Source organism: Strongylocentrotus purpuratus, unplaced genomic scaffold, assembly GCF_000002235.5.
Source record: "Strongylocentrotus purpuratus isolate Spur 01 unplaced genomic scaffold, Spur_5.0 spur5_scaffold_20, whole genome shotgun sequence".
Classification (NCBI taxonomy): domain Eukaryota; kingdom Metazoa; phylum Echinodermata; class Echinoidea; order Camarodonta; family Strongylocentrotidae; genus Strongylocentrotus; species Strongylocentrotus purpuratus.
The window spans coordinates 13,262,645-13,334,733 of record NW_022145606.1 but is presented as its reverse complement, the minus strand read 5'-3'; the positions used below and the strand labels follow the sequence as shown (position 1 = coordinate 13,334,733).

At 37.7% G+C, this 72,089-nt stretch overlaps 3 protein-coding genes across 3 annotated transcripts in view; 2 read left to right on the top strand and 1 right to left on the bottom strand.

The window, feature by feature from the left end:
- Positions 1-12,501: 12,501 nt before the first annotated feature.
- LOC764246 (L-gulonolactone oxidase) lies at positions 12,502-39,637 on the bottom strand. The gene is made up of 11 exons (XM_030992799.1): positions 39,501-39,637; positions 29,443-29,547; positions 27,186-27,311; positions 26,190-26,287; positions 22,417-22,507; positions 21,667-21,852; positions 20,699-20,886; positions 18,979-19,128; positions 17,717-17,878; positions 16,136-16,226; positions 12,502-13,354 (listed from the first exon to the last, which is right to left on the bottom strand). The coding sequence occupies exons 2-11, from the start codon at positions 29,533-29,535 to the stop codon at positions 13,223-13,225; spliced, it is 1,317 nt and encodes a 438-aa protein (XP_030848659.1). The 5' UTR covers positions 29,536-29,547; positions 39,501-39,637; the 3' UTR covers positions 12,502-13,222.
- A 10,218-nt stretch (positions 39,638-49,855) lies between these two features.
- On the top strand, positions 49,856-54,276 carry LOC100892496. Its single transcript, XM_030993672.1, has 4 exons — positions 49,856-49,994; positions 50,496-50,779; positions 51,846-53,527; positions 54,085-54,276. Exons 1-4 carry the CDS (start codon positions 49,912-49,914, stop codon positions 54,274-54,276), a joined length of 2,241 nt encoding a protein of 746 aa, XP_030849532.1. The 5' UTR covers positions 49,856-49,911.
- Positions 54,277-64,529: 10,253 nt separating this feature from the next.
- LOC105440295 overlaps positions 64,530-72,089 on the top strand; it is a 9,347-nt gene continuing 1,787 nt past the window's right edge. Inside the window, exons 1-5 of the mRNA XM_030992798.1 lie at positions 64,530-64,686; positions 65,225-65,389; positions 66,895-67,059; positions 68,717-68,881; positions 70,532-70,699. Of these exons, the coding sequence (XP_030848658.1) occupies positions 64,600-64,686; positions 65,225-65,389; positions 66,895-67,059; positions 68,717-68,881; positions 70,532-70,699 (750 nt within the window). The 5' untranslated portion in view covers positions 64,530-64,599. The remainder of the gene's footprint in view (positions 64,687-65,224; positions 65,390-66,894; positions 67,060-68,716; positions 68,882-70,531; positions 70,700-72,089) is intronic.

Here is a 72,089-nt window from a genome sequence, read left to right as displayed (position 1 = left end):
AGGAGATCGGGGGGGGGCGAAAGGGCCTTGCCTCCCAAGCTGTTGCCTCCCCCCAATAAAACAAAATAAGAGAGAAGGAAGGAAGGAAATGGAAAGAAAAAGGAAAAGAGGAGATAAAGGGATGTAAAATTGAGGAAGAAGTAAAGAAAAGAAGGGAGGTATCATGCAGTTGCAATTTTCCCGCCAACAAGTTGCGGATGGGGGTGGGGCAAAAGGCCTTAATTGCCTCCCCCGCACCCGCTAAAAAAAAAAGAGAGAGAGAAGGAAAGAAAAGGAAAAAAGGAGAGCTAAAAGGGACCAAAAAAGAAGAAGAAGAAGAAGAAAAGGGTGAAAAGAATTTCGATGCGGTGTTCGAGTAGAATTCTGGGAGATGATGATATACTTTCTCGTAGCTTGATGTGACGAAGTGTCTCTATCCAGATATCTGTTGATAGTATTATAAAATATAGAAGCCTGATATGACATTCTGCTCGTAACCGACAAGTCACCGCATTCAAATTAAATTGCAAAACACGATGGTGGATGAAACTTTCTAATATTCGAAGATATATGACCTTCAGACCATATTGTTTCATTATTTTTTATTCAATCAATCAACGTCAAAGAATTGATTTATCATCGCACTTCAATTTATTATTTCACCTTTTAATGTACTTTCATTCTTATGCATCACGTAAGAACACTGAATTGGATTCTTCAATGATTGTTTTGATTAATTTCCTCCCCTTTCCTTCTCCCTGTTTAATACTGATAAAATTTTCAATTTTTCTTAATCAAGGCAAAATATTATTTTCATATTTTCTTTATGCAAGACAGATAGAGAGAGAGAGAGAGAGAGAGAGAGAGAGAGAATATGTTAAGTGAGAATTATCGAGTACAACTATGAATTGCATCCTTTTAAATATTATTCGATTCGCTTAAAATATTCAGAATATGAACATGATAAATCCACATAATACACCCACGCTGTTCAACGCATCCAACGCTCCAACCATAGCCCATATGCCAATGCACCATATTTATCAAATATGAAAAGATTTTTAAATGAAATTTGAAGAAAAATCAAATTTACAACGCACTGACAGGCATCAGTTGAAATCATGATTTCTCTGTGACTGGATTAGCACTAGTTTCAGAGGGACCAGTCACTGAAGAGGAGATAAAGGGAAGGAAAATTGAGGAAGAAGTAAAGAAAAGAAGGGGGATATCAGTTGCAATTTTCCCGCCCCCCCCCCCCCCTTGGAAAAAAAGGGGGGAAAAGGGAAAGATTTTATTTTTTTGAAAAAAAAAGTGTTCCTTTCCCACTTGTATCACAGAGAAACAACAGTTTCAGTTAAGTCTAACGTTAACGTTAATTTGTTATTAAAATGTAGAGTACAGCCCTTGGCCCTAGGCCTAATTTAGGTCGTAACTGTTACTGTTTGAAAATCTAAAGTAAAATTAGACGGTTTTAATAGTTAGACCAAGTAATTGAGAAAAAAAAAAGTTTACCCGTCACTGAGACCAGGTCAATCAATTTTCTAAATCCATTATTAGGGTCTAACGTTAGTAGATATAAGGTAGATGCAGGCGCGGATCCAGCGGGGGTGAGCGGGCCTTGCCCCCCCCCCCCCCCCCTTCGCAAAAGAGAGAGAGAGAGAGAAAGAGAGAGAAGGAGAAGAGGGAAAGGGAAAGAGGAGAGAAAGGATAAGAAAGAAGAGGAAGAAGAAAAGAAAAGGGGGAAGAAGGAGATCGGGGGGGGGCGAAAGGGCCTTGCCTCCCAAGCTGTTGCCTCCCCCCAATAAAACAAAATAAGAGAGAAGGAAGGAAGGAAATGGAAAGAAAAAGGAAAAGAGGAGATAAAGGGATGTAAAATTGAGGAAGAAGTAAAGAAAAGAAGGGAGGTATCATGCAGTTGCAATTTTCCCGCCAACAAGTTGCGGATGGGGGTGGGGCAAAAGGCCTTTGCCTCCCCCGCACCCGCTAAAAAAAAAAGAGAGAGAGAAGGAAAGAAAAGGAAAAAAGGAGAGCTAAAAGGGACCAAAAAAGAAGAAGAAGAAGAAGAAAAGGGTGAAAAGAATTTCGATGCGGTGTTCGAGTAGAATTCTGGGAGATGATGATATACTTTCTCGTAGCTTGATGTGACGAAGTGTCTCTATCCAGATATCTGTTGATAGTATTATAAAATATAGAAGCCTGATATGACATTCTGCTCGTAACCGACAAGTCACCGCATTCAAATTAAATTGCAAAACACGATGGTGGATGAAACTTTCTAATATTCGAAGATATATGACCTTCAGACCATATTGTTTCATTATTTTTTATTCAATCAATCAACGTCAAAGAATTGATTTATCATCGCACTTCAATTTATTATTTCACCTTTTAATGTACTTTCATTCTTATGCATCACGTAAGAACACTGAATTGGATTCTTCAATGATTGTTTTGATTAATTTCCTCCCCTTTCCTTCTCCCTGTTTAATACTGATAAAATTTTCAATTTTTCTTAATCAAGGCAAAATATTATTTTCATATTTTCTTTATGCAAGACAGATAGAGAGAGAGAGAGAGAGAGAGAGAGAGAGAGAGAATATGTTAAGTGAGAATTATCGAGTACAACTATGAATTGCATCCTTTTAAATATTATTCGATTCGCTTAAAATATTCAGAATATGAACATGATAAATCCACATAATACACCCACGCTGTTCAACGCATCCAACGCTCCAACCATAGCCCATATGCCAATGCACCATATTTATCAAATATGAAAAGATTTTTAAATGAAATTTGAAGAAAAATCAAATTTACAACGCACTGACAGGCATCAGTTGAAATCATGATTTCTCTGTGACTGGATTAGCACTAGTTTCTGAGGGACCAGTCACTGAAGAGGAGATAAAGGGAAGGAAAATTGAGGAAGAAGTAAAGAAAAGAAGGGGGATATCAGTTGCAATTTTCCCGCCCCCCCCCCCCCTTGGAAAAAAAGGGGGGAAAAGGGGAAAGATTTTATTTTTTTGAAAAAAAAAGTGTTCCTTTCCCACTTGTATCACAGAGAAACAACAGTTTCAGTTAAGTCTAACGTTAACGTTAATTTGTTATTAAAATGTAGAGTACAGCCCTTGGCCCTAGGCCTAATTTAGGTCGTAACTGTTACTGTTTGAAAATCTAAAGTAAAATTAGACGGTTTTAATGGTTAGACCAAGTAATTGAGAAAAAAAAGTTTACCCGTCACTGAGACCAGGTCAATCAATCTTCTAGATCCATTATTAGGGTCTAACGTTAGTAGATATAAGGTAGATGCAGGCGCGGATCCAGCGGGGGTGAGCGGGCCTTGCCCCCCCCCCCCCCCTTCGCAAAAGAGAGAGAGAGAGAGAGAGAGAGAGAAAGAGAGAGAAGGAAAAGAGGGAAAGGGAAAGAGGAGAGAAAGGATAAGAAAGAAGAGGAAGAAGAAAAGAAAAGGGGGAAGAAGGAGATCGGGGGGGGGGGGCGAAAGGGCCTTGCCTCCCAAGCTGTTGCCTCCCCCCAATAAAACAAAATAAGAGAGAAGGAAGGAAGGAAATGGAAAGAAAAAGGAAAAGAGGAGATAAAGGGATGTAAAATTGAGGAAGAAGTAAAGAAAAGAAGGGAGGTATCATGCAGTTGCAATTTTCCCGCCAACAAGTTGCGGATGGGGGTGGGGCAAAAGGCCTTAATTGCCTCCCCCGCACCCGCTAAAAAAAAAAGAGAGAGAGAAGGAAAGAAAAGGAAAAAAGGAGAGCTAAAAGGGACCAAAAAAGAAGAAGAAGAAGAAGAAAAGGGTGAAAAGAATTTCGATGCGGTGTTCGAGTAGAATTCTGGGAGATGATGATATACTTTCTCGTAGCTTGATGTGACGAAGTGTCTCTATCCAGATATCTGTTGATAGTATTATAAAATATAGAAGCCTGATATGACATTCTGCTCGTAACCGACAAGTCACCGCATTCAAATTAAATTGCAAAACACGATGGTGGATGAAACTTTCTAATATTCGAAGATATATGACCTTCAGACCATATTGTTTCATTATTTTTTATTCAATCAATCAACGTCAAAGAATTGATTTATCATCGCACTTCAATTTATTATTTCACCTTTTAATGTACTTTCATTCTTATGCATCACGTAAGAACACTGAATTGGATTCTTCAATGATTGTTTTGATTAATTTCCTCCCCTTTCCTTCTCCCTGTTTAATACTGATAAAATTTTCAATTTTTCTTAATCAAGGCAAAATATTATTTTCATATTTTCTTTATGCAAGACAGATAGAGAGAGAGAGAGAGAGAGAGAGAGAGAGAGAGAGAATATGTTAAGTGAGAATTATCGAGTACAACTATGAATTGCATCCTTTTAAATATTATTCGATTCGCTTAAAATATTCAGAATATGAACATGATAAATCCACATAATACACCCACGCTGTTCAACGCATCCAACGCTCCAACCATAGCCCATATGCCAATGCACCATATTTATCAAATATGAAAAGATTTTTAAATGAAATTTGAAGAAAAATCAAATTTACAACGCACTGACAGGCATCAGTTGAAATCATGATTTCTCTGTGACTGGATTAGCACTAGTTTCAGAGGGACCAGTCACTGAAGAGGAGATAAAGGGAAGGAAAATTGAGGAAGAAGTAAAGAAAAGAAGGGGGATATCAGTTGCAATTTTCCCGCCCCCCCCCCCCTTGGAAAAAAAGGGGGGAAAAGGGGAAAGATTTTATTTTTTTGAAAAAAAAAGTGTTCCTTTCCCACTTGTATCACAGAGAAACAACAGTTTCAGTTAAGTCTAACGTTAACGTTAATTTGTTATTAAAATGTAGAGTACAGCCCTTGGCCCTAGGCCTAATTTAGGTCGTAACTGTTACTGTTTGAAAATCTAAAGTAAAATTAGACGGTTTTAATGGTTAGACCAAGTAATTGAGAAAAAAAAAAGTTTACCCGTCACTGAGACCAGGTCAATCAATTTTCTAAATCCATTATTAGGGTCTAACGTTATTAGATATAAGGAAGATGCAGGCGCGGATCCAGCGGGGGTGAGCGGGCCTTGCCCCCCCCCCCCCCCCCCCCTTCCGCAAAAGAGAGAGAGAGAGAGAGAGAGAAAGAGAGAGAAGGAAAAGAGGGAAAGGGAAAAAAGGAGAGGAAGAAGAAAAGAAAAGGGGGAAGAAGGAGATCGGGGGGGGGGCGAAAGGGCCTTGCCTCCCAGGCTGTTGCCTCCCCCCAATAAAACAAAATAAGAGAGAAGGAAGGAAGGAAATGGAAAGAAAAAAGGAAAAGAGGAGATAAAGGGATGTAAAATTGAGGAAGAAGTAAAGAAAAGAAGGGGGATATCATGCAGTTGCAATTTTCCCGCCAACAAGTTGCGGATGGGGGTGGGGCAAAAGGCCTTTGCCTCCCCCGCCCCCGCTAAAAAAAAAAAGAGAGAGAAGGAAGGAAAAGGAAAAAAGGAGAGCTAAAAGGGACCAAAAAAGAAGAAGAAGAAAAAAAAAGGGTGAAAAGAATTTCGATGCGGTGTTCGAGTAGAATTCTGGGAGATGATGAAATACTTTCTCGTAGCTTGATGTGACGAAGTGTCTCTATCCAGATATCTGTTGATAGTATTATAGAATATAGAAGCCTGATATGACATTCTGCTCGTAACCGACAAGTCACCGCATTCAAATTAAATTGCAAAAAGTGTTCAACAACATGATGGTTGATGAAACTTTCTAATATTCGAAGATATATGACCCTCGGACCATATTGTTTCATTATTTTTTATTCAATCAATCAACGTCAAAGAATTGATTCATCATCGCTCTTCAATTTATTATTTCACCTTTAAATGTACTTTCATTCTATGCATTACGAATGAACACTGAATTGGATTCTTCAATGTTTGTTTTGATTAATTTCCTTCCCTTTCCTTCTCCCTGTTAAATACTGATAAAATTTTCAATTTTTCTTAATCAAGGCAAAATATTATTTTCATATTTTCTTTATGCAAGACAGGGAGAGAGAGAGAGAGAGAGAGAGAATATGTTAAGTGAGAATTATCGAGTACAACTATGAATTGCATCCTTTTTAATATTATTCAATTCGCTGAAAATCTTTATTTTATAATTCCACGGGGGCGATTTTTAATTTTGCAATCGCCCCCATGGACAACCTGATGGGGGCGATTATGGAGCTCACGGGGGCGAATCGCCCATCGCCCCCGCGTATTTTGAGCGCTGGGTAACACGTATAGTCTGAAGTCGCCCCCCCCCCCTCTCTCCGGCCAAAATCGGCATTAAAGGAGTAGAAAAATGATATGTCTTTTCCAACCAGGTTTTCTGTACAGAAAGATTGAGAGTACTATTGAGAGTGTATGTAAAACCCCTTTACCTGATTGTGCGCCCCGTGTGGTGCGTTTTTTTTCTTCTTCGAAGTAAGCCAGCGAGGACATTGCATAGTACATGTTGTTGGATTTTGGTTTTAAGTTTTGATTTAATGAATTTAATGAAGTGATATAAAATGATTGGCAGTTTCCCATTTAAAACATGTAACCTGTGTGACCTTGAATATTATTAAATTTTAAAGAGTAACTAATATTCTGTCAAATGCTTCTTATCCACAACTCTGCTACCATGGATGCCTGAGCAGCAGCCTTGTCAAAAGTTGTTGTCTAAAACCTCTTGTACCCACGAAACCTGTACAGTATGGCTTGAGAGACAATGCATACCAAACAACAAACATACTCAGTGTTTATGTTTTATTAAATAAAACATTTATTGTAATTATATTACTCAGAAAGTTGAAAAATATATACATTCATGCAATATCAACAGTTTCAAAACATACATTATGATGGTACAACAATAGGTACTGGTACAGGTTTGTTCTCCATATATTCCTAGAAAAAAATAGTTGTAGGCCTACTTATGAGTAGAAATATGTTGGCCTTTCAAAAAGACACAGAAACAATTAAAAAACTGTGAAGAATTATCAAAAGGGGAAGATGTGTGTCAGAAGAGGCACATAATATGGCATGTATAAATAACCTTACTAATAATCATTTGAGTGCCCAAAGGATGCTAAAAGTATTAAATACAACCCTTACAGTTATGATCAAGACAAAAAGTTGACATCACAAATTAGGGTCATGCGCGAACCATTGTCACGTTACCTTACTGGGATGATATGGCAAAAGAAAGTGCATCATTACAATCATAACAACATTACTTTGATTAAAGGGATCCGGTAACTTTGTCTCCGATTTTGAAACAAAATCCGGGATTTAGCTCATGCTGCAATCACAATTATAAAACTTTAGGTCAGTCAAGAACCTAATGACTTTTACAAGCCGATCGCCTGTCTGATTGTCAAGATATTTATGATTGGAATTACAAGTTTTGAAAACCGTTTGCCAAACGGTTTTCATAACACTACAGTCTATTGGGCAAAACGAGTATGGTAAAACCGGTCACTCAAAGATTTTTACTTTTTTGAGGCACTTCTCGATCATTTTGAAGCGCAATGTTTTTAGGACTTCAATATTACACCATATTACAGATACTGATAACACGTAGGGCCGTGCATCTCAGAGTTAATATTGTTGAACGATACCTTTAAACCAAGTTTCTTAGGATGAAATCATTGAATATTCTAAATTCAGAAGGTAAACATCATGCTCAAGAAAATTTAACCACTATTAGACAATACCCCAAATTCTGTAAATTAAATATCAGAAAAGGGAAAACATTGAATCGAAACCTCTATAGATAATAAAACATGAACATTTACACGATTGTCATAATGATTACATACTATGATAAATATTGTCTTAATTTAGAAATACCCCACAATGATAAAAATACTTAATAGCATTAAATATGATAAAAATGATACAATTACAACAACAAAAATAATCGGAAAGTAAAATTGATTGAGAGCCAAGGGAGCATTACATCTATGCACAGGTATTAATAATAATAATAATAATGATGGGTTCTTGTATAGCGCTCATATATGTCAGACATGACACTCCTGGCACTCCACAATATAATATATTATAATCATTCAATCGTGATTACTGATTTTCTGTTCTGGAGTTTGGCAGCTCTGCATTTGGTCTAATTTCCATTTGGTCTTATTTGCTCATTTAGTCTAATTTGCGGTCGGTCTTATCCTGGTTTCTCTAATGCCCGTCTTGTCTACTATCGATATGGTCTAATAATCATTCTATCGTAAATAATAATCATGATTAAATGATTATTAGACCTTGTGGATAGTATAGGGGCTGGGTGTAGACCATATGGGAAAAGCCCAATTGTAAAGTAGACGAACTGAGGGGTGTTTCACAAAGATTTTAAGTTGAGCTTATCTCTAAGTTGGACTTAAAAATTATGGAAAGCCATTAGCATCTTTGAAAATATTTTGTAAAAGTTATTTTGAAAGGCATAAAATGTTGATTCAAATCATTCATATTTTCTATCATCAAGGAGATTTCATGTTCTTGATGTGGAATTTATAAAAAAGTCTAAAATACTTAAATTTTTGCTTTTGAATATATTTCATTTTAAGGCTCCAATGGCTGTCCATAATTTTTAAGTCCAACTTAGAGTTAAGTTCAACTTAGAATCTTTGTGAAACACCCCCCTGTTGGTAGACCAAACAGCAATACTCTATAAAAGAGCCACCAGTATAAAATGATAGCTTACCATGAAGAATATAACCTCAAATTGTGACAAACTGATTTGCAAAAAAGATTCAACAGTCCTTTTCAGGACTACAGACCCTCAAGAAAGATTACAGAGAATTCTTTTCAGGACTCCTCAATCCACCCTCTCTCTCACATGGTGCACCCGCAAGCCTGCTGTATAAAAAAGATTCTATATTGGAATAATAACAATGATATTGCATCGAACCACTACCGACTCCTCTAAATTTGTCCAAGGTTTTTGGCACACCTCGCCATATAACCAGTATATCCTTACATTAATATCAAGGTTGTTTAATAAATAAAATTGATAGATCTCCATTTTTGTAAGTCTTCTTCTGTTTGTGTTTGCTTGTCATGAATGGCATTAGTGGGAGAGCAGTGGTATTTTAAAGGGATCCAGTAAATTTGTCTTTAGATCCTTTAAAAAAATCCTTGATTTAGCTCATGCTGCAATGATAATTATAAACATTTAGGTCAGTCAGGAACCCCATGACTTTTACAAGCCGATCGCCTGTCAGATTATCAAGATATTTATGATTGGAATTATAATTTTGAAAACAGTTTGCCAAACGGTTTTCATAACACTAAAATCGATTGGGGAAAACAAGTATGGTAAAACCGGTCACTCAAAGGCTTTTACTTTTTTGAGGCACTTCTTGATCATTTTGAAGCGCAATGTTTTTAGGACTTCAATATTACACCATATTACAGATACTGATAACACGTAGGGCCGTGCATCTCAGAGTTAATATTGTTAAACGATACCTTTAAACCAAGTTTCTTAGGATGAAATCATTGAATATTCTAAATTCAGAAGGTAAACATCATGCTCAAGAAAATTTAACCACTATTAGACAATACCCCAAATTCTGTAAATTAAATATCAGAAAAGGGAAAACATCGAATCAAAACCTCTATAGATGATAAAACATGAACATTTACACGATTTTCATAATGATTACATACTATGATAAATATTGTCTTAATTTAGAAATACCCCACAATGACAAAAATACTTAATAGCATTAAATATAATAAAAATGATACAATTACAACAACAAAAATAATCAGAATACATCGGAAATTAAATTTGATTGAGAGTCAAGGGAGCATTACATCTATGCACAGGTAATAATAATAATAATCATGGTGGGTTCTTGTATAGCGCTCATATATGTCAGACTTGACACTCCTGCACTCCACAACATAATATATTATAATCATTCAATCGTGATTACTGATTTTCTGTTCTGGAGTTTGGCAGCTCTGCATTTAGTCTAATTTCCAATAGGTCTACTTCCCATTTGGTAAATTGCTCATTTAGTCTAATTTGCGGTCGGTCTTATCCTTAGTTTGTCTAATGCCTGTCTTGTCTACTATCGATATGGTCTAATAATCATCATCAAATGATTATTAGACCTTGTGGATAGTATAGGGCGGGGTGTAGACCATATGGGAATAGCCCAATTGTAAAGTAGACGAACTGTTTGTAGACCAAACAGCAATATACTCTATAAAAGAGCCACCAGTATAAAATGATAGCTTACCATGAAGAATATAACCTAAAATTGTGACAAACTGATTTGCAAAAAAGATTCAACAGTCCTTTTCAGGACTACAGACCCTCAAGAAAGATTACAGAGAATCCTTTTCAGGACTCCTCAATCCTCCCTCTCTCTCTCTCTCTCTCTCATGGTGCACCCGCAAGCCTACTGTATAAAAAAGATTCTATATTGGAATAATAACAATGATATTGCATCGAACCACTACCGACTCCTCTAAATTTGTCCAAGGTTTTTGGCACACCTTGCCATATACCCCGTATCCTTATATTAATATCAAGGTTGTTCAATAAATAAATTTGATAGATCTCCATTTTTGTTAGTCTTCTTCTGTTTGTGTTTGCTTGTCATGAATGGCATCAGTGGGAGGCAAGACGGCTTAGTGGGAGAGCAGTGGTCTCTTAAAGGGATCCAGTAACTTTGTCTTAGATCCTTTAAAAAAAATCCTTGATTTAGCTCATGCTGCAGTGATAATAATAAACATTTAGGTCAGTCAGTAACCCCATGACTTTTACAAGGCAATCCCCTGTCTGATTATCAAGATATTTATGATTGAAAAATCGAAATCAAATTTTGCATTTGGCAAACAGTTTTCATAACACTAAAATCGATTGGGGAAAACGAGTATGGTAAAACCGGTCACTCAAAGGCTTTTACTTTTTTGAGGCACTTCTTGATCATTTTGAAGCGCAATTTTTGTTAGGGCTTCAATATAACACCATATCACAGACACTGATAACACCTAGGGCCGTGCATCTCAGATTTAACATTGTTAACAGATCCCTTTAAGCAGGAAGTCCCCTGTTCGAAACAAAGTAGATGCGCTAGTACCCTTTGGTAAGGCATTAATTCTTATTACCAAGTCCTTTGGAGAGGACTTAAAGCCGTCGGTCTCCTGGTCGCTTAATTACAAGTATACACTTGCTTTCTTAGCAGTCAGGTAAAACAGACAAACAAATAATACAATCTCAAGGGATAGAGAAGACGTGTATTCAGGATTGTAATGTACCAGCATCATGTGACCTACATGTAGCCAAATTTCTATATCTTCTGCCTTGTCTCACCGACCTGAAGACAAACCCTGAGGGTCATTACTTACATTTTTACCTTCATGATGATTTCTACCATAAACTTGCTCATCCGGCCTCATCCTCAAAGATGATTTTCAAGGTGTTTTAACATAATACAGGGAATACAAGATACTGGTTTAATAAATCGTTTCCTTGAATAATGAATAATAAAAACAAAATAAGGATAACGTAACCTTGAGAGCATGAGATTTGGTAAAGAAAAGTTATTTGTTTTTGTTATTACCATAATATAAGTTTGTTTTATATTCTTAATCGACAATACTGTGCAAAGTCAAACAAATGACTAACTTCCTTTTCCCACGTAAAATAATGGCATATTATGCTATTTCAACAAAAATAAATATAGAGGATGTATTGTCAATATTTTTACATATATTGTAAATATTGGAAATGAGATTTCAAAAAAAAAAAAAAAAAAAACAAGGTGCAGGTAATCTCCATTTTAACAATTTAACGTACAAATATAAATCCCTCAAAAAAGTTTGGACATTGGAATTTGATCGATTTTATCTTTCTTGCCATGGAATAATTATTGCTTTGTTTAGTATCATCAGGCAGTATGGCAAATGTTAACTTCTGACCTTGCCCCTTAATTTGATGTGATGCACGTTCCATGACTGAAAAGTCACAACGATTGGGGTATCATTGTGAGGAAGAATAAAGACACTTTCTAATGATACTTAAAGGTACTATGTCCCTTTTGCAGCCAACCTCAAATTCTGTAGAACTTTGCAGGAAATATGAATATGTTATGTATGTCCTATCTGTAAAATTTAAACGTTAGCAGTGTCCTAATATTCAAATTATGCAAGGAAACCCATTTACTTGCTAGACTTCACTGTCAGACACTATTGAGTGACTGACTTGCTTTTTTTCTTCTTTGGTAATAACATACATAATTATAATGAGCTATAAGGTACAGGAGCATTTGTCTACATCAATAACCCACTTCTTGTGATGGCCAAAATTAAACTGAATGAATCTTTGTGCAGCATAAAACGTATGACCATTCGGTACAATGGTCTGAAAATCAAGACTATTACTTATTGGCTCTATAGCTCCTAAGTCGATTTGACAACCAATAGTTGTTATTTTCCCACTTGAAGACATTTTCAAGCCCCAACTTTTTTTAGGGAAGTTCTAAATTGGTATTATCTTTCAAATGCCGTTGGAATTTAACCTTTTCATTTTTTTGGCCTTCAAATGGGACATATTACCTTTAACATAGGGATGATTATGCCATAACGAGAGAGATATAATCAACTAAACTTGAATTTCCAAACTTTTTAAGAGATTTATTTGGGTTATACCGTTATTCCAACGACCAAGTCAAGGGCATATGTATATCATTCAAACGGGTCAAGCTCGCTATTCATAAGGACCATTATTCATAAGGACCGTATCTATAACGCGTGACAAAATAAATAGCGATCCTTTAAAGCCGGTATATGAATATCGGCCCTTATAAATATCGAGCAAACCATAGACAATTTACCTCGCTATCCATAAAGGACAGTCATTCATAAGGACCACCAATCATAAGGACCGCTATCCATGATAAATAAATAGCGTTTTTTTATAAATACTGGTCTTTATGAATAGCGAGCAGACCCCATTCGCGAAAATAAAACCCTCTGGAAAATAACAGCTTAAACAGTACCCTGCTTAATATAACTCACAATCATATGAGTCTGAGAAGACCCGCTCCAGATACGTGTTGAGGAACATGCCGCAAGGACCAAACCTCTTTTGCAGACCATCTTTGGAAGCGTTCTGATAAATCCTTGTTCTTCATAGTCCTTCCAAGTTCCAGGTTCATATGTTCATTAGTTGTTTGTTTATGGACAACCCTGCTTTATATAACTCGCGATCATGTTAATCTGATAAGATCCGCTCCAGATACGTGTTCAGGAACATTGCGAAAGGGTCCAACCTCTTCCGTAGACCACAGAACTCGGACCATCTTGGATAGAGCTCTGATAAATCCTTGTTTCTCATAGGATGTTCCTGCAATAAAAAAAATAAAAAAGAACATACATGATGATCATTTCAATATTGTTTATATACATGTATACCCGAGACGTTGTGTGTCCGGAAAGGTTGTGTATGCGCAAAGTTGATTTAATAAAGGAATTTGAAGACGTTTACATGTAATATTTCATAAATTTTACAGGGCTTATGTTGGACTGTACTAGTCATTTACATCTGGGACCAACCTTTAACGTCACCATCTGAAAGTCGTGATTCAGTTTCTAACTTGACTTGTTTTTATATTATGCCAGCGTTAGCCCCAGAATGTATTTTTTCTAACTTGAGAAAAGTACAACCCCTCATCAGTCGTAACATCTTTCAAAGGGTCTGAACTGAACTGCATGTACAATGCTAGGACGCAAAGGTTCCACATGCAGTTTACAATGGATACGCGCTGTGATACACCTGCAATACTCTTAAACGAGTACATTTTCCTACAAATACCCATTTTGACAGCCATTTTGGTTAAAGTTTCTTCTTGAGAGTCGACACGCGGGATACAATATATATCAAACAAATACTGACTGATTATTTGTTCAGGTCACGGTTAAAACTATAGTTCCTCAAAAATCTCAATACTGCACTTTGCCCCTCTACTTCGTCTCAGGGCACAGTACAGTCTTAACTAGATGGAACTTCGTCTGCGCGCAGTCGAAATGATGCCTCCGTCATAGAGCAATTTACAAACCAAAACAGAAGAAATTTTTCAAATTCAAGTTCAATTGTAATCCATTAACAGGTTCTCAGAATATCGTGATTACAAGCAATTTCTCATATACATATATGACCCTTTGATCTTTGACCTCATGACCCTAACATCTACTCAGTTCATTGGCTCCGCAAGATGTCCCGAGTTAAATAGTAATCCATCTGTCAGTTCTAATGAGAATGCGTTCACAAGCTATTTTTGCATACATAATGAGCCCATGACCTTTGACCTTTGACCTCATGACCCAAGAATCTACTCAGTTCATTGGCTCTGCAAGATACATACATGACCTAAGTTTGGCAGGAATCCATCAATCGGTTCTTGAGATAACGCGATCACAAGCTGTTTTTGCATACATAATGAGCCCTGTGACCTTTGACCTTTGACCTCGTGACCCCAAAATCTAATCAGTTCATCGGCTCTGCAAGATACATACATGACCAAAGTTTGGCAGGAATCCATCAATCGGTTCTTCAGATAACGCGATCACGAGCTGTTTTTGCATACATAATGAGCCCTGTGACCTTTGACCTTTGACCTCGTGACCCCAAAATCTAATCAGTTCATCGGCTCTGCAAGATACATACATGACCAAAGTTTGGCAGGAATCCATCAATCGGTTCTTCAGATAACGCGATCACGAGAACGGGACGTACGGACGTACGGACGTACGGACGGACGGACGGACAACCCGAAAACATAATGCCTCCGGCTACTTCGTAACGGAGGCATAAAAACACCTTGGGCAACAGTTTTAACTGGTCCCCTCAATGTAATTAATACTTATATATCGAGGGGTAAGTGACACAAAGACGTAACTCCATTTTGAGAGAAATTGGTTTATGTGTCACTGAGCACTTGGGCCTTAAGGAGTATTAAGTCTATGTTCCACTAGCCATCAATTTCAATGGGGTGTTAGGTGGAGTTAAGTCTGTGTGTTTCCTGGAAAGCCCACATTTTTATGCCTCCGTTACGAAGTAGCCGGAGGCATTATGTTTTCGGGTTGTCCGTCCGTCCGTCCGTACGTCCGTACGTCCGTACGTCCGTACGTCCGTCCGTCCGTACGTCCCGTTCTCGTGATCGCGTTATCTGAAGAACCGATTGATGGATCCCTGCCAAACTTTGGTCATGTATGTATCTTGCAGAGCCGATGAACTGATTAGATTTTGGGGTCACGAGGTCAAAGGTCAAGGGTCACAGGGGTCATTATGTATGCAAAAACAGCTTGTGATCGCGTTATCTGAAGAACTGATTGATGGATTGCTGCCAAACTTTGGTCATGTATGTATCTTGCAGAGCCGATGAACTGATTAGATTTTGGGGTCACGAGGTCAAAGGTCAAGGGTCACAGGGCTCATTATTTATGCAAAAACAGCTTGTGATCGCGTTATTTGAAGAACTGATTGATGGATTCCTGCCAAACTTTGGTCATGTATGTATCTTGCAAAGCCGATGAACTGATTAGATTTTGGGGTCAGTAGGTCAAAGGTCAAGGGTCACAGGGCTCATTATGTATGCAAAAATAGCTTGTGATCGCATTATCATTAGAACAGATTGATGGATTCCTACCAAACTTAGATCATGTATGTATCTTGCAGAGCCAATGAACTGAGTAGATTCTTGGGTCATGAGTTCAAAGTTCAAAGGTCATGGGCTCATTATGTATGCAAAAATAGCTTGTGAACGCATTCTCATTAGAACTGACAGATGGATTACTATTTAACTCAATACATCTTGCAGAGCCAATGAACTGAGTAGATTTTAGGGTCATGAGGTCAAAGATCAAAGGGTCATATATGTATATGAGAAATTGCTTGTAATCACGATATTCTGAGAACCTGTTAATGGATTACAATTGAACTTGAATTAAAAAAAAATTCTTCTGTTTTGGTTTGTAAAATTGCTCTTTGACGGAGGCATCATTTTCGACTGCGCGCAGTCGAAGTTCCATCTAGTTCAGAACATTTTGATATCAAATACTCATTTTGGCAAAATATAGAGTTACGTCTTTGTGTCACTGAACCCTTGATATTATTTCTTGTTCTTACCTTAGCCCAATGTGGTCGACCCCCTGCCCTTATTACAATGTCCTCATACACAGCCCAGTATTTCTTGTTCCATGTTGTTCTTCCATAAGGTCTGATAACAAAAGAAGACAAAAAGAAAGGTTACACATGCATGTAGGATGGGAGCTCTATTTTTGCACACATAGAATTTGACTTGAAATTGGCAAGGATTTTCTTTTACATTCCTCAAATGCTAAATCTGAAAGAGTGCCTCAACTGGCTTGCTTCGAATCATCTGATCATCGCGTCCAGTCGAGTGGTTGCGTTACACGACATTTCGCGATACGAAAACGGCAGATCATGTAAAGAGGCCGAGATCAACCATTCATCATGCAAAGCTCAGGCAAGCAGTAAAATCCAAACCCAAGACCCTTTGGTGCCAAGGTCTTGCCCTAAAACTCAAGGCTCGGATCGGCCTTCATATCCACCCCCCGAACCCACAAACATGATTGACCCAACAATGAAAACGGTCATCTTCATTTGAGAAGGATGATCAATTGGCTTAACCCTTCCAAGATTATATTTAGGGCTAAATTAATCACATATTGTTCTTCAAATTGGCTACAATAATATTTCTCTTGTATAGCTACATTGCTCAAACAACAATACCTTTATGTGTAATCTCTGATAACATTAAGCATTAACAAGAAAGTTGTTGAAATGTTGGAAAAATTGCCAATTTTGATAGAAAAACATTGACTTTGAATCTCTCAACGTGTTGCCAAATTAAGGATTGTAAAGTTTATTTTCCTTTTTAAAATACCTAGCGTCAAAACACAGCATAGTCATGAAACTAAAATGGATGTTGTGTGTGCAGAATTGTTTGCCCTTTCTTCTTGAATATGTGGCATATTTGTTAGGGCTATGAATCAGAAGTTATTGAGCCAAACCACATAATGTGGAATGATAGTTGCAAAAGGGTTCAATTCAATTCGTTTTTATTTCATTTCCAACAGAAAGATAGACAAAGGCAGCGCGTAACAGCTGCACTACTAAAGCTATCATATGCTGCATTATTGTAGAGCGCTTAGAGACTTCTGATAAAGTAAGTGTTAGGCGCTATATAAGCACTAAAATTATTATTACAGATATTATTACAGAGTATTAAGTATATATTCATTTTTTTCTTGGTAACTATACAAATACACTTTACACATACCGGTAATAAAATTATTACAAGAAATTCAGAAAATGGGGGGATCCACCTTTTGAATTCATGAATGATATTATGCAGTTGTGAGTCGGTCAAAGGAGGTGCACACCCTCTTATTTGTTGTTTGTTTGATCTGTTTGATCCTATGTTTGACCTCATGTATGTTTGATCTCACTCTTGTTTTTATTATTATATATGCATGATTTATTGAATAAAGAACAGATGTATAAGTTGTGTGTTTATTATAAGTTTTGGTAAATAATTTTTTAGACAGACTATGGTGCGCTTAGAGACACCAGTATTAAGCGCCTAATAAATATTGTGTATTATTATTATTATCCACTAAAAAGCAGTGCTTGTAGTTTGTGGATCCCCCAGAAAAAAATTAATTGTTTCAATACACTGCATACCTAAAATGAATGATGTTGATGTAGCAGGTCTCTCTCCCACTGGCCGGGCTAAGCATGATGTCATCCGCCTTGGTGAATCGGACCTCCGTCGGCAAGTGAGCGTAGAATCGTCCAGTATCGACGTGATGCCTCAGCTCTCTAAGAACCTCCCCCGTCTTGTTTCTGGGGTGCAATCAAGAGAGAAGACAAGGATAAACTAGACTGATTATTTACTCGCAGACAGCAGACAAACAACAAATGAGTATTATGTTTGTCTTTTCTGAATACCAAACCATTTAGAAAGTAAACAGGTTTCCTTGCATAATTTGAATACTGGGACACTGCTAATGTTTAAATTTCACAGATAGGACATACGTAACATAGTCATAATTCCTGCAAAGTTCTACAGAATTTGATGTTGGCTGCAAATGGGACATAGTACCTTTAAACGGGCATTCAAATTCGTTTACATACAATCCAAAGAAGACTATCAGTCTTGCCAATTCATTCCCCAGTCAATCACATGCTTTGAAGAAACAGTCCCTCCCCTCAAAAAAAATAAAATAAACTAACAAATTTAACATTGGGAATACATAAATTGGAAAATAAATAATTCAATCAATAACTCAATTATTCAATTAATCCATAAATGAACCAATAAATTGATTAATCACTCAATAATTTTTTTTTTTTAATCCACAAAAAATGTCAACTCCCAAATAGTACTCTCATATAGTACTTCTACTCCCAAATAGTACTCCCAAATAGTACTTTTTCAGAGCAACCTTGTAATAGTTGAAATAATTCTTGGCACGTGACGAGCTCTCAACCAATCAAAAACCAATACATTTTTTATGCAGGATATTTTTTTAAAAATATCGGTGTTGCCAAGTTACAAATGGAAAACTGAACGATCAAAAATATTATCTTGGAATAGCCCAATCTGTCACGTGTTGCATGAAGAGACAATTAGTGTTTGAAATAATTCTTGTCAAGTGACGAGCTCTCAACCAATCAAAAACCAAATTTTTTTAATGCAGGATATAAAAAAAAATATTGGTGTTGCCAATTTACAAATAGAAAACTGAACGATCAAAAAGATTACCTTGGAATAGCCCATTCTGTCACGTGTTGCTTGAAGAGACAATTAGTGTTTGAAATAATTCTTGTCAAGTGACGAGCTCTCAACCAATCAAAAACCAAATTTTTTTAATGCAGGATATAAAAAAAAATATTGGTGTTGCCAATTTACAAATAGAAAACTGAACGATCAAAAAGATTACCTTGGAATAGCCCATTCTGTCACGTGTTGCTTGAAGAGACAATCAAAGTTGAATACCTTGTGACCGATGTCAACCCTTTCTTTCGGTAGCGATGCGAAGATTAAGAAATATAATCTGTTGATCCATGGGACAAGAGAAGGTACGAACTCACTGAAATGAAGAGAAAAAAAGAAATGAATGAAAAAGAAAGAAATGAATCATCTTTATTGGCATGATCAAGATCAATATAGCCCTGTGTGGACACGATGCAGTGAAAACCATCAACAAAAGAACAAACAGAGGAAGCGCGATAGCTCAGTCGGTAGAGCAGTAATCCGGTGACCCGGGTTCAAAATCAAGGCGATGCGCTAGTGCCCTTTGGTAAGGCATTAATCCTCATTACCAGGTCCCTCGGAGAGGACCTAAAGCCGTCGGCCGTCTGGTTGCTTAATTACAAGCATTTATGCTTTCTTGGCAGTCGGGTAAAATAACAACCACCACCACCACCAACAACAAAAGCACCTGCTGCAGAATATGAGTGAATTGGGACTTTTAGATTTACACGACGAGAACGTGGACAGCCACGTGTGACATCCTTTTAAGGTAATGTGACGTCCTTTTAAGGCACTGCCGGGCACAGCCCAGTGCCTTAACACAATGTCAGACGTGGCAGTCCACGCTCTCGTCGTGTAAATCTAAATGTCCCTAATGAATAACATGAGGCACTTTTGTGAAGGTGTACACACACAAAAAATAACTGTGTGTACCCATGATTCCTTAAAGGGACATGGTAACATTGTTCAGATGAGAGAAAATGGTGCAAAGGCAATGACTTCAATCCTAGATGTACAATTAAAGATAATCTGAAATTTTGAGTGAAAACAGACCATTATTATTGATAATGATAATAACAATTGGGAAAAACCGATCTGATCGATTCCTAAATTCTCCCAGGTATATTATTATAATGAAGTTAAATTTTAGGTGAATGTAAATTGTCACAAAGCAATGAATTGGCTCTTTATACCATTCCAAACATGTAAGTGTTGAAGATTTTAAAAGGCCTGTTTTATGTCATTTTCATGGAAAACGGTTGGGATAATTCAAAAAATTGGTTGGGAGAATTTACTGTCAGAGGGAGTTACACATTGACGCCTTTAAAGAAAAACATAAATATCTTTGTGGTTTGAGAATTATTTCAGGATTTTTTGCATGTTAGAGGATCAGTACAGTAGCAGAAATATAATAAGTAACATTTCATACAAAAATTAGGCAGTTTTTTTCATCAACCTTCAACAATATTACCGGTTCATTTTAACATGCCCGGTGACCTTTGTGTTATGAATGACATAAAAATGTGAATCATTTTGTTTTGAAGTGGAAATATTTAGCTTCTGGATTTTTTCTTTGGATGCTTTCTTCGCGTCTGCTAGGTCAATCATTTGCCACCAATTGATGAAAGGATTGCTTTGTGCACACAATGACTTTGTCTTCATATTGTAATATAAAATGCCACAATGAGATCTTCTACTAAAGGCTTCAGAAAGTTAAGAAAATTAGGATTTTGATTAAACATAAATCAAAAACTCCATCTGATCTGAAAACTTACACCTCAGATTAACTTCTTTTCGAGCATCAGGCTTTAATTGGAATGATGCCTAAGATCTGTGGGACAACATGAATGCCGTAAACTATAGATATATAGGAACTAGAAAGAGAATCATAACTTTTAGTAAATTACCTGACCCAAAATGAGAACTCAAGAGCGTAGTAACCCACGAACTTGTCCCAAAACCATGACGATATCCTTTCTGTGATTCTCTTCTCGGTTCGGTTGACCTTTGACACCATGACCATATCTGTGTGGGGATACCACATAAAACGGAAATGCTCACAGCTCTCCACATTGGAATCCAAATTATCTAGGACCTGTTTAAAGGAAATGTCAGAAAAAACATCACTGATTATCAATACTACTTGTATTTTAGATGCTGCTTGTAAGTATCTGCTTGCATGGTGATGTAGATATACAGTAGGCTTGCGGATGCACCATGTGAGAGAGAGAGAGGGAGGATTGAGGAGTCCTGAAAAGGACTCTCTGTAATCTTTTTTGAGGGTGTGTAGTCCTGAAAAGGACTGTTGGTGTAGTCTTGAAAAAGACTGTTGGTTATCTTTCTTAGCTTATAGTTCTAAGGAGAACTATAGCGCTTGGAGAGGATGGGTGGCGGGAGTGGCTCATAACACTCAATCTTCCCCCTCTCTCACATGGTGCATCCGCAAGCCTACTGTATTCTTGTATTTTATATGTCATAAATGGTAAAACCAATAAGGAAATTTTTCTACTCGGATTCAAGATTATAATCATAAAAATTCCCACTTCCTCTCCTCATCAACATCGTCGTCACCAACATCATCATCATAGCTGTCATCACCATCACCATTACCATTTTCATCATCATCATCAAAATCCTCCACCTCAATTTTCCTTATCCCCATAATCATCAGCATTCTGAATAATCTCTATAACAATCAGCATCATCACCACCACTATCATTATCCATATCATTGAATCACCATCATAGCCATCATGATCACCAATACCATCATCATCCTCCTCACCATGTTGTTTAGGCCTAACCATCATCGTCACCGTCATCATCATATTACTACCAACATATCACCATCAGCATCACCATCATCATAACTTACATCATCCAATGTTGTAGAAGTCTGAATCTCATGAAGCCTGAAGGCTGGTTCACACTGGATAGTTACTGTGAGAATAATACCGAGTGCTCCTAACCCGCATAATGCAGCGTTGAAAACGTCTGGGTTCTTAGAGTCTGAACAAGGCAGGACTTCTGCGCTTCCGGTCAAAAGCTCCAAGCTGACAATCTGAAGAGCAGAAGAAAATGAGGTGTATTACTTCCAAGACAGCTTGAAGGGGACTTTCATTAATACTGAAGTAGGTTTGAATCAATTACATCAACAAATGACATACAAAGAGTTACCTAACTTCTACAACAATTTACTTTGCTTCAAAGAATTTTGTAAAGATACACTCTTACTTGATAAAGGAACCGTGCCTCCTTTTCATATTTGTTTCCCTCTTCAACATTCTAATCAAATGGTGAGCATAACACCAGGCCTTTAGGCAAAGGAAAACTGTCGACATAGCTGTAATTTTCTGTTGTCATCAAAAGCAAAAGTATAATTTCACAATATGATAAAGTCTATAAAATTTTTCTTATCCCCCTAAAAAAAAAAAAACAACACCTTTTTCCTTATACCAGTAATAATAATCTTACACCACACCATTCAATACGAATCTAAACGTACCTATTAACAATTCAATATACAGCTGCAGTACATTTACATAATTCAATAATCCAGGGGATTTATATGATTCTGGATATCGATTGTGCCTGGAAACCTGTAAGTGGTTTTCTTATTGTTTACCGTTGTTGCCATGATACCGTGATTGTACCCCGTCCCGTGGGTACCAGTTGAAATAGCGCCAGCTATTGTTTGCTCAGAGATAGCTCCAAGTCTGTGGGATGCAGGAAAAAATAAATAAAGAAGGAACTCTTACAGTAATACTACAAAATAGGAAAGGTATATATGGGTTTTCCTCTAAATCTATGTTGATTCTTGGTAGATCGTTTAGTATCTCAACAAGTATTTTGAACGTCACATCTGGGACCCGTTTCACAAAGCCTTTTTTCAATGACAGATGACAAATACCAGTGACAAATCTGCTGATAACCAATCAGAAGCAAGGATTTCAGTAGCTTTTAACAAAAACTGTCATTTGTCACTGATGAAAAGTTCTGTGAAACACCCCCCTGGTGTAAGGAGAACATCACCTCATCTATTTTATTATCTATTTATTTTCTTTTTTAATCAATTTGAATTTCAAAATCAAAACAATTTATGGTGCTCTAGCATTTCAAGGATTAATTCCTGCCAGGCACCCATTTACTTCAGTTGGGTCGAGTGTGGCGAATGCAGATTGATGTATTGCCGAAGGGCATTATTGCCACGGTAGGATTCGAACCGCAAATCATGAGATCCACAGTCCGGTGATATCCACTAGACCATGACACCTCAACATGAAAGGGGTACTGTACAAGGAGAACCTTTTGTGACATGAACTTTCACAAAGTGTAAAAAAAAAACATAGTTGTGTTTCATTTATTTCATGGCATGGCAGATGGGGGATGCTGGAGAGAAGAAACATAGAGTGTCATCACGGTGTGAAAGTCAGTAACCCCTTGTAAGAGGTGAAATTGCCGACTTTAAAGGGACTGGGTAACTTTGTCTCAGATTCTCTAAAACAAAATCCCAGATTTAGCTCATGCTGCAATGATAATTATAAACCTTTAGTGAGAAAATTACTATACAATGTTGTGGGGAAATGGATAGGGAAATGCAAAGCATTATATAAGGCCTATTTGTCATAGAACTGAAGACTAATCTTAGTAATTGCCAACACCTGTTATTGGATAAACACCTGAACAGTATTGAATTCCCCATGAGAGGCCTCTCCTATGCAGGCACGTAGCCGGGGGGGGGGGACACAGGGGAGGGGGGCACATGCCCCCCAAAAAAAAATTTCAAAGATCGTTTGAAAAAAATTTATCATGAAAACAAAAGCCTTATACTTTTTACTTCACACATTCTTCATAACTTTATTTCATTATGCCTTTAACTTCATTTCACCTACAAGCCACAAGACTTTTTTTCAAGATGGCACCACTACCTTCAAAGTCTGAGTGAAGGCAGCATTGCTTCCAAAATATCCAGACAATACTCTCGAGTAGTGAAGGAAAATTGGGCATACATAACCCAGATTTTAAAAATAATCATTTTCCTTGCAAGACAGGGAATAGCATGGAGGGGTAGTAACGAGAGTGTGGACTCACTTAATCAAGGGAACTTTTTAGAACTGTGTTCTCTGATCGCTGATGCCAATCCTGCTTTCGGTGAAAGAATCAAAGCGATGCCTCTCAATGCTACTTATCTCAGCGCCGAAATTCAAAATGAGCTCCTGAACATGACAGCGGAAATAATTCGGGAACAAATTGCGGAGGAGGTGAACTCTGCAGGATTGGCCACAATCATTGTGAATGAGAGTAGACGTTTTAAAGAAAGAACAAATCAGCATTTGCTTGCGATACCGAATACAAAGAAGCAGTGGGACATATCTTGCATGAGGAATTCTGAGACTTTCATGAAGCAGATAATCTTGATGCCAAGTCACTTTCCAACCAGATATTGCGAGAAGTTGGTAAGCTTGGCCTGAGAAATTTTGACATTGTGGGCCAGTGCTATGATGGTGCGAGTGTTATGTCTAGACATCTGAATGGAGTACAAGCACGACTGAAAGAACATGTTTCGAACACCCAGTATGTCCACTGTCATGCGCACAGGCTTAATCTGGTCCTTGTGGATATCTGTAAAAACGTGAGTTCTGCCGGCGAGTTTTTTGTCTTGTTGGAAGCGTTGTACATCTTCATGACCCGTTCCCTCGTCCATAAAGTTTTTGTGGACTACCAGCAACGAGCCAAGTGTCGAGTTAAAGAACTCGTCCGACTGAGTGACACGCGGTGGGTTTGTCGTTACCAGTCGCTTTCTACTTTGAAGACGCGGTATAGTTATGTACTTGAAGTCTTGGAGCACTTCTGCGACTCACAAGAATCGAAACGAGATCCGAAACCTCAAGGACTTCTCAATCAAGCGATAAGCGTTTCATTCGTCACTCACTTGGAAGTGTTGATGACATTGCTGTCTCACTCCCAGGCACTCAGTAAGACCTTACAAGCCAGTGACGCCAACTTAGTGAATGCTGTGACAATGATCAACTCTGTGATCAGTTGTCGAGGAAACACGGGCATCTGGGTGGCCTGATTTAGTGCAAGATATCACTCGGATTTGTGAGGACAACAACATCCCTACAGTGCCGCAACCAAAGTGAAGCAACAAACCTTTGAGGATAGTTTCCTCATGGCTTCAACTGGTCATCGGAGTCAATCAGAGGCTGAGTCAAGCGCTGAGTTCCTTGATGACTTTCGTGTCAACATCTTTCTCCCTATACTGGATGCATTCAAATCTGAAATGACCAGGCGTTTCTCTGCATCCAACATTGCAATCATGCAAGGTATTGACGCGCTACTGACACCCTCCTCTGTCAACTTCCTCAAATTCTCTGCCGTCGGACCCTTTGTTGAACTATACACAGATTCTCTGGATGTGGACGTTCAGCTACTGAAGGCTGTAATGGCAATGGCCAGACAAATCATCAGCAATAAACAGAAGGACTCCAGCACCCCCGATTCGTCTAGAAGGCACAATGCAAATAGCTTTTCCAGCATGGAAAAGTTGATACCCTCGGCTAGTTTACCCAATCTGCGGAAAACGACCCAGTTGGCTTTGACATTACCGGTTTCTTTGGCTGTATTGGAGAGAAGTTTCTCTGCAATGAAGTATATCAAGAACTATTTACGGAGTACAATGAGAAATCAACGCCTCTCTGATCTTGGAGTTATTTATGTGTCCGGTGAAAGAAGTAAGGAGTTACAAACTAATCCAGTGGAGGTGGTGAAGAAGTTTTCGCAGCGGGAACAGACAACAAGGATTCAACTCTTCTGAGCGGAAACACAAAGATATACGAACAGGTGAGATCGTATTTTCTTTTCCATCACTGTATACCATCATATTGGCAAAGGTAGCTAAGGAAACTCACTGTCAAAATGGGAGATGACGTGGTACCACCTGACCACTGTGGTACTTATATAAAAGATGTCAGGAAGAAATTCCTACTCATATAATATAGTTGCCGTGCATTTGTACAGATCAGATACATGCTTGAATGAGCTGATTGTGATTTTGAAGTTCCGTTTTTATGATAAAATGACATCCCGATTAGAGTGAATTTATGTCAAAAAATTCACCATTTTGCATCTTCATCCTTTTAAATAGGCACAAAATTTCCAAAGGGAAGGGAGACACCCCTCCTCTTGGACTCCTCCCCAGGACGTTGATCAATTACATGTATGTGCCCCCCTCCCCCCCCCCCCCCTCCCCCAACATCAAACTCTGGCTACGGCCCTGCTCCTATGCGTCTTTCATTAATGATGATGATGAACCTTAATTGCAAGACTCAACCACATGCAAAATTTACAAACATTTCATACGTGTGAAAATTGCTGATTGTACATTTTAATACTTACAGACTAAGAGCGAGTCCGTATCTTGGAAGAATATCTGTATTGAGCTTCTCCAGTTGGACACCGGCTTCTACTCGAATCTGATGTTTATCAACATCGACCTGTGGGAGAAAAGTTTTTCAATTCAATTTCTATTTCACCAAAGCAATTAAAAAATAGCATACATGTACATACCGGTACATATAATTATACGCAGTACATTATACTTAAAGTGACTTGGTAACATTGTTGAAGGTTGATGAAAAAACTTTGGGGTTTTCTTTCTCAAAATGTTTGCTCGGCACGTTTTCCAAGACCTCCGGCCGAGCTATTTTTCAAGATGGCCTCAAAATATAAGCAGACAGGGACTCTAATTACCGTAATTAACGGTGTATAAACCGCACCTTTTTGCCGCCGAAAAAAATTAAAAGTCGGGGGTGCGGTTTATACACATTTTTTTTAAAGATTCGATTTATGCCCCTCCACCTGGCGCTATGCCTGGCAATGTCTCCCAGCTCAGTAATGGATGTGTTGACTCACCACTCGGAAACTAGAACAATCGAATTTGTCTGTCATCTTGGTTTGAAAGTAATCTTTCTGATAGATAAAAATATGTAGTTTATAATAATAATTCCTCAAATTTTTCTTCTATTACACGGCGTACCACAAGGTTCTATCTTAGGTCCTCTACTGTTTTTTAATTTACATTAATGATCTTACACATTCAGCTGCACCTCGCAGTTAAATGAAAGGCCTTCCCGCGTGGGTTTTTTTATCACGGACCTGGCTTGCTGCCGACAAAGTCGGCCAAAAAAAGAGGGGTGCAGTTAATACACAAGGGCGGTTTATACACCGTTAATTCGGTATGATGATTTTTTTTTTTTTTTTTTTATATTTTATTGATTTTTTGATTTTTTCTTTTTTCTTTTTCCGCCTAAATTTTGAATTTATAGAACACAAATTGTTTCTTTTGAGAGAATACAAGAGAATTGACAGGGACCTTTCTTTGCTGCTGCTTACCGATAGAACTTTGTTGATGTGTTTCATGTTGATCATGTATCCAGTCGTACATGCAATGTCGGAGGGGGAGTGTCTGCTGCCACATACCTTCACCCTTTTGCCTTCTGTGCGTGCTCGCTCAACAATCTACAAACAGGAAATGAGAACAAAAGAGCTATGTTTCATGTAAAATGGCGCCTGACCAGAATACTCACCAGGGAGCAGAACATGTGCACTATATTGTGCAGATTAAGGATGAATCCAATAGACGGATGAAGTGTGACGTCATCAAAAATCTATTTTTTGAATTTCTCAATTTTTTTCTTTCTGGTTCATAACGTTATGAGCCAGAGCAATATAACACTGAGTTCCTAAAGGAAATCTACTTATTCAGATGGTCATATCTCAGCCAATACTTAACATATTCAATTGGTTTCAAATGAAGAAGAAGAAAAAAATATTTTGATGATGTCACAGCTTCGGTACTCTATGACCAAGGTAATAATAATTATAATGTAAAGCGCTTTATAGAAACGTGGTAAATATGAGAAAGAGCAATGTTTGATCAGATTTGATTTGATAATTTGATTGATTTATTGATCGATTGTAAAATGGCTAATAGCCAGAATACTCCCCAGGGAGCGGAGCAAGTGCATTATCATGTGTAGATTACCAATTGAATCCAATGACAGAGGTACTCAAAATTATAATGTAAAGCGCTAAGAAACGTAGTAAAAATGAGAAAGAGCTATGTTTGATGTGATTTGATTTGATAGTTTGACTGATTGATTGATTGTAAAATGGTGCCTGGCCAGAATTCTCCCCAGGGAGCGGAGCAAGTGCACTATCATGTGCAGATTAACAACTGAATCCAATGACCAAGGTAATACTAATTATAGAAATGTAGTATTAAGCGCTTACTATTATTATTGATTGACTGCTAAATCATCTTTGAAATATTTTATTCATTTATCATCTTTTCACCATGATAATGATATAAGGGGGGGGGGGGGGGGGGGGGGGGGGGGGGGGGGGGTTTTCACAATGACTAAGATCGACTTTAAGTTGGACTGTTTGCTCTCACCATTTACTGGCATTGGTCTCTCAAGGGATGTATAAATCATGGTCACAAATCTAGACTACAGAATTTACATATTTTGATAATTCATTATTGAAGGAAAACAAATTATCTAAAGATCAAAATGGTGAGAGCAACCAGTGGCATAAATAACCTGCCATAATAGTTACATGTACATGTAAGTCCAAGTTATAGTTTGTATGAAACAACCCCAAGGAATACTCAATGTACATGCACGTGACTCGGCACTCTGAATTTACAGAGGCAGTTGAACAGGTGTGCCTTTGTACCAAATTACAAATTTGCACACTCAGTCATGCGGTGATTCCATTTCCATAATGTAAACAAAGGTAGTGCATGTGTCTTTGTGAAGTGCCTTGGTACAAATTATTTCACCCACCTGTTGCGAATAATTGTATTTCAATTAAGGCTGCGACGGGTAGTCGAATGCTCGAGTACCCACACGATTAACAACTACTCGGGTACGATTTCTCGTACCCGAATATTCGGCAGCAAAAAAAAAAAAAAAAATTTAAAATTTTTTTTTTAAAAAGTAAAAAGGCCAGGCCCACGCTTACCCGTGCCTGGGAGAGCGGCAGCCACTGGCATGGTACCGTCGGTAAAAGTGTTTCCCAACTCAAGCGCTGTCAAACTCACCTTTCAGAAACTGGGACCAAATGTCCAGATTTCTGTTTGGACTTGGAGGAAAATGAATTATTCTGCCATCTTTGGTTTTTAAAACAGCATTATTTACTGTTATTATTCTTATTAAATCGGCGCCTTCAACTGCAACTCAAAGTAAAGTTGCATGCAGTTTTGGCGAGGGATCTGGGAAACTGCCGAGTGGTATGGTAGTGGGAAAAAAAATTAAAAAATTAAAAAAATCAAAAATCAAAAATCAAAAAATTAAAAAAAAAAAAAAATCAATTTTTTTTTTAAAAATTCAAAAAAATTCAAAAATACTCAAAAAAATTATAAAAAACAAGGCGTCCAAATATTCAAGTATTCGCTTGTGAGCCTGGGAGTGTACTCGGGTACTTCATTACACTGTTGTGCACAGCCTTAATTTCAATAGTCAGAATGCGAATTGCATGCACATTATCTTTTGCATAGTCTGCTCCATACGATAGGATGGCTAGAGTGTATAAGCATAAAGCTTGATATGCTTCATTACTCTTTAGTTTTAGTGGATAAACTGACCTGGGTAAGTTCTGATGTGTCCTGTGGTTCAAAGTAGCGCTCAGGCTTGCAGAAGAATGTCTCGGCCCAGTTTCGAAAGATGTAGCCCTCCATGGTAGTTTCAATCTGAATGGTAAATGAAGAAAAAATGCCAGATCTTTTTCATTCCATCTCCTCATTGTTCATACATATATTGCCCAATGTTCAAAGGAAGACCCGTGCCTAGGCTGGTAAAAAGTTGTCATTTAACCAATTAGTCAAACGCAAGTTACTTTAATATCAATTGCAAGTTTGCAGTCTCCTAGTCCTATCTCTTGTGTACATGTACATAGCATATCTGCCAACAATTGAAAATAAGAATTAAGAATTTTTAGCACGATATACCTTCAAAATCAAGAAATCGCACTTGAAGCGGCAGTGTAACTGGCAATACGCGGTAATTCTGTACCAAAAAGCGAGCACAAGTTCGCTGCTCAATCATGCAGCCTTTCAATGTACAAAATATGTGAACTCTCAAATTGCGGCACATGACAAAACAAGCTCACTTTAGCTTTAGCACCCATGAATTATTTTCTTATTTTTTTATAAGATAGGGTCTAGGCTACAGAAATTACCAAAAAGCTGCCTCTTTTGGAGCCAGAAGTCCTACTTCTTTTGAACTTCAAAGGAAACCTAAACCCAAATAATAAGTGTAGGTATTCTGAAAAATGAGATGTATTCCTGCCCTTTGATGTACAATATTCCTTACGAAAATGTACAAGATATATTATAAATGAAGATATTCTTTGCATGATGTGATGCCTTTCAGCATAACATGGGCGCAGCCATTTTCTTGAAAATGTGACGTACCTGTTAAAGTTGTACATGTATCAGGCACCAAGCTTTAGTTGGAAAGAAGGTTTAAATCAATAACGAAACCTTTACTTTTCGATAAACAAAATAATAAATGAGATGATAGAAATTATATTAGGTGAAAAATAAATAACAGGGGCACAATTGTAGCAAAATTAATTTATAAATACTACACTATATCAGTTGAAAAATCCATTTCATTTATGAGAAATCTTCACCCCAGAAGAGCACTTAGTTATGCAATTTGCGTTCTGGCAATTATAGTTCAAAGGATAATAGCACATGTCTGGGAAGATTGATAACGACTTCGCATAGTACGTCAAATTATCAATTATCGAAACAACGTCTCCTCCTCCGAGTCCTCTCTCACTTCCTTTTAAGGTTCTTTCTTTTCCCCTCATCACAAAGTCCCTCAGGGACTGTACTTTAATGTAAGCCCTTTTAGAAGTCAGACGAAAACACACAATTAACTCCTCCTCCTCCTCCATGAGACATCATGCCATGGTCATGGCAATGATTGCTGGCCAGCCTGCAGCCTGGGGCCCGTTCCTAAAAACTGTCATAAGTCTAACTTCTTGACTAAATCAGCGTTAGTGAGTTACATGTAGATGTCCGATACATGTTTCACGAAGCCCTCTTTGCCAAGATCAACGACAACATCCTGACTAAGTAGTTGTGACGCCTCTGACACCGTCGTATCTCTGTCATAACTTTTTAGTCGATGGGCAGCGCCATCACATGTCATTTATTGGGTAGACTATGGCTGGCAAAATAGGACAATAAATCCTCCAACTATGATTTTTCTACACATTCACTTAAACAGTGAGTTATCATTTTTTTGTATTTAAAGGCACACTGTCCTACTTGTAGCTACTTGCTCCCTCTATATATAGAAAACTTTCCCAATCGGTGCCTGTTGGTCCCCCATGATCCTCTTTTTCTTATGTTAAATGAGAGCTGAGTTAATGAGATAGCCACCTGTCACACTGACCTCGCTGGCTCACTGGGTGGTCTAATCCTTTCTAGCTGAAGTAGTAAAGCCTGCCTTTAATAATCTTATAAAATTGTTTATATTTAAGGATTTTCCCACTTAAATAAACTGATTATACACCTTTATTTCCACATTGTAAAATCCTCGAAGGGATGGGTAATCTGCCATGGCAGGCAAGCCATAGTTTGAAGCATATTCTTTAGTTTTCAGACCCATATTGGCTGCTTTCGAGATAAATTCTATCTTTAAATGTGTACATTGTAAAATGAATAGTTTAAAACATGTGTTTTAACCTTTGGAATGTTGAAGTTTTGTCATTTAAATAATTTACTGATGCCGAGACATTGGAAAAAACTTTCAAAACATTGTATTTTTACTAAGAATAATTTAAGGGTGTATTTTTATAAACTATCAAATGAAAATATCAGGGGAGGAACCATCTCCAGAACAAAAATGATTCACCGATCATGTAAAGAAACACAATTCTATTTTACAAGTAGACTCTAGAAGGTCTACTTCTAATGTCTAATCTACACAAATTTGGAATCATATTGCATCTCTTATTTCTTGGTATCATTTTCAATCTTTTTTATTACTAATTCATTTAAATAATTGCATTTTCCCTAGATCTAATAGACTATTACTTTTGTAATAATCTGGTGGTATTGCGACTAAAGCTAAGTCAGTGTAGTCTCGGCTCCTCTTCTCGCCGATAGTAATCTAGTAAGCTCTTCATGAAACGGTTTAGGAAGATCACAGACATCTTTGTAGTTGGCGGATAAAGTTATGACTGTCTTGTCGTTGGTTTCTAGGAACGAGCCCCTGTCTCCCAGCTGCACCCAGGCCAGGCTAGATCCAGTCACAGCTCGGGCACACTCCAGCAAAGCATAGAGAGTCCATGCTAATGCGTATGGACCTCTAGCACTGCATGTATGTGGTATGCACGGGGTGGATTTTTTCCACTTTTAATATCATAAAATGTAAGACAAATACAACATAACATAGGTTATGTTATATTTGTCTTACATTTTACAACAGTTAAGTATGTTAATTAAATGTTAGTATAGAAATAAAAAAATGTAAACTCACTTTTAAAGCACTTTTTTCTCCTTCTGATACAGACACGGCTCAACGATGCCCTCCTCTTGCTTGCAATAACATCAAAATTGCGCACTTTGCGGACACCACACTGAAACGCGATCTAAAGCTCTTACGCAATATCTGACGAGTAGCTGTCTTATCTCGCAGACGTTTTCATTTATTGCTTTATCGCAGGTTCAAAGCACCTAGGCCTCTTATTCCGTACCAGAACAAATTTAAACAGCGCCATCTTTTGGTAGAAAATTTCACATGCTAATGACAACGAAGAGTGGGCGAGTGTTTTAGTGGGAGAGCACATCAATTAATAATTTACCAAATAACCAACCTCTTACTGAACACACCCACACACATAAAAAATCGTTTACATACAAGTTTCGGAAAAGATGAAAAAAGATAAAGCATTAGACCCTTGGTTTCTCCAGTAGATTTATATATTCATAATATGTTTTATACATTACAAATATTTATTTTTTTTCTTCATATTTTTGTAGCGAATAGTGAACGTGCTGTTATAGTTGACAATATGTAAAATAGTCTAGAGTTGTGCATAAGTTTTTGTTGTTGATTTTCAGTTGCTGATGAAATCTTGCGTTCAATTCATTATGTGTTTGCTGCCAACGAACCTTTCTGTAGTAAGATGCATACATGTTTTTTTTTCTTTCTTTCAATGTTTTAGTTGTAAAAAGTTGTAGAAATGATTGTCCGTTACAACCATGTTACCATCATATTGAATTGATGCCAGGAGTAGGCGAACAGACAACAAAATAACACGTCGTTGATAACGTTAAAGTTCTGATTATTTTATGCACCATTATGTCGGATCGTACAGTAAAGCAACGTAATACAAAGTCTTGGGAAATTTTGAAAATTGGGTGGATAGGGAATCTTTACAATTTTGTTATATTTGGATGCCCCTGTGGATGTATTATAAGCACTAAAAAAAATTAGCCCCTAAAACACTTCTGATTTTGAGAAAAATTGAATATAAAAATTTACCGGTGCTCCCGGTAAATTTTGATAAATTTGAAATAGCGCCTATGGCCGTACAATATTAGCTGCGACCATGAAAATCTCAGAATATGTAGTTGTGATATATAATTTCCAAGCGGGAATAGCTAATCGGTCGATTTTAGTCAAGAAACATTGTTTCATAGCTAAATTAATATCTTGACCTTGAGAGGGAGCTATATAACATAAAGAGTTTATTATTTATAATTTCATAACTTTAGACTCGATTTTAACCGCGACAACGATTAATGAATATTGTAAGAACGCATATGCTTTAAATATGTTAATTTGAACCAAATTCATGACCCCATACCAAAACTTTGTAATACCTTTAACAGTCGAGAGTCGTGATGAGAAGTGGGTATATAATTATTATGAGAATTGTAAGAGAGATGAAATATCGATGGGCAATACTAACAACAAAGAGGCATTCGCCTAATTATATCCATGCCGGACCAAAAGGCAGACCGCATTATGTTTATATCACGACCTAGCCAAGTACTAGTAGGGACTTTTAGATTGAGTGGACGAGAACACGACGAACGCCGACTGATCATGCGTGTTGACGTACTCAACTGCCCATGTTGACTACAATTAGAAATATTTTAGATTGCTTTCGACGATATACATGCATGCAGGAAGTAACACTATGAACATAACAGACAAAGAAAGAGGACAAAATATACAGTTCCTCATTCTACCCTCAACAATAGGCCATTTTCGTAATGTAACCAAATTTAATGCGTAGGTCTTTGTGAAGTGCACAATACAAATTATTTCATTCACCTGATAGGAATAATAGTATTTCAATAGTCAGAATGCAACTGCATATATTAAGTGTTGCTAGGTAGGTCAAGCCATAATGTTTGTCAAACCTGGCAACAATGATGTATGCAGTTAGGATTCTGCAGTCTATTGAAATACTATTATTCTTATCAGGTGAATGAAATAGTTTGTATTGAGGCACTTCACAAAGACCTATGCATTCAATTTGGTTACATTACGAAAATGGCATATTGCTGTGGTAGAACATCCCTTCACTGCTATTATGTAAAAATGTGTTTAACAGGTGAATAGCAGGGAAGGGATGTTCCTTTGTCTACCTGGGGAACTGTATATTGTATGCGCACGCGGCATATATACTAGTACCGTACTAGATTTAGGAAAATCAAGGTTGACGCATTCTCGATCGCTGACTGAGACGACGTGACGCATGCGCAGTGCCTTAAAATGACGTCACACGTTGCAGTCAAAGCTGTCAACGTGCAAATATAAAAGTCCCTATTATCACGTTTATGACGACGGCTTGGGTGGGTCGGTGATAAAAATAACGAGTTGAAGGCCTTGTGGTCAGATGTTTCGTATCAGGACAATTACCCCTATAGGATGATTACCACCAACCTTAAAAATTACCCCTAGGACAACCACCACGTTGCGAAATTTTCAGCCCGATTTCAAAATGTTAACCCCCCCCCCCCCTTGAAAAAATCATGCGTACGCCACTGCCCGTGTCTATAAAGCTATATCAGATTATAACAAATGTACGTTTTCAATATTTTCAATATTTTTTGTCTTCATTCTTTTAAATACGTGGTTATTATCTATTCTTTATTTTATTTTCATTTTGTTAAATGTATTTTCTAATAAAATTGAAAATTCCTTTAACACATTTTTTGTATATGATCCAAGGATAATTCTTGAATGATTAGTTATTTCATGAGGATACCAATTAATTTGTATTTTACCTGTTTATATGCTTGTGTATTTATCTATTTTGTTTTGCTGCTGTTATTTTTTTTATTTTTACCAAACAGGGCTTCATGGAAGACCATCAAATTGGTAATAATGTGCGACGTACCCATTATCAGAAATAAATAAATACAACCACTAAAACTTTACACTCTTTGTTTGTCTATATAGAATCAAGTTTCTTTCCTCGGAATATTTATCATGGAGAAATTATGGAGATAGTCCATAAATAAAGTAATGGGAAATGAAAAGTCGCTATCGTACTTATTTTATTCATATATACTATTAAATGATTTACGTGTTCTTTTATTACCGGGTGGGCAAAAAAATAATAATCTAGAAATCAGAGATAAATTCTTTCCGAAACGTCATAACCGTAATGAAAAATGATGACAAAATGTATGGTGAAAATAATAGTCTTTATGTTACAGTTTAGAATAATGCTAGCCATACACGTCACGAATTGTTCATTTCAAGAAGACTTATTGTTGAAGTTAATAAAGCATTATGCATGTTCATGAGAGCTTTTACAGTCCGATGTACATGATTGTAAAGCAAATTATTGAACATTATACTCTCCTTATCTCAGAAATAATGACGCTTGACAAAGGGATTTGCCCAGGGGTCTCGGTCAAATATAAATTGATGGCTGCATTCGCATGCGTAACCAAAAAAAAAGGCCTATAAGCTTCTTCTTTTTTATAGATTGGACGCGGTATTTTTTGGATCCCGACTCCGAATTGAAATCTAGTCTGGAATCTGGTTGTCTATAAGTTTCGGTTACGTCAGCTTGCTAATGTAAAAACACATATTAAAGAAGACCATTTTGTTTGTATACTAGATAAAAGGCAAAAAATACGTGTTCAAAATGTGGATGCTTTCATGTACATGTTGTAATTTGTTGCAATAAGTAAGGTTTTAATGGTATTGACTGGTGTGCTTTGTCTGTGGAAAAAAAGAGAAAGCAATTTTTTTTTTTTTTAAACACAAGTCACCAACTGATGGGTGTCATTGACATAGGGTATTTTTGTACATGTGTTCCTCAGGTATTTACATTTATATTTTTGTTTCTATAGTAGAATAGAAACTGTTCATTGTATTTGTGTACTTTTTGTAAACACTATGTACAAAATAGATCAAATTTGAAATGTAAATGTTTTTTTTCCTTCAAAAAAGTGTGACGGTGTATTAAACACATTTGGAAGTCTACACGTTGATGTTTTGGCTTCTCTATAGAAATAAATGTTTACATTGTGAATTTTCCATCACAACTGAGCGCAATTTGATTTATTTTACATTGTCAACAACTTAAATGGTGATCCCTATCGCACTTCAAAATGCTCAAGGGTTTCTCTCTCTCTCTCTCTCTCTCTCTCTCGCTCTCACCCTCTCTCTACCTCTTGATATTGCTTTATCGATTGCTCTCCTCTCAGCCTTGGTCAGTAACCTGGTGAACACACATTCTATTTTTTAAATATCATGTGGTTGTTTATACCAGCCATTATGATACCAGAACTGATATATCAGTTGGCATATAATATAATCATCACCAACTAAAGACAGTAAACAAAGGAGTCGGAAAAATCATGATCAATCCATTCGGATTCGCAAATGAACACTGACGCTAACCAAATATAACTGCCCCACCACCTGACAAATTATTATGTCCCATCATTTAAAATAGACAAAAGCCATTTAACCCTCCAATATGAATATCAATACAATACAAGAAGGTGGTTTGCAAACACCGGCCCCCTTCGAAAAAGAAACTAGTCCTGATCAAGGTCAAGTCGTTGCTTCGACCGAAGTGATTCAAGAACCGTTATTGTAAACTGTTGCTTGTAAAGTTCAAAAAAAAAAATCTTACCTCTTTTCATAATATGATTGTTTCTAATTTTTAAAAAAAATTAGAAAGATAAAACTTATACAAGTACATGTTACTTCTCTGAAATTTATTGGTCGATTACAGATAGATTGTTCAGTAAATTCGAGAAGATAATACAATCTTACCCTTCACGATGCGACTTAAAAATATATGGGATTTTCTTTAAAGTAGCGAAATAATTTATTATATTGTTTAAACTGAGAGGAAGCTTATTTGGATATTTGTTGGTGTTTTGAAAGTTACTTCATTTTTCATTCAATGCACACAAAATATAACAGAACGATAACATAATACATCGCGGCGGCAAAACCGAATTGCCATTATCTTACAATGAAAACGGTATTCAGCATTTACAACAATAACAAATACACCACAACAATTAAAAAATCACATTTCATTAATTTTCCTCATTACCCATATTGTTTCGTATAACAAAAATGACATGTGATTCGATATTGTACATGATAATGCGAATATGAGATAACTTATTTACTCCCTGACCAACTTTTTAAAAATGTGACATGAGCTCATTCTTGTATTACGATACACACACAAATCATACATTTACATATAGGCCTACTAGTATGTATATAAATAACTTAGAAAGCATGACTAGTTAATGTTAATGATAATAATGATAATATCTATAAGTTACGCTCTCACACAAGACACAGCGCTTCACATGCATGATGCTATAAAGGTTTGAAAAATACTGCTTCAAGTGCTTCTTCAAGTGTCTAGACAAGTGCGAGTGCTGTACGGATGTTCCGGGGCAGTTGATTCCAGAGGGTATGTGGAAAAGAGAGCTGTCAGTTGCTGAGTACGTGCATGATAGATCTGTCAGGAATTACAATTTTTAATAATTTTCATCATTGCTCAGTTTAGTTTACTTTACTTTCTTAATTCAATGACAAATAAAAGTCAAACAAAATAATAAACACTGTACGAATTTGGAAGAAATAAATAACAAATCTACTAATTTATGAGAAAGTTACGATTATGAGAGAGAAAAAAATGAGAAGAAGGGACGATTATGCAACAGAATATACAGTGCACTCAAATTAGGAATTCACTGGATAGATAGGCTGTGACAGGCGCGTACACAGGGGGGGTGTTTGGGGGTTAAACCCCCCCCCCTTTGGTAATTTTTTTCGTGTAAACCCCCCCTAAATTTCTCTAAACCCCCCCCCCCTTTTGGATTTTATTTTTTATTTTTATTTTTATTTTATTTAAAAAAAAAAAAAAAAAAAAAAATTCCCATGGTTGACCTAAAAAAGCTGACCTTACCCCCCCCCCCCAACGGAGCAAAATGTCAAATTTTCACATTTCGAGACCAAAAAAAAAAAAAAAAAATGTGTCCTCTTACCCCCCCCCCCCCCCCCCCCCCCCCCCCCAAGTGTCTCAAGAGTGTCTCTTTTTACATAGGGAAAGTGACCCTTTTTACATAGGAATAGTGCCCCTTTTCCTTGTAATAAGTAAACTTTCCCTTCCAGTGATAACTGAGTGCCCCCTTTCCTTTCTCTACAATATGCGCCCCTAATTCAAAGTAAGTTAGAGACAGAGCAACTGTTTCTTTAATTTATTTGATTGTTCGCACTGTAATGGTAGCTAGGGTAAAAATGGGGTAATAATAAATGCGCCTCGGAATAGAATTTCAAGATAGACTATAGAAATGCCGATTATTATTATTATTGAGACCCCACAATTCTTAAATTGAATATTATACTTTGGAATTATATAGTAATGCTCCGCCACCCCTGTCGGCTCAGTTGGGCTAAATGATATTTATGACTTCTTTCCCTATCCTGAAAGAATTATGATTTTAAAAAGTCATTAATTTCTTTACAAATTCTATTTTAATGTACTTATTACGAATTGCTCAAAGTGCTTTCGGGGACAGATCTGTCGTAAACGGCGCTATTTGACAAAAAGCAACGCTGCAGAGTCATGTATACGTATTTAATACCAAACTCTAAAAACGCTCGTACGCAATAGCCTACCGCTGAGCTAGTGTACACAACCGATCGCGTCCATATTATATTCGGACGTAGCGGCCGTAAAAATAAGGGTCATAAAATCCGAAAATGGCGCACGTTAGCTGAATTGCGGATGGGCTATAAGCAAACAAGTAGGCCAGATGTCTGGAAACCAAGGAAATTTACACAAACGAAACTTGTAAGTTCCATTGTTTATTTATTAGTGATGGGTTATATCCCATGTAATTGATTATAAGTGCTTTTAACAGCATCGTACTGTAGTATTATAGTAAAGTTGCGTTAATGTACTGGTGCCAGTGTTGCCTGTTTTACTACACAGTCAGGATAGTGATGCTCCTATGTGTGCTCGGGCAGCGGGGAGGGCAGCGGAGCCGGAGCCTTGGCTTGAGCTCCCCGTACCGTGCCGACCACCGCAAATGCACCGGGCATGCATGTGACTAAATAAATACATTTTAAAAAGCATTGGGAAACCGGGAAAATGCTAAACAGAACTCACTTTCAAATATTAAAGCTCTTGCACGTCTTAATGGGATATCCGGATGCAGGTAAAGTGATTCTAAAACCGAACCACGATCAATTGGTAGGCACGAGTAGAAAAGTTGTTTTCTAAACCATGTACCAGCAGCTTCAGTACAGAGCGTGCACGTTAAATAATCATCGAATGCACATCTAAGTTAGCCTTGAGTGAATGCTTTATGCTTTTGTCTTCTTCTTTTTTTACAAATGAACTTGGAGTCCACAAAAGTGCCAACATCCCCATACCCATTCCCAACTCTAAAGAGAAAACTGACCAGTTCATATCCGATCATTTGATCATCTAATACTAAAATAATTGATAGACAAAATAATACTTTGTAGTTGAGTTGAACATCTTTAATAAATATCGCCTATATTAAGACTAACCAAATAAGATGATTGCGAAACTCATCCAGCTGGGAATTCCACTGATCTCTACGGCAAAATCGGGGGGGGGGGGGGGGGGGGGGGGGGACTGTACCTGATTTACTTCTTTCTTCTTCGCCTTCGGTGGGGAAAAAATGAAAAAGTGAAAATTGACGTGCTGTTAGGTAGGGGTTTCGAGTCTTGAGCGGCTCACCCCCGTTTAAACCAAATCTGAGTACCCATACTACGAATCTTGCTCTCTACGATTGGTCAAAAGGTAATCACATGATGAAACATAGTTTCGCCCATCAAATTGATGGGAGAAGAAAAGTTCGTTTCACTGTAGCCATCTTCAGTGAAAGTGTACTTTCTTCAAGCCCCCCCCCCCCCCCCCCCCCTCTCCGAGAACGGACGGACCCCATCATGTGTTACCAAAATGTCCGGTAAAGGGGTACAGTTTCGTGTGACAAAGTCCGGCCCGAGAATTGTAAAAAAAAGGGGTGTATTAACTTTTCACCCGGGAGATTTCTTTAAAATGAAGGTGTTTTTTTTTTTTTTTTTTCTCTCATCTCTTTGGACTCCGAATTTTTTAAAATGTTTATTCCGAATTTAGGGGGGTGCATTGAGCATTTTTCATGATTTAGGGGGGTCTCCAACGGCAGGGAAAGCCCGCGAAAAGCCCGCGAAAAGGGGGGTTCGGAAATGCTGGCAGTCCTCAGATATAGAGGGTGCTTTCAAAAAGAGGGAACAAGCATATGCGTACCCTAAATAACACTGAGTAGGGGGGCGGGCTTCAAGCCCATCCAGGGTTCTTGTTAATTTTTCTGATAGCAGGCTATTTATGATTTACAGGAGGCTACTAAAATTGCAAAAGAAAAATCTCTGTGCGCGTAGCGCACATCACCATGTGCGCGAAGCACACATCACGAGCGCGAAGCGCGAAGTCCCTTGCGGCCGGGGTCCAGGGCCCGCCCAGGGCCCTGGAAGCTTTAGGGTTTTAGATGCTCTCTGGTGCTATCTTAGCCTTATTTTTGAAGATATGACCACACTGTATGAGCCATAGTTTAATGATAAAGATCATGAATATTTTGGCTGAATAACTTACTTTTCATATGATATACAATATGAAATGAAAATGCTCCATTATTGTTTCTGATAAATCAATCATATTTGTGATGAATCTACAATTTTGAATTACATGATAATGATACAAGGTAGTCCTGGGCAAAAACGGTTAACTGACGTTTACAGGACCTTGTCAGTGAAGAAAATCGTTTGCGATAAAAAATAAAAAAAATAATAATTAATAATTATTTCTATAGACTCTAGGCCTACGAAAAAAATAGTTTTCGGTACTTTTCTTCCAATCGCCATGCGCTTAACGTTTATATGCAATATGCCACCTCTGTTTTTTCGAATCGGTAAAATAGATCGCTAAAAGTAAAAGTAAAAATGTTACAACACGAAAAGAAAAGATCCAGAAAAAAACCTTTTTGTTGTTGTATTGAAACAATTATCAAATAGATATAAGGATTATATCGGTGTTGGACAAAGTTCTGAGTACATATGAGTACAAATTTTCATTTTTATTCACAATACGGTAGATCTAACTTAGGATTACGAAGTATAAATAGCAATGCCAATGCGGGTGATCATTTGGACGCAGAGCGAGCTCTGGAGCTGGCCTCTTTAAATTATTGCGAGCGGAGTTCGCTGGCTTGAGCTTGTTTACGAACGTACGTCTACGGTCTAGTCTCTGTGACAGTGTATGTGTATAGCGTGCCGCACCGGTTGTGCAGCGCTCGTATTCTGAATCGAATCGTGCATCGCCAAATCAATCACAGTTTCACACTAGGCCTGAGTCAAACCGTTTAACCGACGGTTATCCGACCGCATTCATCAAAACCGTTTAGCATTTCTCGCTCCGGTTAACCGTTATTTGCATACATTTTGGAATGTGCTAATAGCCGATGATAAAGATAATCAAAGAAACCGCAGTGTAATGTTACACCCTGGCCGCTGCGCGCCAGCTTTCTGGCAGCAGTAATTCCCATGAATGAATTTGTAAACAATAAAACAACCAGCCCCCTTCTCTCTTTTCTCACCCTCTTTATTCCCTTCTCTCTGCAATGTGTTCATCGCTCATGTACCTTTTCTTATTACTGCACTCTCAGCTCACTACTTTCTAAATGTTTACACATTCGATGGTCAGTTCCTCTCACATCCCTTCTCCCCCGAGTCTCTCTCTCTCTCTCAATATTAATATCCATCCCTTGCCGACTCGCCCCCTACTTGTCTTACTCATGTCCCTGCCTCGTCCATGCAGGGACATGCAGGGACATGCTAGCCCATGCGTGCTCTCTCAGTCACACACACATGTACACACAAACCTCTGGCGCCCAAATACACTGTACATACACACAGATGGAGAGCTCATGCTTGTCACATGCACACTTGTGGGCGTGGCTTCTTGACCTCCCACTGAACTGGGTACGGTGAAAGCACGCGCGGTCACCAACCTGTAATTTATGCTGGTATCAAACTCCACCCACATAGCTAGAGAACCTTCCTCATTGGTCACTAACTTGGATCAGCTCATTGCAGGGTGTGTCTTGGGTGTGTGTGATACACACTTCCACATAATTTCATATGGCAATGATACATGCAGGGAGCTCTCTCCCTGACCATGTGCAAACATTGCATTGCAAAGGCATATATAAACACGTCACAGATCAGCTATCTTCACAGAGTAACTTTGCAAGGTTAATCATGATATCAAGTTCAGATGAGGAATAATAAGACATGTTTTATGTTGTTTATTAGTGGTCTCTGTTTATCAGGATGACCCAATTTGTGCCATAGTCCGGGGCTGGGAATGCTCAGCCCGACAGTCTGAAGACCAGCAGGGTTTGAGATAGCGACTTGACCGAATATGATGTGATTTTTGTATTATTTTTTTTTTTTTTTTTTGGAGAGGCTTACAGCCGGCTACGATTGCCGTTACAGCCGGAAAAAATAGCCGGTTGCCGGCTATTAACAAGAACCCTGCCATCTGCATTAGTTTGACCAGGAGGGATTATACCTCCCTGCATGGTCACTGACAGTTGGTTATCTCATCAAATAAACTCTCAATTAACATAAGAAAACTAAGGGGGATTGGGCATAGAGGGTGCAAGTAAGGCGGGGGGGGGGGGGGGGGGCACTCGAAATGTTGGGCCCGATTTTAACACCCCCCCCCCCCCCTTGAAAAAATCCTGCGTACGCCACTGATTCCATTCAAAGAAAAGAAAAGTTAACAGGAACTAAATTTCCTAAACATTCCGCATGCCACCTATGGAGGTATTTATAATAGCGATACGCGCATATCGTGGAAATATTGCGAGAGGATGGAAAAGCGTGTGTTTTTTTTGGTTATAGGGGTGAGAAGACATGAGCCCCTGAACGCTGGCGTACTGATTGGGGGGGGGGGGGGTTATTTCTTATTCGATACCAGTGATTTACAAAAAAATTGTAAGTCATACCTTTTTTGTATGCGTTTGTTGGAAAGAAAAACAAATTCCCAAATTTACAGTCGGGCGAAAAATATGCTTCTGCATGCCAGGGCCTGCAGAACGGCTGGGCTCGGGGGCTCGAGCCCCCCTTACTTTTTGATAAAGTATGTTACATAGAAAAAGAAAGAAAGAGAGAGTGAAAAAATGCCAATGTACAAATGAGGTATCAAATTATGCTCACCGTAATTAAATGCCTAAAACCCAAGAGCTTACGGGGGCTCCGCCACCACCCCCCCCCCCCCCCCCACCCCCCGGACACCATCAAGGGGCCTAAGGCGGTCCCCTGGATGCTCAGATCTGACCGTAATTAAAAACCTAACACCCCCGAGCTTCCAGGGGCTCTGCCCCCTGAACCCCGCTAAGGACCCTAAGGCGGGCCCCCGGGATGCTCATCTGACCGTAATTAAATACCTAAAACCACTGAGCTTCCGGGGACTTTGCCCCCTGGACCCCACTAAGGGCCTTAAAGATGAAGTTGATCATGCGATTGCATTGTGAAAGAAATGGTGTGTTGAATCGACCAGAAAAGGTTGATCATCTAGCATAATATATAAGTATTGTGTGTATGCGGGAGGGGGGGGGGGGACTGAATTCAGACAAGGATTAATAGTCGAGAATGGTACAACAAATCCTCTTCTTTCTCTAAGAATTTAATGAAACGTCAAAGCTTCCGCGCTTCGCGCGTGAGGGGGGGGGGAGACTGAATTCAGACAAGAATTAAGAGTCGAAAATGGTACAAGGAATCGTCTTCTTTCTCTAAGAATTTAATGAAACGTCAAAGCTTCGGCGCTTCGCGCGAGAGGGGAAAAACTGAATTCAGACAAGGAATAAGAGTCGAGAATGGTACAACAAAACGTCTTCTTTTTCTAATAATAATGAAAGTTCAGAGCTTCCGCGCGTAATGGGGAGGGGGGGGGGGGGGGGGACAGCGAGCTGCCCGAATATGAATTTTTGATATCTTTTCTCGTTTATCTTCGTGATAAATAACACTTTCACAAAATACATAATTATTATGCTCAAATTTTTGCTTGCTCGTTTCGCTCACTAGCCGAATTGTGAACCAGAAAATTGCTTTTTCGGGCAAGAGGCTTCAGCCCCCACCCGAAGAAAATGTCACAAATTGTATAATTTAAAAAACGGGGAATGTTGATATCCGACAAGAGATCGACGTGACGTGAGCCTGCCCCCTTTCCAAAATGTGCCTGCTTGTAGGTACCGGTATATGGTGCTTCTTATATGACCTTGTTGGTATTGGTATGTTGAGTTGAAAAAACGGTCTGCGCATTTTTCAAATTTCCGCCCCCCCCCCCCCCCCCCCCTATTGGAAAATCCTGGATCCGCGCCTGGATATGGAATCATTACTCCACTACAGCACAATATGTAATATACCATATCATTACATTGGACTTGGCAGCCTCCGAAGAAGTGCTGAAAATGCCTCCTCTAGCACTCGTTCAACTCTTCTCCACTAGCTGCCATGTTTGAATTTGAATGTTTTGAATTTTATCAGTAAACTCCACTCATATACATGAACAATTTTGTTTACAATACATATATATAAAACAATGATATAAACAAGAAAATCAACAAATGGTATAGTTTCTCGAGTAATCACAAATTAACGAGAAACTGTTTAGCTTAATTTGGTAAATGATATTATAACAAATAATTATATGACACGTACTAGCCTACGTTTGACAATAAAGATACAAACCAAATGGGAATGATAATTTCCTAATTGATGTTTTAAACAATTTTTTTCTTAATATATAAAAAAAAGTGGAATGTTAAAATTCCCCTCGAGTATTCATGATTGTAATACGTACAGGAGTGATCAATTATATTTTCACTGTCAAGTTTCATAATGCTTACAACTTTCTCTTCATCGCTAAGATCTTTAAACTGTCCAGATATTTCAGCTATGTTATTGAGAAATACCCCCTTTCAGCCTTATATTTATTGAGTACAATCCTTCATGGTATGAAGTTCATCCCCAAGCCTTCCCAATTTACAGTCATTACAAGTTCTTAAGGTGAAGGTAAATTTTCCGGACGTCTATGTCTTCCAGTTTCTATCGGTAGCTAGTTATGTGAACTTATTCTAAATCGGCAGATATTTGTTCGTAGTATGCGGTTTTTAACGGTTAATAAATATTTCTCTGTTTGTATACTCTGCTTTAATAGATTATTATGTTCTCAATTTATTTTCTTCATTGCCATTTACACAATCACTACATAAATCCACCAAGCCAACTGGCGGTGGTAAAAGTCTTCCATTTAGGTTTCTATTTCTTCTCCAACTACTCTATAACTATAGGTAATGTCATCCAATTCTAAACAATAATCGTTTTTATCCACAAATAACTTAAATCCCCTGGGAAGCTGGTGCATTTCCTAGCTAGCCAGCATTCACAATTAGTTTCAGTCATCTTTTTGTTTTCTTGGACAGAATGGTATAATAATGAATCAGTATTTACATTTCTCATTCGCTGGACAGATTTTCAACAATTAAACAGCATTTTATAGAACCCGAATAAAAAAAAAAAGATGATTGACTCATTTACATTATATTTTTTCAAGTTACGTGGGGGAAATTATAAAGAAAACACTAAAAGAAACACTATTTTGTTGTTGTTGTTGTTGTATGGGGCGGGGGCAAAAAATAAATTTAAATAATTATATTTTTCCCTAGTGGAGGGGGATCTCAGCAAAAATTATATATGCGGCCAGTTACCCTGGGCACTGGGAATCTTTAAAAAAAAACTATTGACCGATAGGCGGGCAGGCAGCATGGCTAAAATCACGACTCCAATTTCGACCAATCAGTTGGCTAGATTTCTAAAGATCAGTCTATACATGTAAAAATCACACACTAAAAGACAATCCGGTGTGAATTAGACAATGAAATTAAGATTGTGACCATTCAATGACCACAACAAACATGTCGATCTTTATGTTCTCACATCTATTTAACTCACGTCGCATTACCATTCCGTAAAATTTTAGGGGATTCCCATGACGTAATCAGTCTCCCACCAGTACGATAGAGGGCGTGGCATTAAGGGGATATCCTAGCTAATCCCAATGTCGTATTTTCAGCAAGTTTCACACTTTTAACGAGAAATCTTGATTTCCATCATCCAAGCAGCCCAAGGCCCAGGCTGTAGACAGAAATGACACTTTCGTGAAACAGCTAGAAACCACCATTCGCTCCAAGTCCGTATAGTTAAAGCTGCAGACTATGCCAATTGTTTCCTTCTTTCCCATCCACCACCCCACTCAGCATTCTACTACTAGCTAGACGCTGCATATGCACACAAGCTTGTGCATGCATGCGGATGAACGAGTGATTCCCCAAATACAAAACCACGATAGGCACAGAACATTGGTAAGCAGTGGTAAGTATGGGGATACGTTTCTCATAACTAACATGTTTTACCTTCTGTTAGGCAATTTCCTCTTTATTGTTATTCAGTTCAGTTCAGTTCAGCTCATTTTATTAAAAAACACATGACACTAGCTAACTCCGGGAAGCTCCAACACCGGCGCGCAGCGTCGGAGCTTCGGTCAAACTGTCGTGGTGGCTTCGAAAAAAAAAAATGGGGCGACGTTATCGTTAAAATCTGCAAAGGGAGTACTTACAATTTTTACATCATAGGGTGCACGACTTCTCAGGGCATAACAATGATCACTTGAATTCATAATTTGAAGAAGTCTTCGATGGGAAAAAAGGGTTTTTCAGAGCACTACCCAAACGACTATTCCATGTTGCAGCGTCGATTCAAAATGGCGAAGAGACTGTACGCATGCTCGGCAGAGCCGCAGAAAGTATGAATATTCATGCTATCGAGTGCCGATCGCTCGAAATTGCTGAATATGCACGACTCGAACAAACAGAGTCCTTCTCAACCTCGTGCATATTCAGCGATTTCGAGCGATCGGCACTCGATAGCATGAATATTCATACTTTCTGCGGCTCTGCCGCGCATGCGTACAGTCTCTTCGCCATTTTGAATCGACGCTGCAACATGGAATAGTCGTTTGGGTAGTGCTCTGAAAAACCCTTTTTTCCCATCGAAGACTTCTTCAAATTATGAATTCAAGTGATCATTGTTATGCCCTGAGAAGTCGTGCACCCTATGATGTAAAAATTGTAAGTACTCCCTTTGCAGATTTTAACGATAACGTCGCCCCATTTTTTTTTTTCGAAGCCACCACGACTGTTTGACCGAAGCTCCGACGCTGCGCGCCGGCGTTGGAGCTTCCCGGAGTTAGACACTAGCTAGCCTTAGGTAGCCTTATTAAAGGGCTCCGTGGAAATGTTTTTTATATATTCCACGCCACGGAGCCTTAACCTGGTATACCACCGTGCAGAGAGGCAGGTAAACAACACCTAAAATGTGTCCAAAATCACACTTTCCCGCACCCGACCAATATTGGACAGTGGCCTTGATGAATTGGACTTGTAATCGTAATTACACCCAGAATATCATAATCAGAGGTAAAAATAACGAAATAAAAGCAATTTTCTTACCAGACCGATACAGCTTATACTGTTATAGCTCCCTTTTCACATGTAGCGTGTGAATTCACGATCTCTACACAATGGTGATGACCTCTGACTGGCTGCTTCCGTATAATGCGCTGAATAACACTCATACAGCGCATTATACGGAAGCAGCACATTTGCGAAGTGCCAGTCAGAGGTCATCACCATTGCGGTGGTATGGGACCCGGTTAAGGCTCCGTGGAATATAATATCATAAAAAACATTTCCACGGAGCCCTAAAGGCTAGCCTTAGGGGCTCCCTGGAAATGTTTTTTATGACTGGCACTTCCATAATTGTGCTGCTTCAGTATAATGCGCTGTATGAGTGTTATTCAGCGCATTTCTCCTGCTCTTGAGCATAAAAATTTAATCGCCTTTTTCTCTTCTTTTCATCGGCTATATTTAATCAGCTTTTTCAATTCTTCTGCATGATGTAAGAGCAGTTATTGAATAAGGTTGGATTTTCCTTTAAATTATAAACCTGACTTTAAATTACTGGGGGTCAGTTAAGCACACCGACGCACAGTCTCAGCTGTCGAATGCAAAAAATAATAATAATGAATAACATAATGAAGAATTCCTAGGGGAGCATCCTCCCCCCCCCCCCCCCAATCTGGTGAAGTGTGTTTTGTCATTGTCATTGAAATCTATAAATTCCTCCATCTACAGCTGCATCCGGCATCACCATCACCGTGCTCTGTGTGTCAATTTCCATAATATTATTTCTTTGTACATTGTACATGTACACACTATACACAATCAGAATAATCCCAACATTATTATTATTATTAAGTATTTGGCGTCATCTGTGTCTGGGAGGCAAAAAGCAAACTGAATCACTGTAACCCTTGGGTCTCTCCTCCCGGTATAACTGATTGGGGGTGTGCAGGTGGATCACTACACCAGGGTTTCCCCCTACTCTCATACCAATAGTGCAGTGGTTTCTTAACATGCAAAGGTGGTGACTCTCCTCTACACAGGGCCTCCATTTAATGTCCTATCGGAGGGGCGGATGAGCTTTAATTCATAAACCGTTATATTTGTTTCTCTGGAGCAGAGATGGGGACACCCCTCCCCCCCCCCCCCCCCCCCCCTCAGATATAAGCTACAGTATTTAGGTCTTCACAATACATTTAATTAAATTAAACATTTTATGAAATCACACAAGTCAAGTCAAGAGGCAAATATTTAGATGAACAAAAAAAGTGAAGCAGTGAACCGTTTTATGTACACTGTACATGCATGCATGTCAGTTCACTATACTCGCTAATATGGACGTTTAGATTGAGTGGACGAGAACACGACGAACGCCGACTGATCATGCGTGTCAGCGTACTCACTGCCCATGTTGACTACAATTTGAAATCTTTTAGATTTCACTCGACGATATACATGCATGCAGAAAGTAACAAAATATACAGTTCCTCATTCTACCCTCAACAATTGCTGTGGTAGACAAAAGAACATCCCTTCACTGCTATTATGTAAAAATGTGTAGAACAGTGAGGTGAATGCATGTGACACCTGTTCTACACATTTTAATATAATAGCAGGGAATTAGGGATGTTCCTTTGTCTACCTGAGGACTGTATATTTTGTCCTCTTTGTCCGTCATGTTCATAGTGTAAGCGTGCACTCAGCATACTAGTACCGTACTTCATTTAGGAAAATCAAGGTTGGCGCATTCTTGATCGCCGACTGAGAAGACGTGACGCATGGGCAGTGCCTTAAAATTACGTCACACGTTGCAGTCAAAGCTGGCGACGTGCAAATTTAAAATTCCCTAATATGAATAATTTGCATATTAAAAAGCAGAATTCCCCTTTTTGTCAATTACAGGATGTCTTGCTGGGGTTACCATTTATGTACACCCTGTACCTTTCCAGCGGGCTGAGTTTCTGTTGAATGTGAAGGACATCTTGCACCATGGATGGATTCTGCCTTCTCTATCTGCTCATGATTCTCCTGATGAGATCTGGTGATGTTGAAACCAACCCTGGACCAGACAGGTCAGTTTATATATATATGTGTTCAAAGCTCATTTCCTTTTCTTTATTGCAACAATAATGAGCAGTAGGAATAATAATTATTAATAGCACATAGGGACATACTTTGTAATGAGTCAATGAGCTACAAAGAATGGATTACCTGTATTATTATTATCATTTTCTTCTTATTAAAGCATAATGTTCATGCAAGTGCACTGCTATGAGGTATAAGCCTTGGGTGTATGCTTCAATATACCTTTACCTTTACCTTTTTTGCGCATGAAACAGCAGGTACCGAAAGTGCTCAACTATATATTTGGAGTTGGAGTTGTTTATTATTCCATGTTGTTAGCTGTACAGTCTGTTTTGCCTGAATGCTCAACAGCAACTGAACTAAACTTACAAAGTATGAAGATATGTACTTAAATGAATGTACAGTTGGGATAACAACATCATAATAGATACCTGTACTTCAGAGATACTTTAATATTAGATCCTTGATGAAATGCGTTTTTATTGCAGGATTGTCAGTGAGGAGGAATTCTTAAAGCTGTCCAAGCTAATTGAACCTGCCTACTACAAAGAGGTGGGCATTCACCTGAAGATCTCCATTGCAGAGCTTGGTCAAATCAAGGAACGTAGCCTAAATACCAGTGATGCATTGATAACAGTGTTCACGAGATGGAGAGACATACAGCCTCCAGGCACAGACATCAGGGCTCTTCTTGCAGATGGATTAGAAAGAAGTGACTTAGGGTCTCTCGCCAGCGAAGTACTCGCTGGCAGTCTAGTCCCGAACAAGACAGGTGAAAATAAGAAACAAATCGTGTCAGCTACCTGCAAGCAGGCCTTTACTGCCATTGATAATGTATTGCTCTTGCAGGCAGCCAACAAACACTGTTTTGTCTCTTTCTCTTTTAGTCCAAATAGGACATCCCAGTAGACGGACAGCTAGCCCACGAGACTGATACTGCCGGTCTGGTGAACCCTAAAAAATAGTTGTCAGAACACCCACAAGACTGACACGGTGGTCTTGTGGACTGTCAGTCCGTGACTCTATTGTTGGTCTTGTGGGTCTTCTGACAATTTTTCAGAAGGTTCTTGTGGGCTGTTGGTCGCATGAGTTGTGGCCTTTAATACATGGTTACATACCAGCTCACTTTGTGGTGTGTCAAGGTAGATTATGAAATTAGTTTTACATGAAGCTGTACAAGAATTGTCAATCAAATTTCTTTGCATTTGAGCCCAGCCATTTTCTGACCAAGTTATGAAAATCGTACCATTACACAGTCATTTTATCTTTGGTGACCTTATGTCAGTCCCAAAATGGAGAATATCTGATTTTTGTGTACAAATAAAAAAAGGAAAATTACATTTCTCATTAAGTTCTTTGTATATCATGTGGAAATGTTCTTTGAGCTGTAATTCATATGATTTATAAGTTTCATCAATATTTTCCATACTATTAGCGATGAAATTTTGTGATATTTACATGGTATATGGATACGTAAATAGACATGTACAGTATATACATTCAATCAAAAAGACAAATTCTATTGAGATATTTTGAAGTAAGAAAAGAAAACAAACATAGACATGTCATGCATCCACAATAGTGTTATGTATAGAAAAATGAAAAGACAATGAATTATCATCTGTTCTCATTGAATCTTTGTCCAGATAACACTTTCAAACAACATAATTAAAAGAATGAAAATGTAGTTGAAAAACAACAAATTCAATAGAAATTAGCTTTTGTGTTCATGTGTATGTTTTGATTATCCTCAAATGGAAATTTTGATATTCAGAAAAAAATTATGGTGATCTTGAAGATTAAGTTAAATCATCACACTTATGTTATTAAATTTAAAGGTGCACCTGTTACAATGCCAGGATCACAGACCCAACCTCTTTCTCCTGACCTGATCCAGAAATGTGCAGATGATTTCAAATTTAAGTACCGGACAACTCTCTGTAAGATCAGAGCTGATCCTCTTAACCCTGATTCCAGTGTGCAATTTGACGACATGTACGCAAACCTTGTTCTGGAAGAGGAATATCGAGGACGCAAGCGACCAATTGAGTACAGGGATCTCTTTGATCTTAAAGTCAATGGAGAGTTCCCTAAGCGGATCATGATTCAAGGAGAGGCTGGGGCTGGAAAGACAACATTCTGTGCTAAGATTGCCTGGGACTGGGTAAATGACAGTCCTGTTCTCCACAAGTTTGTGTGGGTACTTGTTGTCCCTTTTCGTGAAGCCAAGCAATACACGATCGGTGAGATTGCCAAGTCATATCTCTCCAAGGACAACCCAGCAACAGCCTGCCAGATCACGGAGTACATCCGTTCAAATCCAAAAGATGTATTCATTGCGTTTGATGGATTAGATGAGTTTGATGGCAAGGTTGTACAGCAAAGGAAAGCTTGTTCAAAGTCAGAATGTCACCAGCCAAAGTCTGTTGAGTCATCAAGCCAAACGAGTGCCACTTCGCAGCCAAGAGTCAACAGTGCAGAGGCAAGTGGAACTTCGTCAGAGAGAGGGGGCATTGCACTTACAGACATTCTTCGTTCAGATGAACTTGCAACTTGCCCGGTGTTGGTGACAAGTCGCCCATGGAAGGTCACAGAGATTAGATTGGATAATAAACTAAGGAAACTGTATACTTTCATGCATGTGGAAGGTTTTAGCAATGAGAATGTGGAGGTTTACATTCACAAGTACTTTGAAGATGATGTGGCTACAGCAGATCAGCTTATCCAATTAACCAAAGACAATGACATCATATCTGAGAATATGGCCCCGTATCCTATCTACATAGCTATGCTCTGTCTTATGTGGAGAGAACTTGGTGATGAAAAACGAGAAAAGTTCAAGTCATTTCAAACTTTTTCTCAAATATTTGATGAAATGTTTGAATTCCTGAGGGTACATTATGCTCAGAAAATGATCACAGATTTAGACAACCCATCATTCAAAGCATATATTGCTCAAATTGAGAAGCTCATGGAACCAGTTGCCAAAGTTGCTTTCATCGGGCTACAAGAAAACACCCTCATGTTCAAAGAAGATCATTTTGAACAGTGCTCAGACTCCATGGAAACAGCTTGCAGAGTAGGGGTGTTGTCTCAGGAAAAAAGATTGTCATCTATATATGATAAGAGCAGTCTGTACCTGCAGTCTGCAATCTTCTTCCCTCACAAACTGTTTCAGGAGTACATGGCTGGAGTCCATCTTGCTTCTCTATATGAATCAGATCGTAATGAATTCAGCAGGCTGATAGAGCAAGTAGTGCTGCCAAGGAAGGAGGAGTTTAGGTATCTCCTGTACTTCACTGTGTCACAGAACAAAAATATTGCAACCCATGTAGTGAAGTCTATGCTACAGGGAATATCATACATAAACAGAGATCTCATTGTTGATGTAGCATTTGAGAGTCTGGACCCAGATGCAGCAGCCTTGGTAAAGGACAGGGTTTCATCACAGGAGCTGACCGTGGACAGAAACATGACAGCACACACTGTAGCCGGATATGCATTCATTGGTCCACATGTGGTAAGTTTGATCATAGTTGAATAAACAAAATTAGTTCATCCATTGTACAAGTTTTTACTTTTATGTCTTTTGCAATTTTCTTACCGTACCGCAGTATAATTATGGAAGGGTTCATAAAGGAGGTGTAACCCTAACAAAACTGAAAATATTAGGAAAATGAAAAATGAAATTCCAATTCCAATCATAAATATTTTGATAATCAGACTGACGGTCGGCTTGTAAAAGTCGTGGGATTCCTGACTGACCTAAAGGTTTATACTTATGACTGCAGCATGAGCTAAATCCAAGATTTTGTTTCATAATCTGAGGCAATACGTTACAGAACTATTAAAAGATAAGATATTCCTGCGGTCGCAAAAATAGGAACTTGATCTGAAATGTCATAGCAATAGTTCTTCAGCCTGTACCTTTATTTATCTCCTTTCCCCTCTTACTCTCTGTAGTTCTAGCAGAACATCCAGGGCAACCCCTCATGTAGGCTACGCATGTATGACTAACATCCAAGTAAACTTCTATATTATGCATCCCATCAGTTATCACTTTGTCATTTTATCCAGGTTAAACTCAATATTAACAGAGATTGTGGACCTACTATGTCACTTGATGTGGGAGAGATGATATGCTCCATGCCACCCTTGAAGGAAGTTTCTCTTAAAGGTGCATTCCATCATTGTTTTTTTGCAACACTTGCAAGGAAAGGAAAAGAATCAAAGGTGAGCAATTCATCCACAATTGTGATGTATGTATGAGTGTTTTATTTAATAATAGTAATATTCAACTTTTAATAGTGCTTAATACATCTCGGACATCTCTTAGCACTTTACAGATATACTATTACCCCGGTCATTGTGCACACTGTGCACAACCTCCACTCCTGGGAAGCATTCCAGCCAGGAGTTACTTGACGCTCAAACTGTTTTGACCAACAATGATGGTCGCATCCTACCGGGTACCCATTTTAACACCTGGGTGGAGAGTAGCAAGTGTAGGTTAATATCTTGCCAAATGATATTAGTGCCGTGAAGGCATTCAAACCCTCGACCTTCGGATCTCCAGTCAAATGCCTTAAACCACTCGACCACGACACTTCCCATTTGGCCATTACCATCTCTTCCCTTTCCTAATCTACATTTTAATTAGGTGGTCTGTCAACGACAGATCACCTATTGTTTTCGTGAGAATTTTCTTTCTTCTTTATTTATTTATTCTTTATTTTTATTTATTGTTCCCACTTTTTTGTTCCGACGATAACTCAAGATCGGTTTAGTCAATTTCGTTCAATTTTGGCATAGTCATAGGTCATTGTCATAAGACGTGACAGGAACATTTTCAAGGTCATCAAGTCTTCATGACGTCATCCAGGCGCCATTTTGTGTTTTTTGGGGTACTTTTTACTCATGATCATATCTTCATAACGGAAAGGCATTTCTCATTTATATTTATCATGATTAGGGTCAATATCCGTCCGGTCAGTTTCAGGTCAGAAAATGCGTGCGCATGCGTACGTCCGCGCGTTAGCGCGCGCGCAAAAAATAAAAATGCTTCAAATCGTCTCAAATTAATTTTGCATACGTTTCAGGCCATTTTAAGCATTTTGCAAAAAACGCGCACACGCGCATGGGCGCGCGTTTTCGCGTGTCCTGGCATTTGGCAACATGAAATCGCCAATTTTTTCCGTCATCATATCTGACACATTCTTTCAAGCATTTTGATACATTGTTCACCTTTTTCTGCCCATTAATAACGGAATGAGCGTCCGTTTAAGATAATGTCCGTGCGTGCGAGCTCTTGTAATACATAGCATATATGGGCAAAAACATCCCATTTTAAAAATCGAAATAGCTCTTCAGATAGTCCATTGACCCCCAATTTTTATATCATGGTTGGAAAAAGCATGAGTTGGAGATATGATTTCATACCACCCTGACTCGTACAAAGTGAAACAAAGTCTTAATATTGGCATCTAAACTCCAAAAAATGTATTTTGTTGATGACGTCATTTTTGTCTTTGTTTAATTGAGATTATCTCACGTATCGGTGATCGATTTTCACCCAGATTTTAATATGTTGTAGCTGAGATAATTTTCTATCAGAAATTTGTCATATATTATCATTACGATGACGTCATCATAGTAAAATATTCGATTAAAGGCGGCAATGCATAATTTGTCATATTTGCGTGTTATGTCTATGGGAGGTCACTTTTTTCAAAACATGAATCTGCATGACAATGTGTATTGACCAGTATCTCGGTTGTTATTCAACATTTTTCTCCCATACATACATACAATTGTCTTTTATATAGCGCAACATCCAACGAATTGCTCGAAGCGCTTTACAGAAATAATGACATAGTAAACACAAGATAATACATGTATAAAAGAGTAATTATAATAACAAACAAAAATATTAGAATTACAATTTACTTATTGAAGAGGTACGTTTTTAGTTTTTTCTTGAAAATTTCAACTGAGGGAGAGGTACGGAGGTCGAAAGGGAGGGTATTCCAAATTTTGGGGCCATAATAAAAGAAACTACACTCCCCCGATCTTGAATTGATACGTGGTAATCGGAGGAGCGTGGGGTCGTTAGAAGAGCGGAGGTTGTATTGAAGTCTAGGAGGAGTATGTAGAAGCACAGACAGATACATTGGTGCACAATTATTCAAACATTGGTAGACAATTAGGGAAACTTTGTATATGATTCTGTTATTTACGGTTAACCAGTGTAATTGCTTAAGTAGAGGAGATGCTGATTCATACCTGCTCCCTCCCAAAACAACCCGGGCAGCACGATTTTGGATTCGTTGTAATCTTTGAATGTCTGTCACATTAGCATTCAAAAGAAGAGAGTTGGCATAGTCTATTCTACTGAGGATTAATGATCTTACGACATGATGGCACGCATCAGAGGTCAACAGATTCTTGATTCTAGAGATATTGTACAAATGAAAGTTAAGCGATTTACACAAAGCAGTAATTTGTTTAGACATGGACATTGAAGATTGAAAGAAAATACCTAAGTTTTTGACATTGTCAGACATTTGTACTCTACCATTTCCTATGTTTATACTTATATCACGCGGTAAGTGATGTCTAAGCTTTGGTGACATGGCCAGCAGTAGTTCCGTCTTTCCTTCGTTCAGTTTGAGTTTATTTAAGGTCATCCATATACTAATTTCAGAGATACATTGTTCCAGTTTACTTATTTCTTCTTGAAAATTTGCAAGACTTTTGGGGTTGAAACTTGTGTATATTTGTGTGTCGTCAGCATACATATGATATCTAAGACCGTAGCGACTAATAATTCTTCCCAAAGGTTTGACGTATAGCGTAAAAAGGAGCGGGCCGAGTACGGACCCTTGTGGAACTCCATAATCTAAAGTATGAACATCAGAGTAAGTGCTATCTATGCGAACCCGATAGGTCCGACAGTTAAGATACGACCGAAACCACTGCAGAGCCGTGTCACGTATTCCAAATTCTGAGGAAAGCCTATCAATCAAAAATCCGTGGTCAATGGTATCGAAGGCTGCGCTTAAATCTAATAAAACTAGTATCACACCACGCCTTTTATCAATTTCACATAGAATATCATTTCTAACACGGGTTAGTGCAGATTCAGTACTATGATGTCTCCTGTATGCCGACTGAAATTCATCTTGTAAGCTAAGCTCTTCGACATGGGCTGTCAGTTTTGAGGACACCACGAGCTCAATCACCTTGGATATGTAAGCAAGATTAGATACAGGCCTATAGTTTTTAAGTTCCGAAGAATCCAACGAAGATTTTTTCAGGTGAGGAAAAACTATTGCATATTTAAGTTTGTCAGGGAAAACTCCATTCACTAACGAGCAGTTTATGATTGACGTGATAACGGGTACCATTACCTCTGAATTAGCTTTAAGCAGCCAGGTTGGCATGACATCCAGGTCACAGGACTTGTTTGCAGACTTCTTTATGACCCTCTTCACATCTTCATCGCTGACTGGTGTTAAAGCCAGCAGTAAGTCGTCATCCGCTACTGGACCAAGAGGAGGAGGAACATTATCCGGATCTGGAACAGTCCACACTGTTTGCTGATTAGGTGGATGTGCATCAAGTAACCGTCTGATACTCCTAACCTTGCCCTCAAAGAAATTGGCAAAATCATTGCAGAGGCGAAGCGGTTCATCGGACACTGGGAGGACATGCTTTGAACGACCCAGTAATGAACTGACTGTTGAAAACATATTCCTGCAGTTAGACTCAAGAATAACATTTGTGTAATAATTACGCTTAGCTTTCTGAATGATAACATTTAGCTTATTCTTTTGATTAATGTAATTCTGTCGATCCGAAACAAGTTTGGATTTTCTCCATTTTGACTCCAGCGCTCTCTTTAGTTGTCGACTTGCCATCACACTGTCATCATACCACGGAGCACATGGTCTTTGTTTCCGTCTTCGCGTCGTTTCTGGGCAATGTTGATTCAGCACTCCCTGGACAGCACCATACAAGGAAGTCAGCATGTCGTTTACATCACTCTCCGGAAAATCCGCAAAACGTGATGAAAGATCAGCTAGAAACTTCTCACTGTCAATCTGGCGATAGTTTCTGGATTTGATAAGCACTCTGTCAGTACTCGAAGGGGGTGTCTGGATATTCAGATTGCAACGCACTACAAAGTGGTCTGACATGCCTTTGTCAATGACGTTGTAATTGCAGACTATGTCATCTCCAGTCTTCGTAATGACCAAGTCCAGCGTGTGATCACCATCATGAGTAGGTTCTTCAACGAGCTGGGAGAAACCAGATGAAGTGACTGATTCCAGAAACTGGCGTGGGGTCGGTAGATGTGCCTTATCAACGTGTACATTGAAGTCCCCGAGAATGATGACGCGACTGCCCAACATTGAACATAAGCCTAAGAATTCATCAATCTCATCGAGAAAGGCCTTTACTGTAAAGCCATTAGTCGTAGAAGGTGGAGGCCTATATACGGCAATGATACGATACTGTTCACACCTGTCTACAACACAGGCAAATTCAAAAGTTTTAGGGGAAAATTCAATCTGCTTCAGTCTGAGATCTAGGTGAGTTCTGAACAGAAAACCCAAACCTCCATGAGCATCACCATGACGAGCAACATTGTGAAAGGAAAAATCGGGTGGCGACAATTCGGTTATGACAGTAGGATCACTTTCACGGAGCCATGTCTCTGTAATGACCATGATGTCAACATCATTTTGAAGTACATAGTCATATAGTTCAGTGGTTTTATTCCTCACAGATCTGGCATTCCATAGATGAAGTGCTACAGGTGACGGAGCATTTGATAGAGTCTCTACAAGTTTAAGATTCTCGAAGTTAACACCATTCCGCCTTTCATGCGTGTACGAATTTCGAGTGTGGGGCCGAACACGAACTGGAATCGGACAGTGAGCAACTTTCTTTCTTTCATCATTTCCATCAACAACTGATCCGAGTCGTGTTCCAGAAAGTTGACTCCTTAACCAGGCTTTCGTCTTAACACCTCCCCTGGTACCCCTTTTAGTTGGAGGTTTGCAACTAATACCTAGGGCTTTCACTTTGTCATATACATCACTTGGAAGTCGCTGATAACCAGTGATGTTCTTTAAGCGGTGTAGTTCTGAACCAGTGAATGTTGTCCGTTGAGGGTAGTACAACTGTTTACATTTCTGTGAGGTGTCACTGTCAATTATAGTTGGTCCAGGGTTGGGGTTGATGTCCCCTGCTTTGAACAGTTCAAGTTGAAAAGTTGAATGGCTATTTGCATAATAGGCTATTCTAGTCTTTATGTAGTTCTTTCGGACAAAAGCTTGCCCAAATGAAGCTTCTTGGTTTGACTGATAGATGGTGCACAGTTGTGAATCAGTCAGGCAGACGCTAAAGCCTAGAATAATAGCCAGGAGGACATTGAAATTGATCATGGTGAAAGGATTACTCTTGTAATCCTTAAATCCTCCCTATTGTCCCATCAGAGACACAAAAGTATAACTTACTCTGGTGTATCAAAATGGTCCAGCAAAAAGTCTCCTTGTATCAGTATACATGAATATCATCAATCCCAGAAAAATGATAATCATCAAATATCCTCCTTGTAGGCAACATACATGCTTCAAAAGTTGTCTAGTCTGATCTCTGGCCTTAGATCTACAAGCTGATGTAAAAATCTCAGCTCGACTCTGCCAAAAATTCAGAGTAAATTTGATGAATATTGGAGCACGATTTGGAGAGCTGCACTGATGCGCTGACCCATTACCCATGATTTTAGTATGGATTTTAGTATGTTGTCGCTGAGACTATATGTCATCTAAATTACCCCTCATTTTTCCGATAAGATGTCAGAATCACGCTCATGATCATGATCATGATCATTATCATAATGATGATAATCATCCTCATCAACATCATCATGATCATCATCATCATAATCACTACTATCAAGATCATCATCATCATAATCATCATTGTTTACATGTCTATATAACTTCTCCCTTTTTCAATATAGTAAATATTATAATCTATTATAAGACTTGAAGACAGACCACCTTATTCGTCTTCGTGACGAATTAAATTTCTAGTTTATTATTATTCTTTATTTTTATTTCTTCCTGTTTTTTGTGCCCCGGATAACTCAAGTTTGGTTTAGTCAATTTGATTCAATTTTAAAACAGTCATAGGTCATTGTCATGAAACGTGACAGGAACATTTTCAAGGTCATCATGTCATCGTGACGTCATCCAGGCGCCATTTTGTGTAATCACATTATCCATCATATCTTCATGATGCGTACTCAAAGTTCATTCATATTCATATCACATATACTTCAGGTCAAGGGTCAACAGGTCATGTCATCAAAGGTCACATAAAGGTCATGACGCGCGCGTATGTGCGCGTCAAAATTTAAAATTGCTCAAAATCACTTAACTACTAAAGGAGAGTACGAATCAGGTCATTTGAAGCATTTCAAAATTTTCCGTCCTTACTTGTCCCTGCGCGCGGTGCGCGCGCTCACAACGCGCGGAAAAGGTCAAATTCAATTTGTTTACATGATTTTGATTCCTCTTACCGTAAATGATAAGTTACATTAATTTCAGTCACTCTTGACCTTTCATTAGGCCGTGAGCGCGCGTCAAAGTTCAAATTCCGCGCGTGCTGCTATGGGCAATATAATGTAAATTTGATCAAAAACATGCTACTTTATAAATCGAAATAGCTCTTCAGATAGTCCGTCGACCCCCAACTTTTATATCATGGTTGGAAAGAGCATGAGTTGGAGATATGATTTCATACCACCCTGACTCGTACAAAGTGAAACAAAATCTTCATATTTGCATCTAAACTAAAGAAAATGTATTTTGTTGATGACGTCATTTTTGTCTTTGTTTAATTGAGATTATCTCGCTTATCAGTGATCGATTTTCTCGCTTATCAGTGATCGATTTTCTCCCAGATTTCGATATGTTGTAGCTGAGATAATTCTCTATCAGAAATTTATCATTTATTTTCATTTAGATGACGTCATCATAGTTAAATATTCGATTAAAGGCGACAATGCATAATTTGTCATATTTGCGTGTTATGTCTATGGGAGGTCACTTTTTTCAAAACATGAATCTGCATGACAATGTGTTTTGACCAGTATCTCGGTTGTTATTCAACAGTTTTCTCCCAAATTTTAGTATGTTGTAGCTGAGACTATTTGCTATCTAAATATTTCCTCATTTTTTCAATCAGATGTCAGGATCATGCTCATACTCATCATCGTCATCATCATCATCAATATTATCATCATCATCATCATCATCATCAATGTCACCATCATCATCATCATCATGGTCTGAAGACGATGATCATCAACATCACCATGATCATGATCATTATCATCATCATCAGTAACATTATCGTTTTTATCATCATATAACATTATCATGATCATCATCACCTTTACTATCATGATCCTCATCATGTTCATCATGATCATCATTGTTTACATGTCTATATAACTTCTCCCATTCTCAAATCTATCATAAGACTTAGACAGACCACCTTATTCGTCTTCGTGACGAATTAAATTTCTAGTTTTCTTAAATTCTTTTAAATGTCTCGTATATGCTGGTTCTTTTGACAGAACGATATCAATGGTCTTTCCACTAAGGCGGCAGCAGTGTTAACAAAAGACTCCCAGTGTGTATACTAATCATGTAAACCTAGAGGGTGGGCGGAGAGTAAACAGTTGTATGCTTACATATAACTTCACTGCCCTAAAAGAAACTCACATGTAGGAAGATCACAACATAATTATGTACTTAGACAAAAAGTCTACCCTGATATTCAGTGGGTTTTAGAGAGAAAAAAATTAGTGACAGTTTGAGCAATATCCAATTAAAGATACGAAAGTTATGAATTTTTGATGTTGACATTAGTTGAACACATATTTGTAACACTGTGATGTATCTTGTGAGCTCCTCTACAATTTTCTCAGTATGCCGGAAATTTGTTATAAACTTTCATATTCTAAGTTATTGATTACGGAATAGATTTGTTTCATACTGGGGTTGCAAGAAAAACTTATTTGTAATACAGGGTCAAAGAGTTGCCAATTTGTCTTTTATTGAACATATCTTCAAATATTAATAACTTTCATATTTTCAATCGGTTTTTGCTCAATCTTTCACTAACATGTTTCTCTTATTTTTCTGCTTCTACCAAACCAACTTAATATTGGGGTAGACTTCCGCCCCTTTAATACAATAGATACATGTTGTTAAGAGTTATTTCATTTAAGGAAGTTTTGAGGAAAAAATATTAGAAATGATTTACCTTACGATTATAACTAGAAGTGGAGCTTCATGGATGAGAAAAAGATGAAAGCACATGTAGTATAACATTGGGTAGATAATAATAATAATATACTAATTTTTAGATAAAACACAAAAGCTCATTTAAGGCTACATCCAATGGGAAGAAATAAGAAGGGAGAGTGATTCTTGCCTTTGTTTTGGACTCTGATGGCTTTGAGTGTCTGTCACATTCGCAATTGCAAGAAAAGAATTTTCATAATCCTTATGACTTGGGACCACCCCCTTCCCCCCCCCCCCCCCCCGAATTTTTTTAACAAAAATATACTACTGGCTGTTGTTTGGAAGAGGCATCAAAATGATACGTGTGTGATTGTTGCTTCATTTCAAAGAACGTCAACTACATGTACATGTATGTGCTGTGGGGCATTATATAACATGTGACACAAAATCACTCCAATTGATATTGTCACAAAATCAATCTCACATAGTGATTGTATCCACGGAATCAACCCGTGAGAGATTTTGTCCATGGAATCATTTCAAAGTATTCAAACTGCAAGTGATTTTGTCCACGGAATCAAACCAACGAGCGATTCTGTCGAATCTGTCCACTGTATCTATAACACCCGCGAATGATTGTGTCCACGGAATCAAGTCTGAATGATTGTGTCCACGGGCGCACTACTGACATGGATTTTCTCAAATACTGAAGTGATTATGTGAATTCTTGTATCCGAATTAAACAAGCCATTTCCAGATTAAGGATGCTTATGATCAGTTAGACATAAATATTTGAAACGCTTGAATTAATCTATAAGATAGGTTGAAGATTTCCTGATGCCGAATTGGTTTCATTGATATTAACCCAAACTTTAAACTATAGAATATCACAAATTATATCCTGCATTACAAATTTATTGGTTTTTGATTGGTTGAACACATCTTCACGTGGCCAGAAATATTCTAACAATTTTAAGGTTGCTCTGAGTACTATTTGGGAGTTGAAAATTCCCACCTCTTCCCTTTCTCCTCTTTCTCATTCCCACCTCTTCCATTTTCTGTATTGCTCTTATATGGTTGTGTGTGACTGAGTGTGTGCATATACATGGTCAATAACTGCTGTAGACAATGTTTGCTCTCTTTTTTCCTCTTCTAAAAATATATATACCCTGTAATTTGTATTTCTTTTGCAATTTAATTTGATATTGTGTTTTCTGATTTACTCATTTACCAAACACAAATTGCTTCTTAGAGAGGATCTGGCCTGTTATATATTTTGTATTTATGATTTGTAAAAGAAATTCATGCCAAATGAATTGAATTGAATTGGATTAAAAACCTTGCATGTGGAGATTCATTTGAAGTTTAGGTGTTGATAAGATGGACATTATTTTGTATCAATCATCAATTTCTGACCTTTCCCAAGTTTGATTGATTTTTAAAATTTGTCACAGAGTTTTCCGAAAGCCAATTTTAATAAACGCTTGGATATACCAAATGGTACCATAGAAAGAAACTTCCTGACTTTAGGGGTCTTGTGCACATGAAATCCAGAGTTATGAATACTTTAAACACATTAAATGTTAACTTAAGGTGTTAAATGGGTACCCGGTAGGATGCGACCGTCAATGTTGGTCAAACAGCTTGCCAGCGTCAAGTAACGCCCGGCTGGAATGCTCCCCAGGGAGTGGAGATTGTGCACACAATGTGTGCGGGCAAGCACTGAATCCAATTACCGGGGTAATAGTATATTTGTAAAGCGCTTAGAGACATTTGTATTAAGCGCTATATAAAAATTAAATATTATTATTATTATTATTATTATTTATTAATAGCAAACATATATGTCTGGGAAATATTAATTTCAGTGTTATTAGGAGTAGGACTTATCATGCAAACAAGTTGGAAGCCCTATAAAGAATATACAGTATATAGAATTTATAAAACAATCACTCTTACTATGTCATTATTTCCGGAGAAACTTTAGTATGTTCTCTAACTTCAAGAGACAAGAGTTGAATTTGAAAATAAAATCTATTCAATCATTTTTTGTGAAAATGACATGTTATCATGATATGCAATTAATGGAATTTGTATGATATATATAAGGATACAGTCAGAAATTAGAAAATAAAATGTATGCATGTATAGATGAGGTACTTAACTGTATTCATAATTAACGCAGGTCCAGACTATCAAGCTTGTCTATGTCAAGTGTCCCACACCAGCCTCATCACATCACCTAGCAGAAGCACTGTGTTCTATGCCGAACCTGACAGACCTGACACTTCAAATGTATCCCGATGAGGAGTTCTTTTTAACATTGAAAGCAAATGCATCATTCATACAGGTATGTATGAGATTGACATTGTTTTTTATCAATAGTCAATATCCAACCTTTTCCAAGTTTCATTGATATGAAAAATATGTCATATAGTTTTGTTAGAGCCAATTTAAATAAAGGCTTGAATTTACCAAACTGAACCATAGCAACAAACCTCCTGACAAGATTCTTGGGCAAATGAAATCCAGAGTTATGAATACCTTCAATACATTAATAACAAATGTATATTTATGCATACTATTATTTTCAGTATTAGTAGGAGTAGGACCTTTCAATGCAAACAGGTACTATAAAGAGTACATATAGAGTTGTTTTTTAATCACTCTTACTAAATCATCCTCTCCTTGGAAACTTTAGTGTGTTCTTTTTTCAATAGACAATAATTGAATATGAAAATAAATTCTATTCAATCGTCTTTGTTGTCATAAATACAGCTATGCAATTAATGGAATTTGAATGATATATAAGAATACAGTGAGAAATTGGAAAATAAAATGTATGCATGTATAGATGAGGTACTTAACTATATTCATAATTAACGTAGGTCCAGACTCTCAAGCTTTATGATGTCCAGTGTCCCACGCCAGTCGTGCATCATCACCTAGCAGAAGCACTGTGTTTTATGCCAAACCTGACTGACCTGACACTTGAAATGGATCTCAATGAGGAGTTCTTCTCTACATTGAAAGCAAATGCATCATCCATACAGGTATGTGTGTCCCAATGGAAATTTCATGGAGATCAAGGTTCATTGAAATAAAGAAAGAGCAGTAATGATTATATGGTGCACATGTAAACATATTTTTTTTTAAAACACCTTTTTTTAACGTCCATTCACTTGGTATATTGGTACAGTCATGAAACATATACCCCATTCACAGTGGTTTTGAAATTTGTAGCGGCGTTGTAGCGGAGCGGCGACACCGCCATAACACCGCTACAAATGCATTCACAGTAGAAAAGTTATCCCGCTGCAGCAGCGGGATAAATATCATGTACCCATTCACGCTGCAGCGGGTGATTTGTATTACCTCCGTAACAAACACGTGTATGCATGGCTCATGACCCGCGAGTGACCCCGATATGACCGGAAATACTTGCTTGAAATTGCGCGGTAAACATGTCAAGTTGCTTTTTGTATCCTCGATCATATTACTTTTTAAAAAACTAGCATTTTTATTGCTTCCAGTCAGAATATTTTAATTTTTTGAAGTGTGAAATATTTTTATTTGGATAATTATAATACCTACATAATAATAAAATCAATTTGAATCCACTGGTTACTTTATTTCTATTTCACTTTATGTTCCCCATTGCTGTAGAAAAGAGGTCAGTGATAGGTAAGTAAACAAATCACACGTGTTTGTCGCGGTGTTATAGCGGAGAGCCTTCACACTGAGTAAACACCGCGACAGCAGCGGGACTGTCCCGCTGCTGTAGCTAGGCGTCCCTAGCGATAGTTTGTGTCGGCGTTATCGCTAGGCGGTGTTATCCCGCGATAGTTTATAACGGGTCCGAGCCTTCACACTGAAGACAACACCGCGACAGCAGCGGGACAGTCCCGCTGCTGTCGCGGTGTTTGAGGCCACTGTGAATGGGGTAATAGAGTAAAAGCAAACTATACATGTACTGATTCAGTTGAAATCCAAGTGTGTATACGATTGACATGTTTTTGATAGATTGTCAATATCCGACCTTTTCCAAGTTTGATTGATATGAAAAATATGTCAATATAGTTTTTTAAGACGCAATTTTAATAAAGGCTTGAATTTACCAAACTAAACTTTAGTAAGAAACCTTCTGACTTTAGGATCTTGTGCACATGAAATCCAGACTTATGAATACCTTTAATACATTAATTAACAAATGTATATTTATGCGTATTATTATTTTCAGTATTAGTAGGAGTAGGACCTTTCAATGCAAACAGGTTGGAAGTCCTATAAAGAGTACATATAGAGTTTTTATTTAAATCACTCTTACTAAATCATCGTCTCCTTGGAAACGTTAGTGTGTTCTTTTTTCAATAGGCAATAATTGAATATGAAAAGAAAATCTATTTAATAATTTTTGCTGAGAATGTTTTTTTATGAATACCGGTACAACTATGCAATGATTGGAATTTGTATGAAATGTAAAAATATAGGGAGAAATTGTAAATTCAATGTTTGCATGTGTAGATGAGTTACTTAACCATATTCATCATGAACGCAGGTCAAGACTCTCAACCTTAATGATGTCAAGTGTCCCACGCCAGCCTCGTATCATCACCTAGTAGAAGCATTGTGTGCTATGCCAAACCTGACTGACCTGACACTTGGAAAGTTTTGCAATGAGGAGTTCTGCTCTTCATTGAAAGCAAATGCATCATCCATACAGGTATGTGTGTCCTAATGTAAATGTCATGGAGAGGATCGCTGAAAGAAAGAAAGAGTAGTAACGATTATATGATGCACATGTATACATGTTTTTTTTTTCTAAACACCTTTTTTAACGGCCATTCACTTGGTATATTGGTACAGCCATGAAACATAGAGGAAAAGCAAACTATACATGTACTGATTCAGTTGAAATCCAAGTGTGTATAAGATTGACGTTGTTTTGATCGATAGTCAATATCCCATTTCCAAGTTTGATTGATATGAAAAATATGTCATATAGCTTATTACAGCCAATTTTAATAAAGGTTTGAATTTACAAAACTGAACCATAGCAAGAAACCTCATGACTTGTGCACATGAAATCCAGACTTATGAATACATTAAATACATTAATAGCAAATACATATTTATGCGTATTATTAGTTTCAGTGCAAGTAGGAGTAGGGGTCGTCAATGCAAGCAGGTTGGAAGCCCTATAAAGAATAGATATCAAATTTAAAAAACATCACTTTTACTAAATCATCCTCTCCATGGAGTCTTTAGACAATAATTGAATATGGAAAGAAATCTATTTAATAATTTTTGCTGAGAATATTATTTTGAATACAACTATGTAATGAATGGAATTTGTATGAAATGTAAGAATTTAGTGAGAAATTTGTCAATAAAATGTATGCATGTATACATAAGTTACTTAACTATGTTCATCATGAACGTAGGTCCAGACTCTCAACCTTGAAGAATTCCGGTGTCTCACACCAGCCTCATCACAGCACCTAGCAGAAGCACTGTGTTATATGCCAAACCTGACTAACCTGAGACTTGTAATGTTTCACAATGAGGAGTTTTTCTCTACATTGAAAGCAAATGCATCATCCATACAGGTGTGTGTGTGTCCTAATGTAAATGCCATGGAGATGTTCACTGAAAGAAAGAAAGAGCAGTAATGATTATATGGTGCACATGTACAGGTGTATACCTGTTTTTTTTCTCCAAAAACCTTATTTTAATGGCTGTTCACTTGGTATGTTGGTACAGTCATGAAACATAGAGTAAAAGCAAACTATACATTTACTGATCCAGTTGAAATCCAAGTGTGTATACGATTGACTTTTTTTTTAAATCGATAGTCAATATCCAACCTTTTCCAAGTTTGATTGATATGGAAAATATGTCATATAGTTTTATTACAGCCAATTTTAATAAAGGCTTCAATTAACCAAACTTAACCATAGCAACAAACCTCCTGACAAGGGTCTTGGGCAAATGAAATTTAGAGTTATGAATACCTTCAATACTTTAATAGCAGATGTATATAAATACATATTATAAATTTCAGTATAAGTAGGAGTAGGACCTTTCAATGCAAACAGGTTGGAAGTCCTATAAAGAGAACATATAATTTTTTTTTAAATCACTCTTTCTAAATCATCCTCTCCTTGGAATTTTTAGTGTGTTCTTTTTTCAATAGAAAATAATTGAATATGAAAAGAAAATCTATTTAATAATTTTTGCTGAGAATGTTTTTTTATGAATACCGGTACAACTATGCAATGATTGGAATTTGTATGAAATGTAAAAATATAGGGAGAAATTGTAAATTCAATGTTTGCATGTGTAGATGAGTTACTTAACCATATTCATCATGAACGCAGGTCAAGACTCTCAACCTTAATGATGTCAAGTGTCCCACGCCAGCCTCGTATCATCACCTAGTAGAAGCATTGTGTGCTATGCCAAACCTGACTGACCTGACACTTGGAAAGTTTTGCAATGAGGAGTTCTGCTCTTCATTGAAAGCAAATGCATCATCCATACAGGTATGTGTGTCCTAATGTAAATGTCATGGAGAGGATCGCTGAAAGAAAGAAAGAGTAGTAACGATTATATGATGCACATGTATACATGTTTTTTTTTCTAAACACCTTTTTTAACGGCCATTCACTTGGTATATTGGTACAGCCATGAAACATAGAGGAAAAGCAAACTATACATGTACTGATTCAGTTGAAATCCAAGTGTGTATAAGATTGACGTTGTTTTGATCGATAGTCAATATCCCATTTCCAAGTTTGATTGATATGAAAAATATGTCATATAGCTTATTACAGCCAATTTTAATAAAGGTTTGAATTTACAAAACTGAACCATAGCAAGAAACCTCATGACTTGTGCACATGAAATCCAGACTTATGAATACATTAAATACATTAATAGCAAATACATATTTATGCGTATTATTAGTTTCAGTGCAAGTAGGAGTAGGGGTCTTCAATGCAAGCAGGTTGGAAGCCCTATAAAGAATAGATATCAAATTTAAAAAACATCACTTTTACTAAATCATCCTCTCCATGGAGTCTTTAGACAATAATTGAATATGGAAAGAAATCTATTTAATAATTTTTGCTGAGAATATTATTTTGAATACAACTATGTAATGAATGGAATTTGTATGAAATGTAAGAATTTAGTGAGAAATTTGTCAATAAAATGTATGCATGTATACATAAGTTACTTAACTATGTTCATCATGAACGTAGGTCCAGACTCTCAACCTTGAAGAATTCCGGTGTCTCACACCAGCCTCATCACAGCACCTAGCAGAAGCACTGTGTTATATGCCAAACCTGACTAACCTGAGACTTGTAATGTTTCACAATGAGGAGTTTTTCTCTACATTGAAAGCAAATGCATCATCCATACAGGTGTGTGTGTGTCCTAATGTAAATGCCATGGAGATGTTCACTGAAAGAAAGAAAGAGCAGTAATGATTATATGGTGCACATGTACAGGTGTATACCTGTTTTTTTTCTCCAAAAACCTTATTTTAATGGCTGTTCACTTGGTATGTTGGTACAGTCATGAAACATAGAGTAAAAGCAAACTATACATTTACTGATCCAGTTGAAATCCAAGTGTGTATACGATTGACTTTTTTTTAAAATCGATAGTCAATATCCAACCTTTTCCAAGTTTGATTGATATGGAAAATATGTCATATAGTTTTATTACAGCCAATTTTAATAAAGGCTTCAATTAACCAAACTTAACCATAGCAACAAACCTCCTGACAAGGGTCTTGGGCAAATGAAATTTAGAGTTATGAATACCTTCAATACTTTAATAGCAGATGTATATAAATACATATTATAAATTTCAGTATAAGTAGGAGTAGGACCTTTCAATGCAAACAGGTTGGAAGTCCTATAAAGAGAACATATAATTTTTTTTTAAATCACTCTTTCTAAATCATCCTCTCCTTGGAATTTTTAGTGTGTTCTTTTTTCAATAGAAAATAATTGAATATGAAAAGAAAATCTATTTAATAATTTTTGCTGAGAATGTTTTTGATGAATACAACTATGTAATGATTGGAATTTGTATGAAATGTAAAAATATAGTGAGAAATTTGTAAATTAAATGTGTGCATGTATAGATGAGTTACTTAACTATGTTAATCATGAACGTAGGTCCAGACTCTCAAGCTTTATGATGCCCAGTGTCCCACGCCAGCCGCGCATCATCATCATCTAGCAGAAGCACTGTGTTGTATGCCAAACCTGACTGACCTGACACTTCATATGGATCTCAATGAGGAGTTCTACTTTTCATTGAAAGCAAATGCATCATCCATACAGGTATGTGTTTCCCAATGGCAATGTCATGGAGATCGAGGTTCATCGAAAGAAAGAAAGAGCAGTAATGATTATATGAGGCACATGTATATATATGTTTTTTTCTCTATAAATACCCTTTTCTAAAGGCCATTTTCTTGGTTTATTGATACAGTCATGAAACATGGAATAAAAGAAAACTATACATGTACTGATTCAGTTGAAATCCAAGTGTGTGTGGGATTGACATTGTTTTGATCAATAATCAATATCCAACCTTTTCCAAGTTTGATTGATATGGAAAATATGTCATATAGTTTTGTTAGATCCAATTTTGATGAAGGCTTGAATTTACCAAACTGAACCATAGCAACGAACCTCCTGACTTAGGGGTTGTGTGCACATACACTCCAGAGTTATGAATACATTAAATACATTAATATCAAATACATATTTATGCGTATTATTAGTTTCAGTGTTAGTAGGAGTAGGACTTATCGATGCAAACAGGTTGGGAGCCCTACGAGCCCTACACAAAATACATATAGAATTCTTCTGTGTTCCGTAGTTGTTCTCTGATCCCTAATATAGTATGATAAAAAGTATGAAGAGGTGTCATAACAGGTAGTTTTGTATGCCTCCGCTAAAAAGTAGCTGGAGGCATTATTTTTTCTGGTTGTCGGTCCGTACGTCTGTCCGTACGTCCCGTTCTCGTGATCACGTTATCTCAAGAACCAATTGATGGATTACCACTAAACTTGGGTCATGTATGTAACTTGCAGAGCTAATGAATGGAATAGATTTGGGGGTCACGAGGTCAAAGGTCACAGGGCCCATTATGTATGCAAAAATAGCTCGTGATCACATTATCTCAAGAACCGATTGATGTACTACCGCCAAACTTGGGTCATGTATGTATCTTGCAGAGCTGATTATTGATTAGATTTTGGGGTCACGAAGTCAAAGTTAAAAGGTCACAGGGCCTATTATGTATACGGTACGCAAAACTATCTTGTGAATGCATTGTCAATACTGACGGATGGATTACTATCAATCTCGGGATATATATGCATCTTGCAAAGTTCAAAGGGTCATACATGTATATGACTAATAGCTTGTAATCACTATATTCTGAGAACCTGTTAATTGATTACAATTAAACTTGAATTTAAAAAATTGCTTCTGGTTTGGTTTGTGAAATCGCTCTATGTCGGAGGCATCATTTTCGACTGCGTGCAGTCGAAGTTCCATCTAGTTTATACTTGATTTCAGTATCATAATTAAATTACTACTGCTATAGTGAATACTACTACCAGTACTACAACAGCTAAACTACTACTATGATTAATATTACAGGATGTCATGAAATTGCAGTATGTATTGGATCCATTTATATTTGAAATTTCTTTTTAAT

What these genes read in the sequence shown, in the direction of transcription:
- LOC764246 (XM_030992799.1), bottom strand. Translation starts at nt 29,535, where the DNA reads ATGGAGGGCTACATCTTTCGAAACTGGGCCGAGACATTCTTCTGCAAG. An exon ending in TACGGACTCGCTCTTAGTCT is followed by an intron (nt 22,508 to 26,189) that starts GTAAGTATTAAA and finishes TGCATCCCACAG; the next exon opens with ACTTGGAGCTATCTCTGAGC. An exon ending in GTCGACCACATTGGGCTAAG is followed by an intron (nt 13,355 to 16,135) that starts GTAAGAACAAGA and finishes TTTTTATTGCAG; the next exon opens with GAACATCCTATGAGAAACAA.
- LOC100892496 (XM_030993672.1), top strand. Translation starts at nt 49,912, where the DNA reads ATGGATGGATTCTGCCTTCTCTATCTGCTCATGATTCTCCTGATGAGA. An exon ending in ACCAACCCTGGACCAGACAG is followed by an intron (nt 49,995 to 50,495) that starts GTCAGTTTATAT and finishes TTTTTATTGCAG; the next exon opens with GATTGTCAGTGAGGAGGAAT. An exon ending in CATTCATTGGTCCACATGTG is followed by an intron (nt 53,528 to 54,084) that starts GTAAGTTTGATC and finishes CATTTTATCCAG; the next exon opens with GTTAAACTCAATATTAACAG.